Below are 72089 nucleotides of genomic sequence, written 5' to 3'. Positions count from 1 at the left end.
GGTCGAATTTAACATGTTCCAGATAGAGACGGAACTTCTCTAAGGCGAATAAGACTGCCAAACCTTCGAGCTCATAGATGGAATACTTGGCTTCTTGAGCCGACAAAGTCCTGGATGCATAGGCGATAGCTCGCCTCCCTAGTTCAGTCTCTTGAAGAAGGACTGCCGCTACTGCTGACGACGACGCGTCGGTTTGGACGATGAATTTCTTCGAGAAATCAGGCATAGCAAGTACAGGGGCATTACAAAGAGCTAATTTAAGGTCTTCGAAAGCGGCTTGTTGAGAAGGTCCCCACTCAAATTTGATGCCTTTCCTACGAAGAAGGTTTAAGGGCGCCGCTCTATTAGCGAAGTTAGGAATAAACTTCCTGAAGAAATTCAGCATACCAATGAACCTGGCGATGCCTTTGATGTCCTTGGGAGGTTTAAAATCACGGATGGTCTGTGTTCTAGAATGATCGACGGCTACACCATCAGGTGACACAATATGCCCTAGGAAAGACATAGAGGGCTTAGCAAAGGCAACCTTGGACAACTTAACAGTTAACCCAGCCTTACGAAGGCGATCGAGAACTTCTCGCAGATGATCTAGATGCTCTTCAAAAGTTTCTGAAAATACGACGACATCATCCAAGTAGTGATATAAGTACTCAAATTTGATGTCGGAGAAGACCCTATCTAGTAGCCTAGTGAGTACAGCTGCTCCCGTGGGGAGCCCGAAAGGCACGCGGTTGTATTCCTATAAGTTCCAGTCCGTGGCAAACGCTGTAAGATGCTTAGACTCTTCGGCAAGGGGAATTTGATTATAGGCCTGATTCAAGTCCAAGATAGTAAAGAACTTGGCCTTACGAAACCATGAAAAACAAGAATGAAGGTCAGGAAGGGGCACAGATTGCAACACCACCTTCCGATTGAGAGCCCTATAATCAATGACAGGCCTGAAGCCTCCTTGGGGTTTCGGAACTAGAAAAATAGGCGAAGAATACGCCGACTTAGAGGGCCTAATAATACCATCCTTCAACATCTGATCGATAATTTCTTTCAGAGCCTTCATTTTAGGTGGAGATAGCCTATACGGTGGAAAACGGATAGGAATCGAATCAGTGACCTCAATTTTGTATTCAATAAGGTCAGTAACACCAAGAGTATCAGAGAACACCTCTGGGAAGGACTGACACAGCTTACGAATACTATCAGCCTGCTCCTCAGGTAGATGTCTAAGGTCTAACAACATCTCATCCTGGGTAGGCGAAATAGAAGATCATGATACAGAATTACACTTTAATAGAGGGATATTACAATTAGAGGCAAATTTGAAAGTGCAAGACCTACTCTGAAGATCGAGCACAAGACCAGTGTGAGAAATAAAGCCCGCTCCCAATATAATGGGGCAAGACAAGAGCTTGGCCACAAACAATTTAACATTCCATGTGAATTTAAAAATACGAATTTTGACCAATAAGGAACCTAGAATTTCTAATGGGGATGAATTAGCCGAAACATATTGAACAGGAGATGAGACATAGTCCGGCAGTTTACAAACAGATTTCAATTTAGTATACCATTCAGCCGAAATAATCGAACAAACACTGCCTGAATCTAAGAGAGCTGTTATAGGCTCGTTATTTAACTCAATCTTAAGAAAAGGAACAGGTGCGGGGGAATCCGCCGCAATCCTAAGACACTCTTTGGGACCTTCAAAGGATAAATTTGAAAATTGCTCGTTCCCTGAATTTACAACCTGTTTACCAGGGGCTGAGTCTCGGGAAGATGGATTAGTCGACTCAGCCGAAGCCACTAGTCACTTTTTATTATTGGCATAGGTGGAATTTGCACCAGAAGTTGAGCAGGAGGGGGTGCTATTCGAGTTTGGGCAATTCTTGGCAATATGTGAGAAAGCCCCACATTTAAAACAGCCTTGTGCGGAACCAGCTCCGTTATTTGCCCTACTAGACTTGATCAGTGGACACTTATTGCGCAGATGGTCAGGCGACCCACAAGCATAACATTTACGGAGTGTGACTGGTCGGCGAGGTGGAGGCCGAGTATTACTAAACGAAGGAGGGGGTTCTTTTGCCATACGCAAAGAATCGGCGTACCTAACTCCTTCCGCTGAGACTGCCAACGCTTCAAGTTCAGAGAAAGTTTTGCGGGCACGCCGCGAAACACAAGTATGACCTATAAGATGGTGAAATGCCTTCTACAATAGCCTGTACAATCTGATCTTCAGGAAAATGAAGGGCAAACACCCTAGTATAAAACTTAATGTCTTGTATGAAATCAGCCAAGTTCTCATCCAATCGCTGTACACGATAATAGTACTTCTGAATCAGAGAAGACCTCGCGCGGGCGGGAATAAAATTTGCAAGCAAGTGTGCATGAAAATCTTCAATAGAGGACTGTTCGGCTATGGCTCTTACTATTTTGTCAGAAAGAATACCAATGGCATAAGGATAGATGATTTGCAAAATTTGACATGGAGAAAGAGAAAACACAAGGGCATGATCCTGAAATTCAACAAGAAATCTTAAAAATAAAATTACTTCACTGGTGGTATTAACCGAAAACTTAGAGATGCCTCTGAGCAACATTGCCAATGGATGAGGCAAGCTGCTAAACCCGGGTGACATAGTAGGTAAAGGTTTCAATGGCAAGGTAGTTAATTCAGAACGGATGTTACTCAACGATGCACGGCGTTCAGACTCGTTGTCCAATGGGGCAGAGATGGTTTGGGCAGCGATGGTTTTCCTATTTACTTCTCCCTTAGGAGGTTCTTCCTCACTACCTACATTCACTATGGTGGGTTGATCAGATTTGGGAGGATCTTCCCCAGTTAACAATTGAGTGACCTTGCTAGATAATTCGGAAATATTTTCCAGGAGCGTACTGGCTTCCTTCCTCTGAACGTCATTCAGTTTTAGAGACAACAGATCGTTAACTCTATTTGAAAAGTGATATAGCCTGGCTTGCACACGCTTAATTTGATTAGGAGAAGGATCATTTTCATCAAAAAAACTAACTACAGATGCAAGCCCAGTAATATTCTCGACGATCGTGGAAAGAGAGTCGTCAACTTCTTTCTCTCCCAGTGTGGGGATGGAAATGGGCAAATCAAGGGACTCTCTAAGCTTATTTGTGTCTACTGCAACCGTGCCTCCAGATTGCACATTTCTAATAGTCAATTCGTAAATCAACTCCTCCTTGCGCAAATAGTTAAGATGGAGAACATCGCGAGGGCCGGGCATGATGACAGAACAATTTTGAAAAACTCAAAAATTCCAGCAACTGAGGAAATGGTTAGGGTTCGGAACAAACAATGTTTAGCCGTCAAAAAGGGGCTAAATTGAGACCCATTCAACCACGCTCTGCTACCACTTGTTACCGAGTTTTTGTGGTAGTTATACGTGAAAGAAGGTGCGGGGTGGTGAACAGGTCTCAAGCTACTAAAGTAAAATTAATTTAAAATTTAACAAGGTTATATTTTCTTTTCAAAACAAAGAAATAACAAGCATGGCAGGTACAAAGTAGCAAGTCCAAAGGGTAGTTACAATATTTACAGGATTTGGGCTTCACGCCCTGACTTCACAATGCTAGGGCAATCAGCTCAGTTTTACCCCACACACAAGTTTCAACAGAGGGGCAGAAAACCCCATTCATGACTAGGAGCCCTTGGTCCAAATTACACTGAAAAGCCTCCACGAGGCATACAAAACTCAATTTTCAAAAGAGCCACTCGCTCTCAAATTTAAGCCTCTCCCAGGCCACACCAAACTCCACCTTCAAGCTGTCCTCAACGGACGTAAACACAGGGGTAAAATACCCAATCTACTGACGTCTATTAAATGAAAAGGAGGTTAATTAAATGACCTCTAAAATAACAATTTGAGAGGAGGCGAACTTGCACTCCTAATACACTTTGATTAAGACCTACTTGGCACTAGGCCGTTAATACAAGGGCTAATCCCATACTAAAGAGGTGACTTAAGAAGAGAACAATTTGTTTTACGTTAACGAAGAATAGGTTGAGAAAAATAAGTTCACCTCAAAACAATATGAGTGGGAGCTCGAGAGGGTTAGCACTCTCTATCCCAGTATGTAGCTTTAAAAGAGAATATATGAAAAGAGTAGTTACATTTAGGAAAAGGTCACATGGTGGAACGCTTCGAACCCGCCCCGAGAGTTAAACTGCTGAGCTAGCAAAGAAAGAAGTTATTAATCGGCCATTACCTTGTTGTTGACCGCTGCCGAGGAAAGAGGCGCTTCCCGCCCCCTGCTATGTACTTAATACACTGAAAGATGGAACAGAAGTGGCCCGGAGACCCTAAAATCAGCAGTTTATATACTCTCGCGGAAGTTTCTAGGCGTTAGGGGAATGAGAACACCCTCCCACGAGGATTTTATTGGTTCATCCATAAACCCCCTACACAATATTAAGAAGAAACACATAATTGGTGGAAAATTAATTTAAGAAATTCGGGATAGGCTAGATTTACAACAAGGGGAAAGGAGGGGTTAATATTGCCAACTTAACCAATGACTGAAAGAAATTTAGCAAGGAACAAACATTTGAAATAAAAATTTCTCCAACAAAATAGTTCTTTGACTCCGCACAAGGGTGCACTATTGTTGATCTTCAGTAGTGTCCTCTAGAAGAGAAAGTTCACACTTCTTACTTCAAGCGAAACAAAAACACATAAAAAATGACACAGTTCAAAAACTCAAAATTTTCCACGTGGTGACATCTTCTGAGAAGGTAGCGAATTAATAGCGTAGATAAAGTTCAGACTTACTCCAGTAGAGGAGTTTCACCTGGCGCAAATTTTAAATTAGCGGCGTGGAGGTGTACCGCCCGGTACAATTATTATTATTATTATTATTATTATTATTATTATTATTATTATTATCATTGTTATTATTAACTTCATTATCTCCTACAGAATTCACAGTTTTTGCACGCTAGTTTTTCCAGCACTACAGGGGCTAACTTTCTTGCTTTTCTTCTTTGAAAGTTGTGTCGATGTATGAGAGGTTGAGTGACCGGTTTAGTGGATTCGATCCTGGAGGAGATTTTTTGGTTTTGAAGGATGAGCTTAAAACTTGACTGATGACCCTCCCCATCAAATTTTTCATGTTAAGGAGGTTTGGTGGCGCATTTAGTGTCAAACAAATAAAATAAAAGGGAACTGATAAGACTGAGCCAGAACGTTTTCAAAGAAACCTGGTAGGAAAATAAATTAAAACGTTATAATCTTAATAATAATGCATACATGTTTTTAAATTTGCTTTACGTCTCACCAAGACAGACAAGTTCTTATGGAAATGATGGAATAGGAAAGGGTAGAAAGTGGGAAATTCGCAACTGTGGCCTTAATTAAGGCACAGCCTCAAGATTCGCCTGGAATGAAAATGGCAACCAACGGAAATCTATATTCAGGGCTGCCGAAAGTGAGGTTCGAACTCACTGTCTCCCGAACATAAGTTGACACCTGCAGTCATTCGTTCGGTAATAATAATAATAATAATAATAATAATAATAATAATAATAATAATAATAATAATAATAATAATAATAATAATAATTCTGCCGTAAACCATTATTTACTTTGTAAAAAGTAATTGTTGCTACAATTTTTAATAGAGTGTGATGTATCGAAGGCATAAATTACTATGAAACTTGATATGATCATCAATTGCGACAGAAAATCGCTGCAAGCCTGCTGTTGTTTCAAAGGTCTACGCTGTCTACAGCTGCCAAAATAAGCGATTCTGAGCAAGAATCCTACAGCATTTGATAATAAAATTGTATGATTAATAGCAATTACTTTTGCAATTACGTGGATGACCAATATTTGTACTATATAATAGTTTACCTTTTATTAAAAATCCTACATAATTATTAAACCCTAATATTTTAATATATTCATATGCCGATACTGTGTCCGTTAGTAATATAGGTTTTGAGACCGCGAAAACCTGTTCGTGTTGTCAAAATCTGAATTTTTTTGGTAAAATGTTTTTTATGCAAGTTAAAAATATAACTGTCTCTATATGTCTTCAGGCTCATACTTCTCAATCTAACTGCTCAAAACCACCCAGTTATTTTAAGCAATAACTGTAACAGTACCGCTGTTTGTAAGTAGAATGTGTTGTGTTTGGTCCTCAGCCCGAAGGCTGGTTGGATCCTCAACAGGTCCGCCATCAGATGTCATGGATGACCTAGGCATCACTGAAGAGGCGTACTATGGAAATGAGGAGTGAGGTAGTTTCCCGTTGCATTCCTCACCGAGGCAGAAATTGCTATTACGTATCAGTCTGCCAAGCCCAGTGAAATGCATGGATGAACTGACCCTATGAGCAAAACTTTCACACCATCCATAGCAGGGACGGGCTGCATAAGGAATGGCATTAATAGCATCACTCATACCTCAGTCACTTTCATATTGTCAAAGAAAAGGATAAAGCTGAGACAGATCAATGAAAGTAACAATATTGCTATAGCCCATATCAGAAGGCATAGTGCACTGTAAACACTACGTCCTGCCACAAATGGCTTTACGTAGAATAGTTTTTACCATAAAACTTAGGATTTGTACCTTGATCATTTACCCAAAAATTCATTTCAATCTACCTGATTTAACGCAGACAGTTCCCTTGTTGGTGGAGTTTCGACATAATCTCCAATGTTACTCAAGCATTTGCCATAAGGTAATTGTCATTACTTTGGGGGGAGGGGAGACGAAGCTCTATAACTTGGGCATATGGGATCACGTCTCTTTACATAATGGTAATCTGACCTCTTGCATTCATTTCTTACATATTACTGAACCCTTGAACTTACCATTCCATCGTTGGTCGGCCAAAGCTGCTACAGCAGAGCAATATTGAACTCTTAAATCTTGGGTCATTGCGGGAAGAAATTCGGTCACGATCATAACCAAACGATGGGGTTCAGGAGAGAGCCTAACTACTTGAAATGAGGAGCAATTATGTGCTTACTAACTTTTATTAAATTCGAAATGGCACGACAAAATTATTATTTTATATTAATCATTGAAATAAAAAAATTATAAATTATTTATTATTGAATGTTTCAAAAGCAGTCACATTGCATAGCGTTGATTTATTTCTCACAATATCGAAGAGTTGCTTCGGGGAAAGTAATAAATTAGTGGACAGAGAAACTAAAAAACTGAAAAAAGAAAAACCTGAAAACCGGGCACCTATTACTCCAAACGAGAACTGAGAATTAATCCACACGATCCGTGGAAAATCTGACTTTCAACAAGTAGAACGCCTGATTTCCTCTCAATTAAGGTTATCCACCAGTCGAATACCCTTGCGGATACGGAACACCCACCGAATGGACCCTTAATCGAACCAAATTGACTATCAGTTGCTTTGGATAGGTTGCGAAATATTATGGGAAAGCATGGTGTTCAATACGAGTTAACAGCAGCATTCACAATTGATATAAAATTCCACCATGTATTCGTCATTCATGACACCCTTAAGTGATAAAATAATCCCGATGCTAAACGTGCATCACCCAAACAGCTGTTCAGAAGGAACCAACAACACCATGATCCGCGAGGATCTTACGTTACGTCGTTCTTAAGGAGCAAAACTGCGAAATGCAGGAAACACTTATTCAGCACGCATTTAGAAGAAATGCCAAACACTGAAGTTAATTAAAAAATGGTAAATCACTTGAAAAATATTATTATCAAACCGATTTTCAGGTTAGAAATGGTTACGTTATGTTTAATAAAATTACCAGTCCACATTGAAAAATACAACAAATTTAAGGAATTCTTTCCTTCTTAAACAATGACTACCATTACAGATCCATCTACTTATTGTTTGTCCCAACACACTACCTACAAGGTTATCACTTGTTCGAATTCAAAATACGTATAAAAATTAAGGAACTACAAAGATTGAAAATAAAATGTATTACTGGCTGACGAATCGAATCCGCATTCGCAACTCAAGTCTCACACTAATACATTGAGTGTCAATATGCACACTATCACAGCAAAAATGAATACCAGAACGCCAAATACTTAGTTCCGTAAAATAAAATAAAATATCGAAGTTATATGAACTCAACACGCATGGAGGACTGTAGTAAAATGTTCAATCCCCATTAGCTCGATATCCAATGTTGCACAACCCTTATTATGCACGCCGTCAGGGGTCCCGTAATCTTAGGTCAACACCTTCCAGCTGTTGAGGGCTGCGAGCAAGTTTGGCCTCATTACTATCAAGCTAACTCTCTTCATATTTCGTATTTTGCTACAGGCACTACATTCGGTCATGGCACTACGCAAAAAAATCTAATCTGAGACTTGAGTATGTACAGCTGACATCCCAGACCTATCGTCGGGCTTACTTAAAGTCTGTACACCTTAACACTTATCTCTATGTACACAATACCTTCCTAATTCTACCGTCGAGCGTGAACTAGGACGTCTCATCATCAGTATACTCCTAGGATAATATGTGACGTCCTAATTCTATTGTCGGGCGGACATTGGGTCGTATACGCTTCCCCTGGCACATCAGGCGAACTAGCAATTTCAAACAAACCCTGACATTTCTGTTGTAAACCTGGTCAGGCTAATAACACACAACGGAACAACGTCTCTTACTATTAAACGAACGCAAGTCGGAAAATGCAGTAAGTCTATCTCGTTACAAAAACAACGTGAACTTGAAAAATAAATATCACGTGACGAACAATCCCCCAACTCAAACACGATCTCAGCATGCGCAATGAAGTTCCCAACACACGTGTACCATTTAGTGGATGTTGTCCAAAAATAATAATCATCACCACCGCATTGGAAACCCTCAAATAGCCTACCGTCATTTCCAAATATTTATATCCATGACTATCCAGTGAAAAAAAATTCAATAAATTTACACGGTCAAACAACATCTAACATTCTAAATTCTCTTTTATCCTTGAGGTCACATTATCCTAATATTCATAATGACTTCACGTAACTAGTCGGTTGACTTTTACTACCAAGATTTTTAATCTTTACTACAATCGTTTTTCACTTGGGATCTTACTTGAACTCTACTGTGCAGCACACAGTTGTCGTCTCAATTTTCAGATTGTTAGCGGAATACACCACAGCCTGCCACAATACAGCCTGTTTCAAAATTTCTTCGCTCTTGAAAACTATAGCCTGTCTCAAAATTCCATTCTCATCGCCTTCTCATGGCGGTACTACATGAAATATATATAGGCTTTCTCTGCCTTCAACATACAACTCTTATCTCCACATATATAAATTCTTCGCTCTCAATCCACTTTTCTTGTATTTCAAGACCTTTTTCAAATCTCAATCCTCTTGTGAAAAACAACAACGGTTTTACTATTACTACAACTTTCAGACCTCGAGAATACTAGAACACACCGTGATTTTCCGTATCACCGACATACACGATGTCACAAAATTTTTACTTCTCATGAATAAAACATAACTCTATTGAATTTCACTGGAAATTTTCTAAATGCCCGCAAACCTTGTAAAACATACTTGTTAAATGCACTTTTAACACAGGAAAAAATTATCCCGCGGTAGACATTATTATTGTTATTATTATTATTATTATTATTATTATTATTATTATTATTAATTTCGACAAAAATTTCTGAATTCAAATGATATTTGAAATTAAGACATTCGCCACGACTACTTTACCATTATCACTTTCCAAATTTTCATCACTTTGGACAATATCGCAGAGAACATTAACACCAGATTTAAACGTCGCATTTTATAGTTTCTTGATGTGAAATTTTACAAAACTAAAGATTTTCACACGCTGACCAAAATTACAACACTTTTCGCCTGATAATTACAAATATCAACCCGACACACGCCTTGAAAAATTGGTTGGGACAAACAACAGTCTAACTACAACATACCGTAATACAAAATACAGACAGACCTGCATTGATGTCATCTTCACATATTCTGGCTATATTTAGCCAGCTGCCCTCGTGCTTAGCCTCACATGGCTACAAGGAACATCATCTTCTTAAATATATCTATCTTACAAATACTGCCTTTTCACACGTTATTAAATGACAACACAAATCACGCACTTCCTTCGTTATGATTTTGTACAGCAAACCTCTTCGTTCTGCAGTCGACCGCAACTGTCTCCCTTCTCCCCAGACTCGGCTTTCATTCACCCTAATACAACAGGTGTTCCAAAGATAACGAAATCAGAACTACTCTGACTAGCTTCCCGACTCCCTTAACAATTTCCAACACACACGAGGTGATACAATAATATCAGCTATGTATTTAAACAGAAGCCTATGCTTTCACAGTTTTGTCGGCGAAAGTTCAGAAAAATTTCTATCACCTTCCATTTTTAACAGTAAATGTGAACCATAGCCACGAACATGTACTAAGTTATTTGGAGATCAGCCTTATACACTTTTCTACCGACGATGGGCGTGAGCTACCGCTGCTTCAGAAACCAGACAGACACTGAGAAATATACAGAGGAGGGTTTCTTTTATAGTCTTATGGGATGACGCCACTCACACCACTAAGCTTCATTATGCAATCTGCTAATTTCGCGTCCAATAGACCGATTTTCATGAAACTTGTTCCAGAATTCCGGACAGATTTGCGATTTATTTAGATGTTAATCTCATAATTTTACCACACTCGCGACAGTTGAAATAAAATATTTCTGCCCGGGCGTTTCGCGGGTTTTCTTCATCCATTGACCTTGGCACGTGCAGCTAGTCCACTGATCGGGCGCAGATTTGTACCTAGGCTTAACTGCATTTATATTTGTCCTGGGGGTTCTGTCTTCACGTAGGGTTTAAGAATAATTTATGTTATTTATTTCTGTATTTACTGTGTTGCCAAAATCTCTTGTTACGAAGAATTCCACGAATTTGAAGAATTGTTCAGTACTCGAAGTCCACCGAGGTGTCACGGTATTTCACGAGCTTGCGGCTCAGTTTGCCACGGGTGAGTTCGTTCCCACGAGACAGCCCGGCTCTTGAAATGCAACATGGCTGCTCTCACAAATAAAAGTAGCTTGTTATGTGAAATAAATATTGAGAAAAATAAAAAATAATTTTCTCATCGTAGAATTATGGATTCATTATGAGATATGTTTTAGGACTGTAGCGCAAGTTCACGTCCAGGGGCTGAAACTACCAGTGTAAGTCAGACGTTAGTTCTCCAATGTTTTGTAAGTGAACAGGTCTTGATATAAATCACTCACTCTTTTAATTTTCGACATAACCTCAAGCAACTGTCATAACGCAATATTAGTGTCTCCTTGACGATAGACAATGGCGTCCTGCTCGTTGAACACTCTACTTGACGTCCTTCTGTTCCCCTGTACCACTTCACATTGGCATTAATGAATGCGTCTGCTGTTCATGAACGGTCACTCCGCCCTTCGTTTTTCTATCCTCTGCAATTCTTCACTTATTGAACAGATGTCACTTTATCTCCATATGCAGTTATAATTCCCCAGTAAATGCTGACACCTTTCGTATTTTTTCCCGATAAAATCTGGTCACTATTTGGATCTCCTCTCGAAACCACTCGTTCAGTAACTTCGCCATTCTTTTTTCTAAACTACTTTAGTGACCTTTTACTGATATTTTCTTATTCTTTCCTTGTTTTCGTTTTATTTTTATTTAAAAACGATACACACACACCCAGTTTCCAAGCCAGTTAAAATCCCTACCCGTCCGTGAATCGAACCCGGGGCCTCTTGAACCAAAGGCCAGCATGCTAACCATTTAGCCATGGAGCTGGACTCTACATTGTAACTGTCGCCCTGTCATGTTTCTGTTTTACTGACTTGAGCACCTGTGCGTAATCTACCGGTATATCCAGAAACTATCGGATATATTAGTAGCAACGAACTCCGTTCCTGTTTCTCTGAGCTATGAAGCGGAGTAAATTAACCTTGTATGTATTAAGAGTCGTTTTCTTCAGAGTGATTGTCACTTCAAAGTTGCTCAAGTTGCTCTGTAGATGTTGAAGCTACAAAACAAACTAACCCATGACACATACAGCCCATTAAGTTCCATGCATACCAAGGCAACTACTGTCCAGCCATGTTGCCTGCACATATCAGAATGCCACCTAATCAGTGTGATGGCTCCGTATTCCCTGGTGTTTGGCCTACTTCAGCACTTTCAAATAGGCTTACTACAGGGTAACGTCGGCATCAACGCTCCAATTCTGGCTCAGCAAGTCAGTTCTCAACTGTCTGAGCTACATAGCCCTGGGAAATAAAATTTCATGAACACTTATGAACATTCACATTCGATGTAGATCTGGACCAACTACATTGAACTATGAGTCCATATAATCTTCTTTTTTGAAACTCACACAATAATTTCTTCTGCATCTATCTTATGTCTCTTAGCCAGCGGTAGTGTCGGCCTTTTGGATTCTAAGATTGCGATTTCCACTCTGGCAGAGTTAGTCCGCTATTTTGAATGGCGGTAAAAGTCCACTCGCCACTCCATATCGTATGATTTTCCTGTAAAATATATCTTGTAACATTTTGGCGTTTACTGGAATATGAAAGAACCTCTGCTGGAGAGAATTTCATTATCCTGATAGGTGTAATAGTTGTTAGTTATATACACCGTACAACCATTATTATTATTATTATTATTATTATTATTATTATTATTATTATTATTATTATTATAAGATGCTTTATTTCGCCATGTCAATAATGTTCACTAATTTGCATATCAATTTCTTGAACACGATATACTTTTCAGACAATAATGTGGAGTGTCATCCTTTCAAATAATGTGCACGTTCCGCAAACGCCTTGCATGAAAGGAAGAAAGAGCCACTCTCCCTGCTTCCTCAAGGCTCTGCCTTAGGGCCTCGGCTTTTATAATAGAAAGTAGTAGCAGAACGTCGAAGAAAATAGAGCCATTTGATATTGAAAGAACGTTCGGTCATCCGTTTCTAATGGCTCAGGCAGCGTGCTACTTAGGCTCCTGTTATCCTGGCCCGGGTTGCCTCTCAAAGGCCGTGAGCACCGTGTAATGAAGCGTGAACCAGCAATGGTATTGTCCACTTCATTCAGAACATCCCCCCTACCCGCGGGTCGACTCCACCGGGAATTCGAGTGCGTGTATTAGAAGAGCTTCAGGACTCCAGTGACCTTCAACACTGTCACGTTTTAGCTGTATTCATATGTTAAACAGCACGTTCCTATAGAAATATAGCACTATTGACAGCTATATGATACAATGTGGACCTCCATTGACAGATCAGCTCTACATTTTGGGCAAATTCTATCCTTTGTTCACGGTCACGTTTCACCACAAATGACTTTTGATTCGGACTTCTGCAAGGACCTTTATGGAAATCCTAGTAAATCGATGTATGTATAATGAATACATGCGAGTTAATTACTCAGGAATGTTGTAGAGAAACTGAGTTATTTATTAAATCTCAAACTACGAATTCATAAATTATTTCCATATGAGGGTTGTCTAGTCGAGGTGGTAAACACGTGTGCGGTTCATACGAAAATACGAGACCTTCACTTTCTGATTGGCACATTGCCCTAGGGTTCAATCAGCCTGCACCAGTTTAATTTCTGGTAGCCAAGGTGATGAAGCGTAGAGCTAATCACTCTATCCTGCTTATTTCCAGGGTCATGGAAGTGAAAACATTGATCTTCCACTCATCCAGTGGCACTTCAAGGCCTGTACAGCCCGTAGGCTTTTACCATAACAGCATTCTGACCCATCCCAGTGATATTTCAAGGTGCTCAAATACGCCAGAATCATGTCGGTAGATTTATTGGCACGTAGAGAACTTTTGCGGGACTAAATTCCGTCACCTTGGCGCTTCGGTGCCTACAATTATTTTATGTACACGCCCGTCAACCTTCTGCATCTGTTAAAAGCCACAGAGTTACGAGTATAGGACACCAGTAGAGCTTCTCTCCTCTCTGATAGAGGAAACCATAACACCTAAACTAACGAAAAGGCCATGAAAACTCTTGAAAGAGTGGAAGGTAAACACTTTCACACCCCACTCCCCGATACCTCGGCAGTAAGTAGCAGAGAGTGGTTAGCTCTATACCCGACCACCTTTCCTTAGTACTCATTTAAAGTGTAGGCTGGGTGCCTCCCCATATGTAGAAGTCCCATATACAACTTTCTTGACTTCTTGACGAATACTCGAATCTTTCCGGGTGATTGCGTGACAGGCCAGGCAGCACTGAAATTGGCACGAATTACCCTAAATGGCATATGACTGAGGTGATATTATTATTATTATTATTATTATTATTATTATTATTATTATTATTATTATTATTATTACAAGAGAGTCTCTGTAGCTCAAGCGGTAGCGCGCCGGCCCCTCACCGCTGGGTTCCGTGGTTAAAATCCCGGTCACTCCATGTGATATTTGTGCTGGACAAAGTGGAGGCGGGACAGGCTTTCCTCCGTGTACTCCGGTTTTTCCTGTCATGTTTCATTCCTGCAACACTCTCCAATATCATTTCATTTCTCACTCATTAATCATTGCCCCAGAGGAGTGCGACAGGCTTCGGCAGCTGGCAGAATTCCTATCCTCGCCGCTTCATGGGGGCTTCATTCATTCCATTCCTGACGCGGTCAAATGACTGGAAACAGGCTGTGGATTTTCATTTCATTGTTATTACAATGTGCTTTACGTGGCACCGACACAGATAGGTTTTATGGCGATGATAGGATAGGAAAGAACAAGGAGTGAGATGGAAGCACTTGTGACCTTAATTAAGGTATAACCACAGCCAGCATCTACATGGTGTGAAAATGGGAAACCACGGAAAAACATCTGCAGGGCTGCCGACTGTGGGATTCCAACCCACTGTCCCCGAATGCAAGCTCATAGCCGCACGCCCATAAGCCCACGGCCACTTGCTCGGCATTATTATTATTATTATTATTATTATTATTATTATTATTATTATTATTATTATTATTATTATTATTATTATTATTATACCGGGGTACACCTTCCCCGGCAAGTTAAACGGCGCGCTTTCTATAAGGCCATATATGTGAACAAACATGAACTGGTGTAGGGCATACTACAAGATACTTTGGTGTTTAAGTGTTAGATGTCTCTATCATCTCTTTAATTGCACCCTCTATCTTGACGAACCCTAATTATTTTATAAAGGAATGTTTGCATTTTGCAGTTGGCAAACCTTAGCTTTTGAGGATTGTTTTGTTTATGTATCAAAGTAGTCAACACATCAGCTGGTTCCTTCGTCAGTATTATAAATCAATACTGATCTGCATTTAGGGCAGTCGCCCAGGTGGCAGATTCCCTATCTGTTGATTTCCTTGCCTTTTGCTAAATGATTTCAAAGAAATCGGAAATTTATCGAACATCTCCCTTGGTAAGTTATTCCAAACCCTAACTCCCCTTCCTATAAATGAATATTTGCCCCAGTTTGTCCTCTTGAATTCCAACTTTATCTTCATATTGTGATCTTTCCTACATTTATAAACGCCACTCAGACTTATTCGTCTGCTAATGTCATTCCACGCCATCTCTCCGCTGACAGCTCGGAACATACCACTTAGTCGAGCAGCTCTCCTTCTTTCTCCCAATTCTACCAAGCCCAAACTTTGCAACATTTTTGTAACGATACTCTTTTGTCGGAAATCACCCAGAACAAGTCGAGCTGCTTTTCTTTCGATTTTTTCCAGTTCTTGAATCAGGTAATCCTGGTGAGGGTCCCATACACTGGAACCATACTCTAGTTGGGGTCTTACCAGAGACTTATATGCCCTCTCCTTTACATCCTTACTACAACCCCTAAACACCCTCATAACCATGTACAGAGATCTGTACCCTTTATTAATCAACCTATCAGAAACTTGTAAGTATTTTCTCTAGCCAATTAAAATTGGATGTGTGCCATTTAGTATGGGCAATCATGCCCCTGTTTATTCGGTGATTGCTTCTGGCTAGGAACAGTGAGTTATAAACTGTTGAGCAATAGATAAGAACACATCGGGGCTACTTAGTAAATAGTATTGGAAGCTTCCCGATAAGAATATTATAAAATCTTGGTGCTTTAGGGTCGTATGGTCTGAATTGCTCCAGTGTGAGGAGGGTGAAATGACGTGAACCAGGAGGCAGGGGCGCGGCCTGCGTGAGGAAGGCCCAGCGATTCAAGGTAATGGCTGAATTTTCATAAACATGTGAAAGCGCCTGCGGATAGTTTGAGGGGAAGGTTTTATCCTCCTTTATTTACTGTAAATTTCTAAATTTGGTCGTTTAAATGTAGGATTTTCGGAAAATCTGAGGACTCTGTTCTATTCCATACTGGGAAATATGTAACGTAAGAGAACAAAGAGGGATTACCCTCTGTTGGTTCCCATTCAAACTGGCATGGTGTTACTGAAGTTTCTAAACCTCTACATTTATTAATACTTATTTGGCATTAACGTTTCTCATTTAGTCACCCCGGTGTACTATAGGACTAGCCTCCGTATCTTTAGGACATAAGCCCCCTTAGGGTTTTAACCATTTGTATAAGGAGGACAAGTGTTTCGCCTCGTAGCCTGTTGTTTATGGCCAGCCATGTTCAACCTTTACCTTTTACATTAAAGCCATTTAGTATGGGCAATCATGCCCCTGTTTATTCGGTAATTGTTTCTGGCTAGGAACAGTGAGTTATAAACTGTTGAGCAATAGATAAGCCCACGTCGGGGCTACTTAGTTAAATGATTTAATTGAGGACAACCGATAGGTTGTCAGGTGTAACTTATGTGCGCCGCATGAAATTGATGCCACTGCGAGGCTGGACTATATTTGGAGCGCAGACTCTCCTGTGGTGTAAATGATAGGAGCAAATCGATCTCTTGTAATTTTTGTACCTGCGAAAAGCAATTCAGCTGATTTTAAGTGTAAATTAACATTTGTAAATAACTGAAGTTTTGTACCTGATATTCGGACTTCTTAGTCCACTATATTGTTAGAGCTGACGAGCTAACTATATGGTTATTATTCATGCAGATGCTCTATTTCTTCAGTTTTAAACTCCGGAAAAAAGGAAAGAAATAAAATTTGTGTTATGTTCTGCTTTAGTTAATTCCCCAGGCGCTTCTTATCCTCCTGTGATCCACGGAACCCCCAGATCAATTACTTTTTTTTTTTTGCTATTTGTTTCACGTCGCACCGACACAGATAGGTCTTATGGCGACGATGATAGAGGAAGGGCCTAGGAATTGGAGGGAAGTGGCCGTGGCCTTAATTAAGGTACAGTCCCAGCATTTGCCTGGTGTGAAAATGGGAAACCACGGAAAACCATCTTCCTGGCTGCCAGCATGGGGGTTCGAACCCGCTATCCCCCGGATGCGAGCTGACAGCTGCGCACTTCTAACCGCACGGCCAACTCGCCCGGCCGGATCAATTATAAATCATGGGTTTGTGGGTGATATGTGCTAGGAGATCACAATGTCTGGCTGCCAGTTGTGTTCCTTTCTTTCACGTGTAGAGTAATTTAAGTTTAAAACCACAAATATTGTGCCTGAAGATGCGATACTTTGTGATGTGAAACAATCTTACGCTAACTGTAACCACATTGGTTCAGGTGATTATATAGACCACACGCTCTAGTGTATACAGTAGGTGTGTTGCTCATGAGGTCTTACGTTTCTTGGATTAAATGAAGGAGAAAATAAACAGTATCTACATTTATAATTCATTATATGGAACGTAATTTGTTTGATATTTCATTTTCATTTAATACTGTTCGTAAACTCTCACCAAATATTTTGTCCATGGGAACGGCGAAACTACTACAGTATCATTAGTCTGGCCGCTCTATCATTCCAGTGGGTGCAATCAATGCTTTACAAAAGGGATGAATTTCATATTTAGAATGGAACTTGATGGTTGTGGTTGTTAACCATTTCAAAACACTGTGGAGTAAATTGCGATTCGGTTTGCAAACCCTCGTTATTTTACATATGTGCTTCAAAAATATTGCTTGAAAGTCTTACATTACCACTTACCTCGCGTAGGATTCTCATTGGCTGGCATAAATAAAGCAGGGATTTTAGAAATAAAGTAGTTTCCCACTGTAACTCTGGGACTTAATCTCGGGACGCAACCTTACACACTTGACTGACATTTCTGCAGGTTTTACTCAGTCGGCAGATGGTTTCCATTTAAGCAAAAACGGAATGAATAATGAACCTCCGAGGCACCTCATTCATGGCACGCCATCAAAAATCAGACAAGTAGGTCCCCAGGATTTAACCTACCCCGCTATCCATGGGCTGCGTCCGCGGTGAATTGAAGCATTAAGCAGTCATCTACTTGTGACAGTTGAAATGACGAACAGACCATCGGTCTTATCGCATTTTAATTTATTTCCAGGTCTTACACAGGCAAAAGAGAAGACTACATTGATGTCACCACTAAGATAGTTCATTGGCTGTAGAATATTGATTGCCATCGGTTCGTGCTGATGGGCAACTGAATTCTTTCACTTTGGTTCGTTAAGAATTTTATAATTCCTTTCCAATTTTACTTTGTCTCTATGCTAATATTCTAATGTGTGGAAGTTCCTAGAACCGCAATGTGCACAGTTCTTCGTGGATATGTTCAGTGAGATGAGCAAAATGCGGTTCCACCTATTTGGCTATATAACATTCCCGTCCAAATTTGTAAAGGTAACGGTGATGCATGTGACTGTTCCAGCTATCGACCAATTCACATGCTATGTCACACAATGAAGGTTTTCGAGCACGTACCGTAGAAGTCCTGGACCCAATGAATGAAAATTTCGGGTACACGACGTAACCTGAGCGCATATCAGGCAAGAGTAGGGTAAAACGCTTTTCTCATACCTAAAGATGCCGTGTGGATTTTCTTCTTGTTCTCGTTGTAGCGTTCCATAAGGCGGCATGTTGCATTTACAGCATCGGTTGTCCCATTTCCCCGTACTACGCAATATCACTTTAGTGGAATTTGAAAAAGGTCTCGGAGATGGGCCTCTATAGAAACATTGCCAGCTTCGTCCTATGTACTGTAGGGACATCATAATCACATGCCATCATGTTTGTGGTCAATCAAGGCCCAGCCGTGTTTCCACTACTGTTTCCTATTTGTTTCGATACCATCACTGAAGAGCTGCAGACACCGCATCAATGAAACTGATTTTTGCTGACGATATCATGGTCACCAGTGAACCTTGTCAAGGTGTCCAAAAGTATATACAAGGTTTGTAAACACAAGTGGATGAGAATGGGCTGTGAAATAACGAACGGAAATCAGATTACGTAGAATGCGGCGAAAGGAGCTCTGGATCAGTTAAGGCTGTTCGTCCTTTCAGACGTACGACACAAATTAAATGAAGCCTGGATAAAGTGACGCCAAGTTAGGGAAGTCCTCTTTGACTGAAGGATACCACTCTACCTAAAATCCAAGATCTATAACATGATCGCAAAACCAATGGCGTTATACTGGACAGATCGTTTGCCATACGCAAGGATACTTGAATAAACTTTACATATTATAAAAATAGAGATTCTCCGATGGCCACTCAGACTAAACATTGGATCATTTCCCCAATCAGGATATTCGGTCAGCGCCGATCTCCAATAAGATGTTCCAGGTTCCACTGCGATGGCACGGGCACATCTTGACATCTTGCGTAGTGATGAAATTTCAGTTGCGAAGAGATCATGGGATCTGAGCCCCCCAGAAAGACCCTGGAAGTGATGGCTTGTCTTGCTAGGAGAAGACACGTAAATGTCACCAGATTCAAGGAGACCGATAGTACGAAGTGGAGACCTAAGTGCAAAAAAGCAGAGCCTGACGCCGAGATGATGATAATGTTGACATTACACTAAATACATGAAAATCATTTAGGCATAAGGGATTCTCATAATGCCAGAACTTAAGTTGGTTTATCATTCTCATTTTGTGTACTTGACACGCTCATGACGAAGGCATGTACCACTGGGATTGCACACACGCCATTGTCAGAAATTGTCATACACCATTATCGGTGGTTCAGGCATTCATACTGATTCGTATCTCTGTACTTTCTCAACAAATCTAGTGAGGTATCCAATTCTTGTTATACAGCTTTAGGGAGAGTCATAATGTACAGAGTGATTATAAAAATAAAGAAAGAAAAACCTCCTGAATGGTCAATAATAACGGGAAATCTCGATTCGCGAGTGCGTTAATGATTATCGGATGATTTAATCCTCCCAAGGAAGACTGGACTATCATTAGAGGTAGCTTGACGTCAAAAGTAGGCAGATCGCATGTTTACCGTCAGTTGTACACGCCTGGTTTTACTGTAGGCCGTCGTGTTGGACTGGTTGTGTACTAAATATGTAGGCAGAAAAAACCTAAAGTTACCACTCAGCGGCTTGTAAAGCATGTACGTATGTTATACACTGACCGAGCAAATGTCATGGGATAGCGGAGCACTGATGCGCAGGTGTGTTGTCTGCGCACCACACACCCCCTGTTCCAGCGGCAGTTGTATAGGAAACCTTGTGAGCAGTGGCTGTGCATGTGACAGGTGTAATATAGAACGTCGTCGTGACATGACACCGTTCGAACGGGGTATGGTGGTCGGTGCACGACGGATGGGAAGTGCGATTTCGGAAATGGTGCGGGAATTCGGCTTCACACGATCAACCTTGTTCAGGGTGTATCGTGCATGGTTGAATGCGGGTGTCACCGTCCACAACAGACGAACGACCGGCCGTCCAGCCACCCTCGATGACCGTGACCGGCGACATCTGAGACGGATTGTCAACAGTGACAAACGGGCAACCGTGCAACAAATCACGGTTTAATTCAACACAGGCCGGGCTAGACACGTCTCCCAGTGAACAATCCGTAGGAACATGAGTTATATACGGTATGGGAGCCGGCGCCGCACACGGGTGCCACTGTTAACCCAACGTCATCGGGCACAACGACGCGCATTTGTCGCCAGTCACCAGGGATGGACACTGGAACAGTGGCGTAACGTGATATGGTCGGACGAATCACGATTTCAACTGAACCATGCCGATGGGAGGCACCGTGTATGGCGCAGACCACATGAAGCGATGGATCCCGCCTGCCTCGAAGGTGTGGGCCAGGGCGCTGGTGTCTCTGCCATGGTTTGGGGTGCATTCTTCGGCTGTGGAATGGGCTCCCTAGTTGTTCTGGAAGAGACATTGAATGGTACGCGGTATATTGAGCTGCTCGGAGACCATCTCCACCCATTTTTGGTCTTCCAGCGCCCAGACGGTTCTGCGGTGTTTCAAGATGATAACGTGCCGCCACATCGCTTCCACGTCGCCCGGGAAAGGTTTCAGGAACATGCAGCGGAGGTCCAACGACTGCCATGGCCACCCAGCAGCCCCGATATGAAACCTATCGAGTATATCTGGGCTCCGTGCCATGGATCCTGCACTCACGAACAGACCAGCATTGGCGGCCGTTCTGCAAACGATTTGGTGTCAGCTGCGTCCAGAAGACTACCAGGGACTTGTCGACTCATTTCCACGGCGTCCCACTGCAGTTCGCTGGGCCAGAATAGGCCCCAACGCTATTAGGTGATTATCCCATGACATTTGCTAAGTCAGTGTACTTGCAATAACAATACAGAGGACATAGAGAAAACACTCCTCTTACAGTAGGGAGAGGTAGTAGTCTAACAATGAATTCTGTCACGAAGGTATTACGACATATGTGAACGTCTGTGTTTCTATGTGATGTAGTGCATGTTATATATTTACTGAGCGAGTGGCTACGTCGTTTGGATCACGTAGCTGCTAGCTTGCATTCGGGAGGTCAGGGGTTCGAACCACGCCGTCGGCACTTTTCCATAATTTTCGGTTTTCACATCTGGCAAATGCTGAGTCTGTAGCTTAATTACGGCCACGGCCGCTTACCTCCCACTCCTAGCCCGTTCCTATCCGATCATCAGTATAAGAACTATCTGTGCCGGTGCGACATTAAAATAAATAAATAAAGAATGAATGAAAGAAAGAAAGAAAGAAAGAAAGAAAGAAAGAAAGAAAGAAAGAAAGAAGGAAGAAAATGTATCTTCTATGTTTATACAACCTGTGTCTGAAAAGTTCGGTGATTGGTCGGCTAGGTGTACAGCGTGCTAGTTCGGACGATGCGCTCGCTCATATGCATTGCGAGACATGACACCAAGTGCCCCCTATCGGTCAACTCAACACAGTTAAACGGCGTTGAAAGCTGCAACACATCGCACGGAGTCAGTGTGAGGACTCGTGTCATTGCACAATGGAGTGCAAACCGGAGCAGTGCGACTGTTCTTACGAATGATAGCAGATGAAGTGGGTGTAGGCAAGGGCAGTGTAAGGATCATTGATCACGAACATTTGAAAAAGCGAAAGACTTGTGCCCAGTTTGTACAGCACAACCTGACAGACGAGCACAAGCAAACTGGGATGGAAACGTCGGGAGATTTCATTGACGTTTGTGACCAAAATCCGGAGGTGTTGAAAACCATCATTACAGGAGACGAGTCGTGGTGCTATCAGTATTATCTGGAGACCAAGGGACAGTCAATGGCGTGGTGTTCAGTGCCTTCTCCGCTTGCCAAGAAAGGTCGGCTCACAAAGTCCTAGATTAAGGCAATGCTGATCGCCTTTTTCGACAACAGTGGTGTCATTCATCATGAATTGTACCCCAGGGTACACCTGTCAACGCGGAATTCTACGAGGGAGTTTTCAAACGGGTTCGGTCTGAACTGTACCTGTGGGTGGACAGTGGAAGCTGCTCCACGACAATGCCCGTCCCCACGCCGCAATCCGCGTGACCCTGTTTCTCGCTGAACGCCAGATGACTGTTCTTCCACACCCTCCGTATTCTGCGGATTAGGCGCCGGCAGATTTCTTTTTGTTCCCCGTCTTAAATTAGCCCTGAAAGGCCACCGCTTCGACAGTGTAGCAGGTATCCAACAACGCGTGACAAGGGTTCTCCGGGATATTCCACAAGAAGCGTTTGCTGCCAGCTTCTAGTAGCTTTACAGTCGATGTCAAAAGTGTGTTTTAGCTAACAGAGATTACTTTGAAGGCCAGTTAAAGAGGTTTTTTGCGTAACTTATGTCGTCTTTATTTCACGAGATCATTCACCGAACTTTTCAGACACAGGTTGTATTAATTTGTCATCATTATTGGCGTGATATCCCTGAGCTTATATCTGTATATTTCAGTAATTCCTGCTATTATTTCCTATTAAGGCCGTAATCCTCCATTTCTTCACTACAAGAGTCCTTATATCCTGGATTACTCCACCCTCCCACCTGAGTTTAGATGGCCCACATTTGCTTCTCCCTTCCAGTCTATTATGAAACACTTTCACCGAGGAAGTGACTGTGAGATTTGAGCCACGTACTGTAGTTATCAGGTTGCAGTGGGAGACAGTGGTTTCGAACTCCACTGTCGACAGCCCTGGAGATGGTTTTTCGTGGTTTCTCACTTTCACACAAGGAAAATGCTGGGACTGTTCCTTAATTATGGCCACGGCCACGGCCACTTCCTTTCCATTCCTAGCCCTTTCCTATCCCACCTATCTGTGACCGTGCGACACAAAGTAAATTTTAAAAATTCTGACAAAAAAAGTGCGGTGAATACTCCTGTAGTGTCAACTTAGTCCGGCCCCGCGTTGTAGGGGGAAACGCGTCCGCCTGTCAACCGTCAGCCCCGGATTCGATTCCCGACTGGGTAAGAGTTTTTGATTGTAAATAATTAATATCCCTGGCCTGGGGACTGGGTGTTTGTGTCGTGCTTAACCACAACCGCCCAGCCTCTGAAAGAGAGAAACTAACCACACACAGTTCAAAACATTCAACCGAAGACCAGTACGCTAACCATTCATCCAAGGAGCCGAACACGATTTCGGTTCAGTAATTAATTTGAAAATTTGATGAAACTGTAGTGCTTTATAAAATTGAGTTAGGCCTATATTTGACACCTTACTGAAAATGTGAAATCTTTGAAGCTACAATCAAAGTAATACGTTATGAATACACACAAACACACACGCACGCACGCACACACACACACACACACACACATACAACGAAACACACCATTGCTAACCAAGTACCCTGCTTGCTAGGGCAGTAGCTACTAGTAACTAGCAGGCCTACTAGTACTTTCTCTTCAAATTAGTGTAAACCACTGTCTTGTTTAGGAAATGGAGAGGTTTCAATAGAACGAAGTGAGTTTTCAATAACTAATAATAATAGTAATAATCAAGTCGACTTTTTTTGCTAGTTGCTTTACGTCGCACCGACACAGATATGTCTTATGGCGACGATGGGACAGGAAAGGCCTAGGAATGGGAAGGAAGCAGCCGTGGCCTTAATTAAGGTACAGTACCAGCATTTGCCTGGTGTGAAAATGTGAAACCATCTCCCGGATGCGAGCTCACAGCTGCTAACCGCACGGCCAACTCGCCCGGTCCAAGTCGATTTAGGTACCGTATGTAGGCATTTAAATTCCACGCGGTCTAGGTCACCCACGCATTAATATCGACGAATTATTTTACTCCACCAGATCGCAGACTAAGTGGTACATCTCTTGGGCAATTTATGACCGAGTAATTAATTAATTTTGTCGGGTAAACACCGAATGTGTCAACATAAATCTTCAACATGTCAACATCGTACGACAGGGAGCATCAAATGGACATTCTTTATACAAGTCGTTTTACATCGCACCGACACAGATAGGTCTTTTTTTTTCGCTAATGGCTTTACGTCGCACCGACACAGATAGGTCTTATGGTGACGATGGGATAGGAAAGGGCTAGGAGTGGGAAGGAAACGGCCGTGGCCTTAATTAGGTACAGCCCCAGCATTTGCCTGGTGTGAAAATGGGGAAACCACGGAAAACCATCTTCAGGGCTGCCGACAGTGGGATTCGAACCCACTACCTCCCGCATGCAAGCTCACAGATAGGTATTATGGCAACGATGGGAGAGGAAAGGGCTAGGAGTGGGAAGGAAGCGGCCGTGGCCTTAATTAAGGTACAGCCCCAGTATTTGCCTGGTGTGAAAATGGGAAACCACGGAGAACCATCTTCAGGGCTGCCGAGAGTGGGGTTCGAACCCAGTATTTCCCGAATACTGCATACTGGCCGCACTTAAGCGTCTGCAGCTACCGAGCTCGGTATATGGACTTCCTTCCGCACTTAAAGCTCGCCTGATGGCCATGATCGTTAAGGCGTTGATATACCGGGTGGTACAGCTGCCCCTATTTTTCCCGAATATATGCAACCAGCTAGGACGTAAATGCCTCTTAGTCCCATCTTGCGCAACACCTTACAGCAATGTTATGTGCAGTTAACCCGATGTAGACTTCTCCGCACAATGGAAAAATGGTACAAGAGGCAGTAAGTGAGGTCCATCTCAAAAACACTGTACCATTTTATGTAGAGCGGTGTCCAATACTCTACTAATTTTTACGAAATGTTACTATACTGTACAAACCATAAACACGCCTATAGCTGTCGGTAGAGAATTGCGCACCTGATTGGTCCAAGAGGCCATTTTCTTTTGATAGAAAGGGCGGTCGTGGTGTCATAGAAAACGTGATAGGGTACGGCCAATTACAGACATGTCAATGCACCACCATTTTGTACAGTCTCATCACATCGAAATTGATAGAAACGTGTTTTGCACTGTAGTTTATAATCTGTGGCACGCAAATGCTGTACAGCAGATGTGATAGCTTACGCCATGTAATTACTACCGTTAGAGCGATCAAAAAAGGCTTAAAACGGGATCATAAGGCTGTAACTCATCAGTAACTTGTCGAAGCGGGAACTTCCGCTCTCCTCGTGAATACAGAGTTACAAGGATGGCGCTTGTAGGTTGCAAATAGTTAGTTCGTGCGCAACCTCGGTCGAGGTAACACGGCAAGCAGCCAAGCGGTGACAGTGCGCTAGGGCGAAAGTCATTGCGACTTGTGTTCTCGTTACATCTTTGGAATAGCTTCAGTACTAATATGGGAAGTATACGAAAAAATACTATTAAATGTGTGTTTGAGGATAGGAATAATAGGCCTACTCCACTGGAAATTCATCGCTGGATAGGAACAGAACTCAGACTTAACAAGGACCAAATTATAGCCATTCAACTTCATAATGGGGAAAATGCAGTGTATATTAAATTAGTCTCTGTTGTACTATATGAAAACTTATTATCCCGGCATGAAGGTGTGAAAGTATTCCGTCTTTCTACTGGTCTTTCAACTAATGTGACAATTACTGCTGCGGACACCTCTACTAAGCGAGTGCGTGTATTCAACTTACCACCTGAAGTAAACAACGAACGGCTTGCCCGCGTGCTGTCAACTTACGGGCTGGTCAAGGACATTCGGGACGAGAAGTGGAGTGACCCCTACGAATTTTCTGACGTGAGTAACGGCATTCGTGTTGTCAATATTGAACTTAAGTACCCTATACCCACTCAACTAACTGTTAATGACTGTAGAATTCTCCTAACGTATGAGGGCCAAATGAAATCATGTTTTTACTGTAAGGAAACGACACATTTACAAGTAGATTGTCCGCATCGTAGAAGCCGACCGGCTTTGAACGTCAGGCAGCCGACATACAGCACTGTGTTGACTGCTTCTGACGGAAATGGCAATATAAATAACATTACTGCGGATGGTGGAGACGTTAGTTCACCACCCCTTCCTAGCTTAGAAGACCTTACTACTTCACATGCAGATCTCACAGACATAGACAACACCATGGAACCAGCCGTACAGCACATTAACACAGATGAACCAGCTTCACATACACAGGATATTGAAGAAGTAGTACTAGCACCTTCCGCTGAGGGACACACACAAAACACAGTGACAGGCCAGACTGTTGAACAGGGACAAGAGGATAGCAAACTTAATGTTAATGCGGCTACCGTAGTGAAATCCTCCTCATGGGCGGAACAGATGGACGTCCTAGAAGACAATGAGCCCCAGTTACATAAACTCCTTCCAGTGGACATTCATCATGAGCCTGCCAACCATATGATGCCGTCACACCAACACCACTTAGTGCCTGTAGATGTCACTAAAGACACTGAAGTCGCACCTCCTAATATTGACATCGTACAGCAACTTGAGTCTACACTAACACCTGACCTGAGGACGGACTTAGTAGCCGTAGAACAACGAATATTATCTACTGGAAATCTGGATCATAAGACACCCACGCCTATAGTTCCTAAAGATTCGTTCACTCTAACAACGAAAGCTGCCAGTAAAAATAGTGCTCGAGAGGGAGCTAAACCGTATCGTACACAACCCCGCAGTACTTCCCGAAGCCGCCGCAAATCTCCAGAGGCTCGTAAATAGATTGATAATGGGACGCACTTTTGATGGGATATTGTGTACAAGGGAGTTGGTTATATTGCTGATGGTGCAGATTCTGACTCTCGCTACTGTAAACATCAATGTCATCCAAAGCCCCCTTAAATTTCAAGTGTTTGAACGATTTCTTCGTTCTAATGATATTGACATTGCTTTTTTACAAGAAGTCGCACTCCCTGTGTTACCCATATCCTCATACTTCAACCAATATATCAACATTGGCAATGCTAGTAGGGGAACAGGATTCCTTACCCGGCACGACCTGAAACTGGAAGATGTGCACAGTCACCCATCAGGAAGGATCATATCTGGACACATTAATGACACTACGCTAATAAATATTTATGCACCATCAGGGAGCCACAACCGTGTTCAACGTAAGAACTTCTTTCAGAACGATATACTCCAACACCTGCATAATATGAAAGAAAAAACAATCCTCGCCGGGGACTTTAATTGTGTTCAACGAACAGAAGATTCGACGGGGCAAACTTATGCGACCAACCCTGCCTTAAATGATCTCATAACCTCATTAAAACTGATCGATGTTGTGGATAAGTTGCATGTACCCCTTCCCCACTATACCTACATCCAGTATAACTCCTCCTCCCGACTTGACCGTATGTATGTTTCCCAAACACTCATTCACCCTAGAACTTACGAGGTGATCCCCGTTAGCTTCACCAATCACCACGCAGTTGTATGTAAAATAAATTTCCCACACAAAGTATACTATATAGGGAGAGGGTACTGGAAACTGAACTGCTCACTGCTACAGGATGATCAATGCACGGAAGCTTTTCTAAGACAATGGAACAAATGGTTACTTCAGAAATGTAAATATAGCGATAGTGCAGAATGGTGGGACCAGTTAATCAAACCGGGGATAAGAAGACTCTTCAAAAATATTGCGTATCAAAAGGCCCAAGAGAGACGCGATACAGCTGACTTCTATTACAGGGTTCTCCGACAGCTCCAGGAGAGGAATAACGCTGGCGAACGAAATTACCATGAGATTACAGATGTTAAAGATAAACTGTTGACGGTACAGCAGAGGACGCTCACAAAATTAAACGTAACCCTGAAGGATCAAACGGCACTACCTGATGAGGTTGCAAGTGTCTATTATATTGCACGTACACAGCGCGAGCAACAATGCCGGTACATTCATACAATAAGATCGTCCGATGGAAGAGAGGTGACGTCACAAGAAGACATCAGAAGAGAAATTTCCTCATTTTATCAACAATTCTATGCCAGGGAATCTATCGATGTACACGAAGTCAATACTTTGCTTCAGTCCTGCGATGCCCACCTTACTCCCGCAAGTAAAGAACTGCTTGGCATGGACATTACTGATGATGAAATTCAAGCCGTCATAAGAAATCTTCCGACCAATCGCTCTCCAGGAATCGACGGGGTCCCTTATGAATTTTATAAACAGTACTGGTTTATCATTGGCAAAGAGTTTTGTGACGTTATTCGCACTATCTTGAGACGTCGTTCCCTATGTAAAACCCACTATGAAGGTATCATAGTTCTCATCCCCAAAAAGAAAGGAACCCTTCAGGTGGAGGACTTCAGGCCTATTACTCTACTATGCAGTGATTATAAAATACTAACCAGAGTGTTATCCCGTCGTATGAAGACAGTCCTCATAGATATAATTGGACCCGAACAGTGTTGCAGCGTTCCCGGACGTACAATTTTGACCAATTTAAGAACCCTACGTGATATCCATCTGAAAACAGCCTCTCAGCCGAGTGACCACCTCAGTCTCCTGAATATAGATCTTGATAAAGCATTTGATCGTATTAGCCATCAGTACCTCTACATCGTTTTAAAACACTTCCAATTCCCTGACACAGTGATCGATTACATTCGAATGATCAACTGCCACTCTATATCTCGAATCCTTGTTAACGGCTTCCTCTCGACGCCCATACCGATAGAAAGATCAGTAAGACAGGGATGCCCCCTCTCCATGTTACTCTTCGTCATAGGCCTGGAACCATTTATTAGGACACTTCAACCAAAGTTACAAGGATACAGAGTGAATATCCATACCTTTTCAATGTGTGTTTACGCAGATGACATATCGATATTAGTCAGAGGTGAACAGGACATTCAACATATCTCTCAAGCTCTCAGCACATACAGCGCCGGTTCAGGGGCAAAAGCCAATCCAAGGAAAACTACTTTACTGAACTTACACGATGGGCCCGGCATCGTACAGAAGGACTGGTTTAACATTGTTGATGAAGTGAAGATCCTTGGTATTAAATGGACAAAGACTGTGATAGGTACTTTAGAAACCAACTGGGCTACTGTTATTGCTAATGTTAGGGGTGTGATGATGAACTTTCGTACACGAAATTTGAATATAACTCAACGGATTGTGGTCACAAACATTTATGCTCTCTCAAAGGTTTGGTACTTAGCTCAAGTGTTCCCGCTACCCAACAACTTTGAAAGCCAGCTCTCAAAATATATTGGCTGGTTCATCTGGCAAGGCTATTTATTTAGAGTACAACGGGAACAGCTGTATCTCCCATGTAAACTTGGTGGATTAGGACTCATCGCACACGGAACGAAATGCCAAGCTCTACTTCTTAAAAATGATATTTCTACATTATTACAATCGGACAATTTCTCGAAGGCACTGTACAAAGACACTTGGAGCCCAGATAACTGTGACCCTAGTTCCTTGCCGAAAATTTTTAGAGATCACCAACTGAAACTCCACAAGTTCGTCAGTGAACTCCCGTCTGGAACGAATGCTACTACCAAGACCATCTACACTATGTTACGACGAGCTGTGCACTTCACCCCGCGGATTGAGTCCACGGCACTCTACGCCCACTGGTCAACGGTGTGGGCCAACTTTAGCCGTATGAAACTCTCGTCACACGCACGTTCCCAAATATTCCTTTTCCTCAACAATCTGGTACCAACAGCACAACGTCGCTACCAAATACATCTGGAACAATCGCCTTGGTGTACGGTGTGTGGTCAGATGGACACAGTGATACATCGCTTGACAACATGCACACATGCCGTGCGCACATGGAGCTGGTGTAAACGACAGGTGTGTCGCCTCATGAACCTTCCTCTTGGAGACATCGATGACAGGAAACTGATTCGCCTGTCTGTAACAGCCTTTCCTCAGATAAAACAGCAAGCGATTGTATGGCTCCTAGGTCACTACATTACATACATGTTGGACAGTGTTGATGGTGTCATACTACCGGCTCTCTTGTACCACCTAAGGAAAGAGAGATGGAAACTGAGTGAAAGTGGACAGCTAGAAGATAGATATGGCCATTACTTGAACTGTCTTGATATATAATGTGTCTTTGTGTTTTTACGTTTTAGTTTTGAATGAACACCTCGAAGGTATCAGTGATTATTTTTTTTTTTTTTTTTTTTACATACCAGACAGTGCATGAACAAATGAACTATTTCACCAATACCTGGCAAGTGCAGATTTATTTCATGTGTGAATGTAAATATTGAAGTATAGAATAAATAAAAATAGTTGAAATAAAAAAAAAAAAAAAAAAAAATAGCTGCGCGGAATTACGTATGGAAGACGTACCTCGATAGGTTACTTGAAGCAGGAAGGGTTCCAACCATTCTTGAGTCATGCATTTTTTAATGTCATTTCGTATTCGCCTAGGCATCGTTTACGAAGACCTTTCTGAAGTCTCCGATATTCTTCTACGGAAGTTATAATAAACAGGTATCATAAATATCGCCACATACGCACCGATTGTGAATACCGCCTGAAACATAACGCTGGACTCATTCAACCAAGTAACGCGTGGAAAATGGTTGCAACTATCTGGGCGTAAGAGAGACGCGATTCTTTAGTTCACTGTGGTGTTTGCACATTCGAGTTCAGAACTTTTAACATCAACGATCAGTATCGAAGCGATAGCCTAGGTAATTCCATTAGTACAGAGCTACGAGACCAATTCTTTGTCGCCTGCAGTGGCTACATGGCACCAATCGCAGCGAGCATACAATATGTTAGCAGGCATTTAGAGTTCGAATCTAGTTACGAGCTGTTCAATTTCATTTTTATATTATACTTGTAAGGCCATTCGTAATAAATATTTCATCATCATCATCATCATCTGTTTACCCTCCAGGTTCGGTTTTTCCCTCGGACTTAGCGAGGGATCCCACCTCTACCGCCTCAAGGGCAGTGTCCTGGAGCTTCAGACTCTTGGTCGGGGGATACAACTGGGGAGTATGACCAGTACCTCGCCCAGGCGGCCTCACCTGCTATGCTGAACAGGGGCCTTGTGGAGGGATGGGAAGATTGGAAAGGATAGGCAAGGAAGAGGGAAGGAAGCGGCCGTGGCCTTAAGTTAGGTACCATCCCGGCATTCGCCTGGAGGAGAAGTGGGAAACCACGGAAAACCACTTCCAGGATGGCTGAGATGGGAATCGAACCCACCTCTACTCAGTTGACCTCCCGAGGCTGAGTGGACCCCGTTCCAGCCCTCGTACCACTTTTCAAATTTCGTGGCAGAGCCGGGAATCGAACCCGGGCCTCCGGGGGTGGCAGCTAATCACGCTAACCACTACACCACAGAGGCGGACTCGTAATAAATATTTAACGTTCGTAATTCTCAAAAGTAATATGCCACCTTTACAAAAAAAGCATACATACGAAAGGAATAATAACATGCGACTTCCATACGGCAAACGACTATAGGGAATGAAGCGCAATGCACGTGTTGTCAACATTCTGACCCACCCATTCAACCAAGCAACTGCGCACGTTCGACTCGAAGACCAACTAACAGCAGTCTACACTTCATACGTAGGGCACATGAAACAGCATATCGTAATCCTAGCAGCAACGTGTGAGCACGTACTGTACGGTTAGCACGAAAGCAAACATTATGTATTCACGAGATGATTAATTGAATATGGTACTACTTTATGGAGAAGCAAGGCAAAGTGCACGGGAAGCCAGACGCTTGTATCAAGAACGATTTCCTGGACGAAGGCTGCCAACTGCGGATACATTTCGACGTGTTGAAAGACAGTTGCGTGCAACGGGGTCATTTCATACATTACCCCCTGTTCGGGATGCTCCAGTGACGTCTGGAAATAACGACGAAGCTGTTCAAAATGCAATTGCATACAACCCGCACACAAGCTCACGGGCCACAGGAAATGAACTGAACATCAGTCATGTATCTGTACTGCGAATATTGCGCCGCCATAAATTCCACCCTTTCCATCAACAGCTGCACCAGGAACTTCACGGAGATGACTTTCCAAAACGGATAGAATTTTCGCAATGGATATTACAAAGAGTTAAAGGTGATGCGAATTTCTTAATGGACATTCTCTTTAGTGATGAATCCAGATTTCACAACAACGGAACTGTTAATCGTCACAACTTCCATTACTGGAGCGTTGAAAATCCTCACTGGATCAGGGGAGCTCGATTTCAGGTACAATGGGGCTTCAACGTGTGGTGCGGGATACTAGGTGACAAGATAATTGGACCATATTTCTTCGAAGGAAACCTCACGGGACGACGCTATCTAGAGTTTCTTCGTGAGTACCTCCCACTCTTATTGGAGGATGTGCCCCTTATGACACGGTTACGGATGTGGTTCCAGCAGGATGGAGCTCCCCCACACTGGTCGTTGGCAGTACGGAACCACTTGCATAGGACATATCCTGGACGATGGATTGGACGAGGGGGTCCGGTCACATGGATGGCTAGATCACCTGACCTTACTCCACTCGACTTTTTCCTCTGGGGTTATTTAAAGGAAAGAGTCTATGAGCAGGAGCCTGAGAGCCCGAATCATTTACGGTGGCTCATGACGGAAGCCTGCAGGCAGATTCCACCACATATGTTGCAGCAAGCAAGAATGTCTCTCCTCCACCGTGCTCAGATGTGCATTAACGAAGCAGGTGGTCATTTTGAACATTTGCTTCATTAATCGAATGGCCATGCATAAGCCCATCGCACCGCTGTCGGTACAATCTCATTTTATTGCAAATAGCTCTTTTAAGAGCTCCTTAAAAAATAAACATAGCTGAGTACCTGCAATATGAGAACTGATCATGATTTATATTTGTCGTCAACAACACGACTCTCACGAACATCAACAACGCAATAAAAATATTCGTCGTACACAGTACTCGAACCGCCTACTAACGAACATCGGTACTCTCCTCTAACTTTTAGCATGCTCGGCTATTTTTTTTTTTTTTTTATTTTATTTTTTTTTTATTCTATACTTCAATATTTACATTCACACATGAAATAAATCTGCACTTGCCAGGTATTGGTGAAATAGTTCATTTGTTCATGCACTGTCTGGTATGTAAAAAAAAAAAAAAAAAAATAATAATCACTGATACCTTCGAGGTGTTCATTCAAAACTAAAACGTAAAAACACAAAGACACATTATATATCAAGACAGTTCAAGTAATGGCCATATCTATCTTCTAGCTGTCCACTTTCACTCAGTTTCCATCTCTCTTTCCTTAGGTGGTACAAGAGAGCCGGTAGTATGACACCATCAACACTGTCCAACATGTATGTAATGTAGTGACCTAGGAGCCATACAATCGCTTGCTGTTTTATCTGAGGAAAGGCTGTTACAGACAGGCGAATCAGTTTCCTGTCATCGATGTCTCCAAGAGGAAGGTTCATGAGGCGACACACCTGTCGTTTACACCAGTTCCATGTGCGCACGGCATGTGTGCATGTTGTCAAGCGATGTATCACTGTGTCCATCTGACCACACACCGTACACCAAGGCGATTGTTCCAGATGTATTTGGTAGCGACGTTGTGCTGTTGGTACCAGATTGTTTAGGAAAAGGAATATTTGGGAACGTGCGTGGGACGAGAGTTTCATACGGCTAAAGTTGACCCACACCGTTGACCAGTGGGCGTAGAGTGCCGTGGACTCAATGCGCGGGGTGAAGTGCACAGCTCGTCGTAACATAGTGTAGATGGTCTTGGTAGTAGCAGTCGTTCCAGACGGGAGTTCACTGACGAACTTGTGGAGTTTCAGTTGGTGATCTCTAAAAATTTTCGGCAAGGAACTAGAGTCACAGTTATCTGGGCTCCAAGTGTCTTTGTACAGTGCCTTCGAGAAATTGTCCGATTGTAATAATGTAGAAATATCATTTTTAAGAAGTAGAGCTTGGCATTTCGTTCCGTGTGCGATGAGTCCTAATCCACCAAGTTTACATGGGAGATACAGCTGTTCCCGTTGTACTCTAAATAAATAGCCTTGCCAGATGAACCAGCCAATATATTTTGAGAGCTGGCTTTCAAAGTTGGTGGGTAGCGGGAACACTTGAGCTAAGTACCAAACCTTTGAGAGAGCATAGATGTTTGTGACCACAATCCGTTGAGTTATATTTAAATTTCGTGTACGAAAGTTCATCATCACACCCCTAACATTAGCAATAACAGTAGCCCAGTTGGTTTCTAAAGTACCTATCACAGTCTTTGTCCATTTAATACCAAGGATCTTCACTTCATCAACAATGTTAAACCAGTCCTTCTGTACGATGCCGGGCCCATCGTGTAAGTTCAGTAAAGTAGTTTTCCTTGGATTGGCTTTTGCCCCTGAACCGGCGCTGTATGTGCTGAGAGCTTGAGAGATATGTTGAATGTCCTGTTCGCCTCTGACTAATATCGATATGTCATCTGCGTAAACACACATTGAAAAGGTATGGATATTCACTCTGTATCCTTGTAACTTTGGTTGAAGTGTCCTAATAAATGGTTCCAGGCCTAGGACGAAGAGTAACATGGAGAGGGGGCATCCCTGTCTTACTGATCTTTCTATCGGTATGGGCGTCGAGAGGAAGCCGTTAACAAGGATTCGAGATATAGAGTGGCAGTTTATCATGCGAATGTAATCGATCACTGTGTCAGGGAATTGGAAGTGTTTTAAAACGATGTAGAGGTACTGATGGCTAATACGATCAAATGCTTTATCAAGATCTATATTCAGGAGACTGAGGTGGTCACTCGGCTGAGAGGCTGTTTTCAGATGGATATCACGTAGGGTTCTTAAATTGGTCAAAATTGTACGTCCGGGAACGCTGCAACACTGTTCGGGTCCAATTATATCTATGAGGACTGTCTTCATACGACGGGATAACACTCTGGTTAGTATTTTATAATCACTGCATAGTAGAGTAATAGGCCTGAAGTCCTCCACCTGAAGGGTTCCTTTCTTTTTGGGGATGAGAACTATGATACCTTCATAGTGGGTTTTACATAGGGAACGACGTCTCAAGATAGTGCGAATAACGTCACAAAACTCTTTGCCAATAATAAACCAGTACTGTTTATAAAATTCATAAGGGACCCCGTCGATTCCTGGAGAGCGATTGGTCGGAAGATTTCTTATGACGGCTTGAATTTCATCATCAGTAATGTCCATGCCAAGCAGTTCTTTACTTGCTGGAGTAAGGTGGGCATCGCAGGACTGAAGCAAAGTATTGACTTCGTGTACATCGATAGATTCCCTGGCATAGAATTTTTGATAAAATGAGGAAATTTCTCTTCTGATGTCTTCTTGTGACGTCACCTCGCTTCCATCGGACGATCTTATTGTATGAATGTACCGGCATTGTTGCTCTCGCTGTGTACGTGCAATATAATAGACACTTGCAACCTCATCAGGTAGTGCCGTTTGATCCTTCAGGGTTACGTTTAATTTTGTGAGCGTCCTCTGCTGTACCGTCAACAGTTTATCTTTAACATCTGTAATCTCATGGTAATTTCGTTCGCCAGCGTTATTCCTCTCCTGGAGCTGTCGGAGAACCCTGTAATAGAAGTCAGCTGTATCGCGTCTCTCTTGGGCCTTTTGATACGCAATATTTTTGAAGAGTCTTCTTATCCCCGGTTTGATTAACTGGTCCCACCATTCTGCACTATCGCTATATTTACATTTCTGAAGTAACCATTTGTTCCATTGTCTTAGAAAAGCTTCCGTGCATTGATCATCCTGTAGCAGTGAGCAGTTCAGTTTCCAGTACCCTCTCCCTATATAGTATACTTTGTGTGGGAAATTTATTTTACATACAACTGCGTGGTGATTGGTGAAGCTAACGGGGATCACCTCGTAATTTCTAGGGTGAATGAGTGTTTGGGAAACATACATACGGTCAAGCCGGGAGGAGGAGTTATACTGGATGTAGGTATAGTGGGGAAGGGGTACATGCAACTTATCCACAACATCGATCAGTTTTAATGAGGTTATGAGATCATTTAAGGCAGGGTTGGTCGCATAAGTTTGCCCCGTCGAATCTTCTGTTCGTTGAACACAATTAAAGTCCCCGGCGAGGATTGTTTTTTCTTTCATATTATGCAGGTGTTGGAGTATATCGTTCTGAAAGAAGTTCTTACGTTGAACACGGTTGTGGCTCCCTGATGGTGCATAAATATTTATTAGCGTAGTGTCATTAATGTGTCCAGATATGATCCGTCCTGAAGGGTGACTGTGCACATCTTCCAGTTTCAGGTCGTGCCGGGTAAGGAATCCTGTTCCCCTACTAGCATTGCCAATGTTGATATATTGGTTGAAGTATGAGGATATGGGTAACACAGGGAGTGCGACTTCTTGTAAAAAAGCAATGTCAATATCATTAGAACGAAGAAATCGTTCAAACACTTGAAATTTAAGGGGGCTTTGGATGACATTGATGTTTACAGTAGCGAGAGTCAGAATCTGCACCATCAGCAATATAACCAACTCCCTTGTACACAATATCCCATCAAAAGTGCGTCCCATTATCAATCTATTTACGAGCCTCTGGAGATTTGCGGCGGCTTCGGGAATTACTGCGGGGTTGTGTACGATACGGTTTAGCTCCCTCTCGAGCACTATTTTTACTGGCAGCTTTCGTTGTTAGAGTGAACGAATCTTTAGGAACTATAGGCGTGGGTGTCTTATGATCCAGATTTCCAGTAGATAATATTCGTTGTTCTACGGCTACTAAGTCCGTCCTCAGGTCAGGTGTTAGTGTAGACTCAAGTTGCTGTACGATGTCAATATTAGGAGGTGCGACTTCAGTGTCTTTAGTGACATCTACAGGCACTAAGTGGTGTTGGTGTGACGGCATCATATGGTTGGCAGGCTCATGATGAATGTCCACTGGAATGGGTTTATGTAACTGGGGCTCATTGTCTTCTAGGACGTCCATCTGTTCCGCCCATGAGGAGGATTTCACTACGGTAGCCGCATTAGCATTAAGTTTGCTATCCTCTTGTCCCTGTTCAACAGTCTGGCCTGTCACTGTGTTTTGTGTGTGTCCCTCAGCGGAAGGTGCTAGTACTACTTCTTCAATATCCTGTGTATGTGAAGCTGGTTCATCTGTGTTAATGTGCTGTACGGCTGGTTCCATGGTGTTGTCTATGTCTGTGAGATCTGCATGTGAAGTAGTAAGGTCTGCTAAGCTAGGAAGGGGTGGTGAACTAACGTCTCCACCATCCGCAATAATGTTATTTATATTGCCAGTTCCGTCAGAAGCAGTCAACACAGTGCTGTATGTCGGCTGCCTGACGTTCAAAGCCGGTCGGCTTCTACGATGCGGACAATCTACTTGTAAATGTGTCGTTTCCTTACAGTAAAAACATGATTTCATTTGGCCCTCATACGTTAGGAGAATTCTACAGTCATTAACAGTTAGTTGAGTGGGTATAGGGTACTTAAGTTCAATATTGACAACACGAATGCCGTTACTCACGTCAGAAAATTCGTAGGGGTCACTCCACTTCTCGTCCCGAATGTCCTTGACCAGCCCGTAAGTTGACAGCACGCGGGCAAGCCGTTCGTTGTTTACTTCAGGTGGTAAGTTGAATACACGCACTCGCTTAGTAGAGGTGTCCGCAGCAGTAATTGTCACATTAGTTGAAAGACCAGTAGAAAGACGGAATACTTTCACACCTTCATGCCGGGATAATAAGTTTTCATATAGTACAACAGAGACTAATTTAATATACACTGCATTTTCCCCATTATGAAGTTGAATGGCTATAATTTGGTCCTTGTTAAGTCTGAGTTCTGTTCCTATCCAGCGATGAATTTCCAGTGGAGTAGGCCTATTATTCCTATCCTCAAACACACATTTAATAGTATTTTTTCTTATACTTGCCATATTAGTACTGAGGCTATTCCAAAGATGTAACGAGAACACGAGTCGCAATGACTTTCGCCTTAGCGCACTGTCACCGCTTGGCTGCTTGCCGTGTTACCTCGACCGAGGTTGCGCACGAACTGACTATCACGGGTTACTGTTTAGCGCTGTTGTGTTGCTGCTACTTATAGTCATTCACCAATAATATTCTCTGTACAGGACGTTTCTGCGACACATAATTTTCACGATTCTTTACCATCAATCGGTATTTTATCATTAATGCTGATTTGCTTGACACGAATAAACGAATTATGGAAAGCGTTGTAAGAGCAGACATTGTAGTGAGTAGTCAAGGTGAATATTTTTAGGTTCGACAATAATCTGCGGGTTGCATAAAACTGCGTGAATAGGGGCAGCTGTACCACCCGGTATATAGTCTGACACAGTGGTTAGCCGGTTTGAGCCCTGTTGATCGAAAAAAAAATTCACCACCAGAATGTTAGCCGGCAGGGTAGGGGAGATGGTGGTATACTATTTCTAATTACTAGATTGCGTGCCAAAAGCCTGGATTAAATTCCAAGCCTCTCCGCAGTGCTCATATGGAGTGAAGGCATATAAATCAGTTGAAGGCGATTCGTCCGTCAGATGGGGACATAAAGCTTTGAGCAGATCCCTTGGTTTTATTTAACAAGAGTAAGCTACGTGCCGACACCGGATTTCACCCTCTCCCTACCTCATCATCATCGTTATCATCATCAACATATTACATATGGAAGTGCAGGTCGCCTGTAGGGTCAAAAATAAAGAGCCATACATGTCCTCGGACACTCGCAGCCCAAAAAGCCATACGACAAAAAAATTAATCTGCCCTTAAAAAATCCGACTACCTCTGTCCGGATTGAATCCACATCCTTAGTATCCAGGGGCTGACACTCAACCACTCACTCACTGTAACTTGGTGAACTTCAGAGCCTGATTTGAAGGAGGTTCTTAACAACTGATACACTTATCAAGAAATTATTTTACACGGCTACAGTCTATAAAAATATCTGTATGCATTCACGTTTCGGACCAAAATCTATACTATTCAGTCAATTAGTTTGAAATTTGTACAGTGCCCTACTTGCATTTAAGGGAGCGTTTTACACTATAAAATATTCTACTGTTTCTTAAACAAAATGATAAAACCATCAACATTTTGCTTAAAATGTACAAACATCATAGTTTGCTGGAAAATAGTTCAGTAGTTCCGACATACTTTTCGTATAATTTTAAATTGTAAAATTTTGAGAACTGTGTTGTTTTAATTTGATATTTCTATGGCTTTTAGGCCTATACCTTAAAATTGAGGAATCTATGATTTTTTCAATTATGGAGAAATTCTCTGTGCTGAAAATTGAGCTTGACAGGTATACTGTATATGGCATCCCGGGAAAACCCAACCCCCACGGTCACAGGTCCCGTCTGTACGCTTATTTCGCAAATTATTGTTGGTGCACTGATTTCACTATGCGTCTTTATTTTTTAATATCCGCTTAAATAAGAATTTCAGGATATCGGGTATCCTTGGGGTTAAATGCCTAGAAATCCAGGATTAACTTCCGAAAGTATCTATCTCGCTGACAACGCGCCACCTCGAAATCTGCAGGGTTTAGGGAACGGTGGTCGCTTTTCAGGCCAAGGCCCATCAGGTTTGCACCGCCATGGAATTATTTTTTTGTTCATTGTCTTTGTTTACGAGTGAATTAATGACAAATCATTGCTACTTTGTTTTATATAGTGTACTTTGGTAACCTTATGAAAGGTAACAGATCGTTTTCCAGTCAATATAAAACATAAACTATAATGAAGCTGTATACTCACATGTATGTACCTTCTCTCTTTGTTAGAAATACAGTATGAATTAAGGATAAAGAAATCCTACAATAATAATAATAATAATAATAATAATAATAATAATAATAATAATAATAATAACCATAATAATAATAATAATAATAATAATAATAATAATAATAATAATAATAATAACCATAATAATAATAATAATAATAATAATAATAATAATAATAATAATAATAATAATAATAATAATAATAATAATAATAATAATAATAATAATAATGTTATTTGTGCCGCCTCTGTGGTGTAGTGGTTAGTGTGATTAGCTGCCACCCCCGGAGGCCCGGGTTCGATTCCCGGCTCTGCCACGAAATTTGAAAAGTGGTATGAGGGCTGGAACGGGGTCCACTCAGCCTCGGGAGGTCAACTGAGTAGAGGTGGGTTCGATTCCCACCTCAGCCATCCTCGAAGTGGTTTTCCGTGGTTTCCCACTTCTCCTCCAGGCGAATGCCGGGATGGTACCTACCTTAAGGCCACGGCCGCTTCCTTCCCTCTTCCTTGTCTATCCCTTCCAATCTTCCCATCCCTCCACAAGGCCCCTGTTCAGCATAGCAGGCGAGGCCGCCTGGGGGAGGTACTGGTCATTCTCCCCAGTTGTATCCCCCGACCAAGAGTCTGAAGCTCCAGGACACTGCCCTTGAGGCGGTAGAGGTGGGATCCCTCGCTGAGTCCGAGGGAAAAACCGAACCTGGAAGGTAAACAGATGATGATGATGATGATGATGATAATGTTATTTGTTTTACGTCCCACTAACTACTCTTTTACGGTTTTCGGAGACTCCGAGGTGCCGGAATTTAGTCCAGCAGGAGTTCTTTTACGTGCCAGTAAATCTACCGACACGAGGCTTACGTATTTGAGCACCTTCAAATACTACCGGACTGAGCCAGGATCGAATCTGCCAAGTTGGGATCAGAGGGCCAGCGCCTTAACCGTCTGAGCCACTCAGCCCGGCGAATGATGATAATAATAATAATAATAATAATAACAATACTACTACTACTACTACTACTACTACTACTACTAATAATAATAATAATAATAATAATAATAATAATAATAATAATAATAATAATAATAATAATAATAGAAACAGAAATGGCCAAAATCCCTAAAAATGATGTGAAAATTCTACTCGGTGATTTCAATGCACAGCTTATCAGGGAATACAAATACAGGAGGACAGTGGGAGACTATCCAGCCCACAGATTCACCAATAAAAATGGCACACGACTCATTGAGTTATGCCAACAAAATAACCTCAAAATTATGTCAACATCACTCCGGAAGAATCCCAAAAAGCAAAAAACTTGGCGATCACCCATCCATCATTTAGGAGAATTTCAGATTGATCATGTGATCATATGATTACCAAAAAGAAATTCATGATGTGCAAGTGCGCAGAGGTGCTAACATCGATTCGGATCATTATTTAAGCAGAATCAAAATTAAATTCACACCCAAAAGGAAATTCAACAGGAAAACATCTGTGATTCCAAAATTTGATCTACACAAAATCAAGGACTCCAAAATTTCAGAAGAATGGGAAAAACGACCTGCAGAGAGCTGGGAGAATTTCCAGACTAAAATCATCGAAACGGCGAAGGACCTAATCCCTCCTCGCAAGAAACCAAAACATCCATGGTGGAATCAAGAATGTGAGACCGCACTAGAAGAAAGGAAAGAGGCATTTCAAAACTACAATTGTAACAAATCAGAAGAAGCACAGAAGAAATTCTTCGAAGTTCGCAAGCATGTATCCAAGATTTTAAGACAAAATAAACGGAAATACGTCAATGTCCAACTGAAGTCAATTGAAGACAACTTCAAAAATTACAACACACGATTTCTACAAGACTTTTGCGAACCAAATTAAAGGATATTCCCCACAGAACCTTTGCTTTCGGAAGCAAGATGGTAAACTAGCCTTGACAAATAAGGAAAACTGCCAAGAATTAGCTACATATTTTTCACAGCTTTTAAATTTTCCAGAACCCGAAAAGAGATTCCCGAAAGTACAGCCAGAAATCATACCGGAAAATTCGTCACCACCAACTCAAGAAGAAATGTATTCACATATCAAGAAACTTAGAGACAACAAAGCATCAGGGGGAGACGGAATTGTAGCTGAACTTCTGAAACATTTAGTCCCAAATTCACTCAGAGAAATTACACAAATAATCCAAAACATTTGGCAAACCGAAAAGCTCCCGGATGATTGGAAGATAGCTCTAATCCATCCACTACATAAAAAAGGCAGCAAGTTAGACCTAAACAATTACAGAAGAATCTCACTTGTATCAGTCACATACAAAATACTATCAGCCTGTCTCTTGCATAGAACACAACAACCATTAGAACCCAAATTATCAGAATTTCAAGCAGGATTCAGACCAAACAGGTCATGCCTAGAACAAATTTTCAACCTCAAAACCATACTTAAACTACGAGCCCTCAGACAAAAGCCTATAGTATGCACATTTGTAGATTTCAAAAAGGTATATGATTCGATAGACAGACCCCCACTATTCCAAATTCTAGAAGAGAGAGGACTAGATCCCAAAACCCTAGAACTCATAAAACAAACACTAACGGGCACAAAATCTAAAGTGAAATTTATGGGAGAAATTTCAGAACCCTTCGACATTCAAACAGGTGTGAGACAAGGTGATGGACTCTCTCCTATTCTGTTCAACGTCGTCCTAGACAAGGTTATGGAAGAATGGGAGAAGGAACTCAAGAAACGTGAATCTTGGAAACTTATACGATTGGGCTTTCCCAAAAACAACCTCTACGTACCATACCTCGCATTTGCGGACGATCTGGCGATTTTAACAGAGGATGAGGAGACTGCCATCAAGCAGCTTGAGATACTTAAGGAATCTGCAGAAAACTAAATTCTTCTATTCAAAGACAGATATCACAAGCCTGAGAACAAAATACGGTAAAATCGACCGGGTCTCGTACTTTAAATACCTCGGAGAATTCATCGAACAGACAGGCCTTGAGAAGATCTCACAGCAAAACCGTCTCCAAAAAGTCAAGAAGGCATTAGGGTTAGTTCAAGACATCTACAACAAAAAATGCATGTCAAGGCAGACAAATATTCGGCATTACAACACAGTCATAAAAACAACAGTCCTTTACGCAAGTGAAACATTGTCACTTAACAGTAAACAAGAATTAGAAGAAATAAAAAACCAAGAGAGGAAGATCATCAGGAAAATCCTAGGAGCAAGCAAGATATACCAAGATGGTTACAGGCTACAATCAATCAAAACAACAGAAAAAGTTTCAAACATTGAAATTGACATTAAGAAAAGACGAATGAAATTCTTTGGACACCTCACAAGATTACCAGAAAATCGACTGTCAAAAAGAATATCAAATTATTTAGCTCACTTAAGAATTCAATACCTTGGCTGGACGAACTTCGAAAGGACCTCAAAAACGCAAACACATGTGCAACAGACATTTTAGAAAAAGACACCTTCAGACACAAAGTCAACAAGTGGGAATTTACATCAGAGCAACGAAAGCAAATACAGTGCAGACCGAAATGGTCGGAAGAACATAAACAAGCCTTCTCAGAGAGAATGAAAGCCTATTGGAAGAACAAGAAGAACCCAAAGAAAGCTTGATTGAGTTGTTTGCTTAACGTCTTCCATTATTGGGAGAATACGATAATAATAATAATAATAATAATAATAATAATAATAATAATAATAATAATAATAATAATAAAGCTCTTGCAAAGTTAGGGATGTACTCCCTTTCTTACACTTAACCAGGCTTAACCTAGAACACTGTTAATATTGGCAGGCACTTCCGTGTATTTGGGGCTTACCCTACCTCCATCTGCCACCCCTTAATTGAACATGTACAATTTAAAGAATAATAATAATAATAATAATAATAATAATAATAATAACTACAGATGACAATAATATGAAAACGATATTAACAATAATAAATTACAGTGATTGTAATAATAAAGGTAATCACACGTAAAAAACAGATTATGACATCTATATAATACACATCGTACGTAGAGCACATTAAAAATACTCGAGTTATCTTATTTTGAAATAAAAAATGTTTCCCAGCTGAATAGTGAGTACTATAACTACTACTTCAGAGAAAGTTTCGAAAATAAGTTTCTACATAGATAACATTGTTCCAGGTTGTCTGTTCCTTCAACTGTAAACGTATTAGCGGATAATCTTCACTTCAAAGGATCCATCTTGGACCTCAGCATAGTTTGTTAATTTAGCGCGAGCAAGTGACACGCTGATACTCAAACAAAGGTAAGGTTATAATTGTATTTTAAACAATAGAATGAAGACACAAAATCACGATGTAGAAAAATCTTCACTCACATTGTGTTAGATATCTTTAATGTTAGAAGATTTTGTCCTCTCAAGGAAGACAATGGTTGGTAGGACCTCAAGTAGATGTAGAAAGATTTAGAGAGATCAATAGCTAGTTCCCAGTGATGTCCCGCAAGGTGTGGCACGTTTTCTTGGCCACCTGCTGTTTACAATACTGATGGAGCAGCTGTAAGGGATTACCTTTCCTGCACCCTCTGATTATGCGGCCAGTTTTGGTAAGCATTGTCGTAAGACTAGTTAGTCCATGGATGATTATGTGATTAGTTACATCCGCGTCATTTCCATTGGCAAATTATTATCAGTTAAACCAATTAATAATAATAATAATCATAATTGTACCGGGCGGTACACCTCCACGCCGCTAGTTCAAATATTGCGCCAATTTAAACTCCTCTACAGGAGAAGTTTGGAACCTTGAAAACTGAACTAATTCTACTATTTCTTAAAAGATGTCACTACGGTAAATGGTGTAATTTTGAAATTTTCTGAACTGTGTCTATTCCGACGTGTTTTTGTTTACTATATAACAAGAAGTGTGGACGTCCTCTTCTGGACGTCACTGCCTCAGAACTATAATTATGCACCCTAGTGCGAAGTGAAGGAACTGTTTTTTGAAGAAATTTGGTATTCATAAGTTTGTTCTTTGTTAAATTTCTTTGATTCATTTTTCGGGTTGGCAGTATAACCCTTCTCTTTCCACTAGTTTTGAATTTAACCTAATCCGTAATTTCTGTAATTAATTTTCCTCCAGTCATAGCTTTCTTCCTCAGGTTTCCATGTGTAATTCCTAGTCTACCAATAAAGTTGAAGGGGTGTGTCTATTCTTTCTTGAAAGGTCTCGAATTTTCTACGAGGGTATAAAAACTGCTGATTTTCTTGTCTCCGGGCCACTTCAGTAACATCTTTCTCAGTGTGTGAATATATATAGCAGGGGCGGGAAGCGCCTCTTTCTCCAATCAGCAGTTCATCCACAAGGTAATGGCCTGTTGACATCTTCATTTCTTGCTAGCTCAGCAGTTTAACTCTCGGGGAGGGTTCGAAACCTTTAGTATGTAACCTACCCTTTTAAAATGTAAATTATTTTCTGTCTATCTACAAATTACAAATCTGTAAAGCGGGGATAGAGAGTGCTTCACCCTCTCAAACTCCCCTTCATTTTGAATTTGAGGTGACTATGTTTTCGTAAACGTTTTCTCTTCCTTCTTAAAGTCTTAAGCGTATTTGCCAACGAGTCACCTCCATAGATTGGGATTAGCCCCTGTATCATCGGCCTAGCGCCACATAGGTTTTAGACAAAAACTTTGTGTAGGAGTGCAAGTTATCGCCTCCATTCAGTCTTGTATTATGGACCAGTTATTTAACCTGATGTTTTGTTTCCCTCATGTAAAGGCCCTGTAGGTTGGGTATCAAATACCCCTGTTTCTTATTGTGCCTTGAGGGCAGTCTGAAATGAAGGTTGTAGCCTTTGATAGGCCGGTAATATTGAGAGCGGTTCTGCTCTTTACTTTAACATTGTAATTAGAAGCAAGTGCTCCTTGTACTTAGGGGTTTTCTGCCCTGTAGCTTTTGTGATTGTGAGCTGAGAGCCCAAGAGTTAATGAACTCGGGCCGTAGCCAAATATATGTAAAATCACTTAACTGGTTTTTGGTACAGCGGCTGTATACCTGATTGTCTTTGTTATTTCCCCTAGTGGGAACCGGTTAAATATTTTCTAAATTGTGTACCTGATTTAACTTGTTGTTATTTGTTGTATGCTCAAAATTATATGCTACCATTGTTAAGTTTTGAAAATATAACCTTGTTAAAATTTTAATTCATCTTTCGTGCTCCTGTAGTTGAGACCTATTCCAACCCGCACGTTCTTTCACCTCTGCTGTTCCACAGTACCCTCGGAACAATAATGACCACCTCTGTGGTGTAGTGGTTAGTGTGATTAGCTGCTACCCCCGGAGGCCAAGTGTACAAATCAGTGTACTGTAGTTCTGTTGGTTAGTACCATTATCTCACCAGATGTTGACACACTCCAAGTGCAGTGGCGAAGAGGTTGTTTAGAGGTTTAGATTATCGAGAGTCCAGCTCCATGTCTGAATGGTCAGGTATGGTCTTCGGTTTACAGTGCTCGGGGTTCTATTCCCGGTCAGGACGAGGATTATAACAGCGTATGGTTGATTTATCTGGTTCGGGAACTGGGTGTTTGTGTTTGTCTTAATGTACCTCTCTTCATCTACACGCCATACACCACACTACAATCCAGCACAGAAGCACACGGTACTGAATACATCCCTCCGCATAGGGGCTTCAGAAAGGTCATCCGGCTGTAAAACTAGACCAGATCCATATCAATAAATCGGGATAGAGGTAAGGAGAAGAATTTTTAGGTTTTCGAGATTTGTTTATCAATGATCAATTTGTTAATAATAATAATGTTATTTATTTTACGTCCCGCTAACTACTTTTACAATTTTCAGAGATATCATTTTTTTCAAATTACAAATCGTCCGCCTCTATGGTGTAGTGGTTAGTGTGATTAGCTGCCACCCCCCCCCCCCGGAGTACATTGTTCGATTCCCGGCTCTGTCACGAAATTTGAAAAGTGATACGAGGGCAGGAACTGGATCCACTCAGCCTCGGGAGGTCAACTGAGTAGAGGGGGGATCGATTCCCTCCTCAGCCATCCTGGAAGTGGTTTTCCGTGGTTTCCCACTTCTCCTCCAGGCGAATGTCGGGATGGTACCTAACTTATGGCCACGGCCGCTTCCTTCCGTCTTCCTTGTCTATCCCTTCCAATCTTCCCATCTCCCACAAGGCCCCTGTTCAGCATAGCAGGTGAGGCCGCCTGGGCGAGGAACTGGCCATCCTCCCAGTTGTATCCCCTGACCCAGTGTTTCATACTCTAGGATACTGCCCTTGAGGGGATAGAGGTGGGATCCCTCGCTGAGTCAGAGGGACAAAGCCAACCCTGGAGGGTAAACGGATTAAGAAGAAGAAGAGGAAGAAGGAGGAAACTGAATTTTAAATGTTTCCTTTAGTGTGTATGACTTCCAAATTATATAGTATAATTATAAGCAATAATATTTAAGCCACTGTAAAAGAAAAAAAATAATGCATTCTCTCTTTCTCCCAACAGTCTCCAATTTGCGTGGTATTCCATGTGCGATTTGTCCCGGAGGCATTTGTTCCTCTCCTTATACTAACAATTTCATTTCTGTTGGCTTGTGGATGCATTCAAGCCTTGATAGCAAATCCACTGTAGAGAATACGTTCCACTTTCCGAGATATCGCAAGACATTGATTTACCGGGTGAGTTGGCCTTGCGGTTAGGTGCGCGCGGCTGTGAGCTTGCATCCGGGAGATAGTGGGTTCGAACCCCACTGTCGGCAGCCCTGAAGATGGTTTCCCGTGGCTTCCCATTTTCACACCAGGCAAATGCTGGGGCTGTACCTTAATTAAGGCCAAAGCCGCTTCCTTCCTATTCCTAGGCCTTCCTTCTCCCATCGTCGCCATAAGACCTGTCTGTGTCTGTACGACGTAAAGCAAAAAAAAAAAGACATTCATTGCCAGCGCACCTAGTGGTACGGTCTAGAAAATGAGTGTAGTAGTGCGCTATACACTATGAATTATGTCGAAAGTGTTAGGTTCCAAGTCGTCTTTAATTAAAATGTGTTTACACGAGTTTTCCTATTTTTTTTTAATGTTGCATTCCCCACCCTGAAGGGGTGGCCAAGAGATGTGGGCGGGTTGGGGAGATGTGACGGAAGAAGGAAGTGGGTAAAGGATGTGAATATATAGGAGGTGGGAGAGGAATTGTGCCCATGCCTAATTATTGAAGTTCGTTGAGTGAGTTTATTAGCACAGATGGTTACGAATAGTACAAAAGATGTTACACAGATTTAGAATTATATAGTAGGATGATATAATGGTTGTGGAACGAAGGAGGGGTTAGTGCTAGAGGTAAGGGAAAAGGCTAAGATGTGAAAGATGCAGGAGAAGTTATTCAGGGTAGTGAGTAAGTTATGGATGGGTTTGCTGGGGGTGGTATTGATGGAGAAAAACCGGGTGGAGGAGGATAGAAACGGATTTGTGGACTCGGTGGAAGGAAAGGAGGAACTGGCCGGGGACGGCGACGAGGTGCATGAGATCGGTTAGCAGATTGGGGAGGAGAGCAAGATGGTTCAATGTGATGATGTCGGCCTTGAAGATGGATTCTGTTGTTGATGAAATATTGGGCGATGTCCGAAGTCGGTAGATGAAGGCAAACGAGGTGGGTAGGTCCTGTGGCTTTGAAAATCCGAGTTGCTCTGCGAACTGGTGTTCCTGTCTGGCGGAGGTCGTTGGATACGAGCGGGGCCACTCCTCGGATGTTGCAGGTATAATCGGTCGATGGTGGCGGCTTTCTGTCGGTGGTAGTGTCAGTTGCAGGCGCTGGTTGTTGACTTGATGAGGTAGAGGTGGGAGGCGTAGTGATAGTAGTGTCATGATAGGGATAGGATAGGTTGTTTCCGTAGACGTGATCGAAGTTGTGAGGGAACTGTGAACTGGGGACGTTGTGATGGTGGATGTAGTAGTAGTGTAAGGAAAGGACAAGGGTTGTGGCGGAGGTGTGTAATGAGGTGGATCAGGAGAATAGTTCGGGAGTTGCTCTAAAATATTGCTGGGAGTGTCTTCCATGCGATGGAGGCGTTGGCAGATTTGTGCACCAGTGACGAGAAGATGGTCACGTTCGGTGGATGTGTTGAAATAAAGATGGACGTCGACAGATGCTCCGGAACCTTCATAAAGCCTTGTTGCGCTGTACTCTAGACTTGCAGAGTTCGGATAGGATGGTTACTTCAGTGATGGATTGTTGGACGTCCAGGACAACACAGGTGTACATGTTGGGAGGCCGATTTCCAACTTGGTGTCTGGCCTATGAGCAATGTTGGGTCGGGTGGGTGCGAAGATATAGTTGAGCCGACACCCGGCGAAGCAAAAATAAGTGAGGTAGTTGCTGTCGTGATATGTCCTCTGTCGTAATCGCCGTGTGAAGAGAGAGAGGTGTCTTCCCTGTTTAACATCGAATGGCAAAATGATATTCTGTGACATTTGCTGCAAAGAGCTGAGTAAAACTTGTTTTGTTATTAACAATTTAGCAATATAAACATGGACTTTAATTGATTTCTAATAAAATACGTCAAAATGGAACTAAATAAATATATCTTTGAACCTATTTGAGAGTTTATTTTAGGCAGGTAAAATAACATTTAAGCACCTAAAAATCTGAGGTGTAATATTGACTATGGGATGTTTCTCTGGTGGTTGGAAATGTAGTGTATTGTATGAATATGAAGAGAAACGTGTTAGAATGAACACAAACACCCAGTCTTCGAGCCAGAATAATGAATTAGTCACGATTAAAATCTCTGATCCAGCCGATAATCGATTCCGGGACCTTTTGAACTGAAGGCTTCAACGCTAACCATTCAGCCAAGGATTCGGACAAAACGAAATCTTCAGGGTAGCCTATCTAGATGGGCTGTCGTCTTCTAGGCAGGCCAAGGTTCCAAATGGGCAATACAGTATGTACAACGTGATTAATTTAGTTTTTATCCGATAATGTAATGATTCATTATTGCGTGGTTGGAGCCGACTCGCCCGGTGGCATGCAGACTCAAACAGATTCTGAAACGTCTTCACGATGTTACAAGTGGGCTTTCGTACATTTGCGACAGGTACATTTCTGACGGCCGCTGCTCAGCCCGAAACCTGCAGATTACGAGGTGCTGTGTGGTCAGCACTACGAATACGCTCGGCCGTTATTCTTGGCTTTCTAGACCGGGGTCGCTATCTCACCGTCAGATAGCTCCTCAATTCTAATCACGTAGGCTAAGTTGACCTTGAACCAGCCCTTAGATCCAGGTAAAACTCCCTGACTTGGCGGGAATCGAACCTGAGGCTTCTGGGTAAGAGGCAGGCACGCTATTCCTACACCACGGGGCGCTAAGATCAGGTTTTGAAAGAGAATGACCTTTGGCCTCTTGTGTTTGAGGCCATCGGTCTCGTAGTTACCTAGCTGGCTGACAAGCGGGTTGCCTGCATTAAGCAGCCGCTTGTAGAGGTTTCTAGCCATGAGCCTCCGTCTTTCTTCCAGAGTGCCGGTATGACATTCGTCTTGAATGTCTGTATTTCTAGTGTACCAGTCAGCACTAGTAATAAGGCGAAGTGCCCGGTTTTGGACGACTTGCACCTCATAGAGGACAGGCATACTCGAGTAGCGGCCTAATCATAGTGACAAAGAGCAGAAGCTAGTTTTCTGTGGAGAGGCTATTATTAGCATCAAGTATTGTTATACCTTTCTGTGGGCGATGGCCGAAATTTGAAATATATGCCGGCGAAACATCAGCGTCCGCCTCTGTGGTGTAATGGTTAGTGTGATTGGTTGCCACCCCCGGAGGAACGGGTTCGATTGCCGGCTCTGCCACGAAATTAGAAAAGTGGTACGATGGCTGGAACGGGGTCCACTCAGCCTCGGGAGGTCAACTGAGTAGACGAGGGTTTGATTGCAACCTCAGCCATCCTGGAATTACTTTTGCGTGGTTTCCCACTTATACTCCAGGCAAATGCCGGGATGGTACCTACCTTAAGGCCCCGGCCGCTTCCCTCCTTCTTCCTTGTCTATCCCTTCTAATCGTCCCATCCTCCCGCAAAGCCCCTGTTCAGCATCGCAGGTGAGGCAGCCTGGGCGAGGTACTGGTCATCCTCCTCAGTTTCATCCCCCGACCCAGAGTCTGAAGCTCCAGGACACTGCCCTTGAGGTGGTAGAGTTGGGATCCCTCGCTGAGTCCGAGGGAAAAAGCGACCCTGGAGAGTAAACCGATAAATAATAATAAGAAGAAACATCAGTCCTCGGTCTAGGGTTACCCCCAGGTACTTCGACGTTGGTGATCTTCTAATGACCTCGCCAAAGAAGTCCACACCGCCCTCAAGTCTCGATGTCCGCTTGAAGAAGTGAGTAGCGTGACTCTTAGTAACGTTGCCTATCATTCTCCACTTTTCGAACCAAGGTTCGAGAGTGGAGAAGCTGTCCTGAAGGTAGGTTACTACTCTGGGGGCTTCCATGAGACTGGTGAGATTCCGTGTCGTCATCATATAAGTAGATTTTACCCTTCGGAGGGTTAGGCATGTCCAAATTAATTCGGACTTTTGTAAGGAGAACTAGAAATATCTATTGCCTCTAATCGGATCAGACACTATGTGCAGAATTAATGCCGACAAAGGTGGTTTCCAATCATACAGGGTGTTCGGAAACAACGTGGACTGTATGTATGTGCGTTAGAGAATTGGTCATACTAATAAATATTCAGAAAAAAAATAATTTTATTACTTTCAGGAATTAGCCAAGCAGATCGCTTCGCGGGCGATTTCAGTTGGACTTTGCGAGGCGGTGTTGGTAAATCTGCTCGTGACTAGCCATACCGAGAAATCAGCATCAAACTTAAAAACACCGTGGATTTCAGGCGGTGTCACCGCAGCGCTATCCTGTCAGCTCAGAGGTCCGTATTTCAACCCCTCCTGGGCGAACTTTACTCGTATTTTTCTTCATTTGGTCAGTCTTAAAGCCACGTTCAGGTATAGCAGCCCCCCCACACAAAGCCTATTTAAATTCACCCGCGAGGTGACCTGCTTCGCTAAATCCAGCGGATAAAATGGCAACAGGGTGAGATATCGAATTATTATTTTCAAATGCTTTATCAGTATGCCCATATATACGACTCACGTTTCTTCCGACCACCTCGTGGATGATCATTAAATGTTGGGTCATGGAGCGCCGAGAACAGGCTGATCTACACAGCAATCTGAAGTTACCTAACACCATATTATCTCATAGGCACCTTTCACATGATCCACTGGCTTCCACTCCACTCCACTCCACTCCACTCCACTCCACTCCACTCCACTCCACTCCTCTCCACTCCACTCCACTCCACTCCACTCCACTCCACTCCACGAGAGGTGTAAAGAAAGGGGCCCGTTGCATTCACACGAGACACTTGGTGTGGCGCAACCTCCCTCCACTCTCATCAACAGCAGGCTGCTGGCAACCCGCCAGAAGTGCCTTCCACTCTTGGTGATAGGAATCTCACTAAATCAGATTAATTCGTTTAGACGGTCAGCATCATGTGCGCCACAAGTTCGAAGATTTGGTTTCAAAATGTCGGATCCATTCATAGATGCTGAAAAGTTAACAATAGAAACACAAAATCGTCCTTGTCTGTGGGGTTTACGAACGACAGACTATTCAAATAAAATTAAAAGGTTCACTTGGGGACTGAAGTTTCTCGCGAAGCGATTCCCAGTTTTACGAAACTGGACCCAATGAACCCTAGTACCCATCTTTCTACTCAAACTTATTTTCGTAAGAACATAAATCCCAAGGATAACGTTCGCGTTCATGGTCCAAATTCAAACTGAGACGCAGATGATATGGTGGGGACAAGAAGTTGCCGGCATGTTGGCGGAAGTGAACAGCAAGGAAGAACAATGTGGATGAGAATTGGAGTGGCGTGGAATGCAGTGGATCGTGTGAAAGGGGGTATTACTCTGCAAGATTACGAGCAGTCAACACAACTCCTCATCTCTTTTATGACAGATAGTGGTATTATTTTATGGATTTTAATTTCACTTATATTAATATTTTATGCGAATGTTATTAACTTTGTTTTAATGTATATCAATGATTTAATCCACGTAACAATTTTAGGCCTCTAACCCTAAATAGAAAAATGCTACACGGTTAATCGGGCCATGAGGCATTCCCTTACAGTAAAGCAGTAAACAAAGAACAAAATGTAATCATTTCTGAACGTTTCATACAGCATAAAAGATACACACTATGAAATTTATTTTCCTTACATTTTAACCAGTTATTTGGGAACGGTATTATCTATCGATTAAGCCCAGTTTTATGGCCGGGTGTCTTTCCTGATGCCAACCACATTAGAAGGGAATTATAAACTACTGAGTGTTTCTGTGGTGTTTCGTAGTTTGATGTGTTGTATGTAAACGAAGATGTGCATTAAGATGAACACAAATACCTAATCCCGAGCTGGAGGAGTTAACCAGATGCAGTTCAATTCTCCGGCCTGGCCGGGAATCGAACCCGGGGCCATCTGAATTGAAGGCCACTACGCTTACAATTCAGTCAAGGATTTGTACATAAAAGACAATGTAAAACAATTTGTAATCCGTAGGCCTAGCAATAAAGTAGACCTATGTAATAGGAATTGAAAGTGCTGCGCTATAAGCATAGATTAAATTATAAGAAATTCCGCACTGACTTGTAACTAACTTTCACTCGTTTCATAAATCATTCGTGATATATAGAGCAAGAATTTTCAAATAGAACAACGATATGTGCTGATAGTAAATACTGACAATGTCTGACTCCTTGGCTGAATCGTCAGTGTTAAGGGTTTTTGTTCAGAGGGTCCAAGGTTCTATTCCCGGCCTATTTTAATAGCGTCTGATTAATTCTTCTGGCTCAGCTACTGCGTGTTTGTGTTTGTCCCAACACTCTTCTATTCATATTAAGACAACACACCACACTACTGACACCACAGAAAACCGAGCAAGTTGACCGTGCGGTTAGGGCTGCGCAGCTGTGAACTTGCATCCGGGAAATAGTGGGTTCCAATCCCACTGTCGACAGCCATGAAGATGGTTTTTCGTAGTTTTCCATTTTCACACCAGCCAAATACTGGGGCTGTACCTTAATTAAGGCCACGGTCGCTTCCTTCCAATTCCTAGGCCTTTCCTATCCCATCGTCGCCATAAGACCTACATGCGTCGGTACGACGTAAAGCTGCCAGCAAGAACAACACAGAAACACGTGATAGTGATTATATCCCTCCACGTAAGGCTGGCGTCACGAAGAGCATCCGACCGTAAAATAGGGCGAAATCCACACATGTGTGACACAGTTCCCACCCGCGACCCCAAAGGTGTGGGAAAAGTGGTACAAGAACAAGTACGGTACTGACAATAAATGGTAATCAATAGCAATAAGATAAAATCTAAAAATATATTCAACAAGGGTTGATGGTAACGTATAATAGAAACTGGCAGAAAAACCATAGCATGGTTGGTCGACTAGCGAAAGAATCTTTTTTTTTTGCTAGGGGCTTTACGTCGCACCGACACAGATAGGTCTTATGGCGACGATGGGATAGGAAAGGCCTAGGAGTTGGAAGGAAGCGGCCGTGGCCTTAATTAAGGTACAGCCCCAGCATTTGCCTGGTGTGAAAATGGGAAACCACGGAAAACCATTTTCAGGGCTGCCGATAGTGGGATTCGAACCCACTATCTCCCGGATGCAAGCTCACAGCCGCGCGCCTCTACACGCACGGCCAACTCGCCCGGTAAAGAATCTTTCACAGGTAGTGCAGGGACTTAAGAATAAGTTGATTCTGAAAGGTTGATAACGTTGCTCTATCGCCATACCTGCAGTCTGTTTGCTTCTGTATCCAAACACTCATAACATTCGCAAGCAATACGTAACGTAAAGCTTAGAAAGAAATTGCTAAGTTAATGGAAACAGACTTTTTTAAAACTGCCCCTAATTTAAAAGGTGTCGTGCGTATATTTCCTTTTCCTACTTGTTCTGTATCCGATAAGTGGGATCTCACGTCCAGTCTATAAAGGTATGGCATTTTATGCTGCAATATATATACGAGATAGAATGTTGGAGAGATTTTGGATATCTTATGCTTCTTAAGCTTATATCATGATATAAATTATAAATACTTTATCTGACATTCATACAATTGGGCCTTAGAAATGTAAGGAATAGCCTCTGCATCGATTCGTAGCATACATGGGAAATATTGCTTCTGCTATTTCACGCCATCTGCTCCTTATTTGAACCCGAAAAGCGCTGTACGTCTCACCCACGATTCGTCCTGTTCTTTCAAAATACTGTACACCTGTCTGTACGCCTCGACCATGTATTCCTTGACCACGCACCCAATAGGTGGGAACTTAGTGTCAGTATTATCTCGAGCTGTAGGCCTACGCCACTCAGAATGAAGCGACCAGTGGTGCCCTTGATTCCATCCACCAAATACCAGCCATGGTAGATTTAGGCATGGTACCGACTATGTATGAGCTCAGCACAGCCATTGACTCCAATTCAAATGGTAAAGCCCTTCGTGACGATGACATCCCAGCTTACGTATTGAAGAGGAGCAAAAATATACTGCTTCAACATCTGCATACATTCGTCTGCCTCTGTTGTGAAGATGATGTTCCACAGGACATACGTGATGCAAAATGTATCACGCTTTACAATCATAACAGTAACCGAAACGATTGTAATAACTACCGAAGCATCTCACTCCTGAGCATAATAGGAAAAGCCCATAGACTGATTATTTTGATATGCTTACAACGACTTGCCTCACACGTTCACCCAGTCGCAATGTCACAGTGCGGCTTCAGATCTGGTCGATTCACTGCGGATATGATTTTCATTACTCCACTTTGGAGAGATATCATAAACAGCAGAAACTACTCTTCATTGCATTTATTGACTTGGTAAAAGCATTTTACAAAGTAGAAGCGTACTCTTTATACTGCCTTAAAAGATTGGCTGCATTCCCCAAACTGTTCAGCATAATTATCTCCTTCCCCATTAGAAGATGCAAGGAATGGCCAGCTTCAACCCCTACCAGACATGAGAAAAATTAGACACCTTTTTCTGTCTTAGGAGAAACCTCCAGATCTCTTGGTGACATGGTGAGGTAGAATACCCAATACTGAAGTAGTACAGGGTGCAGAGATCTCCAGTATCTACGCACTGCTCAGTCATAGGCAACTCAGATAGCTGGGTCATGTAAGACGAATGAATCTTGAGCGAATACCCGAGACCTTACTGTATGGAGAATTGCTAGAGGGTATGAGGTTGGTTAAAAGACTACGTCTTCGGTTCAGAAATTACTGCAAATAAAAATCTAAGCAAGACTGATATTTCTGCTATCGAGTGAAATAGCACTGCCGATGACCGAGGTATTTGGCGACTGGTTCTGAGAAATCTGGTGCAGAATGTGGATAAGAAACGGAACGAAGACCTAAATGCAAGAACAACCAAACGGGAAGAGGGAGCGGCATCTTCGTGGTTTACGTGCCAACACTGCAGAAGGGACTGTAACTCTAGGGTGGGTATCTTCAGTCACTTAAGAAGCTACAGGAACGGAATCAGAGTGCTGCACCATCAACTAATTATAACGACCATATAGCCTACCTATTATAATGGCTTACCTATGTGTATCTAGCGAACAATGAGTAAGCTTTCGCCGGCTTACGAAAGAACAGTAAAGTAGTAAAATAGTGAAATAACAGAGTAAAATGAAATAATGTTAAAACCAAAGAAACGGACCCCATTACGAGCCCTGACTTGCCAAGACGATTGCTGTCCACCCGAATGGCATACACCTGCATAACTTTCGCTGTCACGACATAATGCGCACTTCGATCACAAATGAAATGGTGTATGGCTTTTAGTGTTCGAGGACATGTTTGGCTCGCCAGGCGCAGGTCTTTCAATTTGACGCCCGTAGGCAACCTGGGCTTCGTGATGAGGATGAAATGATGATGAAGGCAACACATATACCCAGCCCCCGTGCCAGCGAAATTAACCAGTGATGGTTAAATTTCCTGACCGTGCCGGGAATCGATCCTGGGAACCCTGTGACCAAAGGACAGCACGCTAACCATTTAGCCATGGAGCCGGACAATCCGATCACAATTTGATGGGCATTATTGTCAACGGAAATTTAAGAAAAGAAGGACACTTAGCAGGCAAGCTTGTAGTGTAAAGTGACTGAATACTTCATGATGAGAGCCATGGGACCTCCAATAATTTTACGTGGAATCAGAACCGTTGGGATGTAACATTTCATAAATTCCACGTGCACTGACTGGATTTCGCGAAGGAATCAAAGAAATGGTATGTAAATAAGCAGAAGAAAATGAAAGAGTATGTTTCGGGGGCGCGTTTAATAAAGCACGAAATAGGCTGGGAAATACGCATTTAGATGAAGGGTGGATAGCCCTAAAGAACAAGCTAAGTGGAGCTGCTGTAAAAGAGGAGGAAGAGAAGTAAGATCAAATACGAGTTGATTAATGGATGTACAAGAATGCGATTATAATACAAATAAAAAGGCGTGAATCGAGTTGGTTTGAGGGAAACGATTCGAGAAATGTAACCACATGAAGAGACAGGTTAGGGGGAGAATGGTACGGAAAGACGAAGATGTGAAGATGGCAGCCAGATTAGAGTAGATATAGGCTGAAATACATACAGAGAGACAACGGGTATAGCAAAGAATAAGGTGGTATGGAAAACTACATTAAATTAATAAACATGCTTGTGTATAAAAATGAAGTGATACACTGAAGAAAATTGAAATTGCAACACCCAGAAGGAGTAGTGCTACGTTGCTGCAATTGAACACGCACGACGAGTGTTCGGTTGTGCTTCGATCATTACACTTTCAGGTCCCTCTCACTGCAAGTTTGGACAACACTCAATACAGGATATGCTCACCACGAGCCGCAATACATTGGTGAATTCGTCGAGGTATGGAGTCAATAAGACCCTGGATCACTCCCTGAGGAATTGTCGCACATGCTTGCTGCACTGCACGGGTCAGTTGTTCCAGAGTTGTGGGTGGCCGAGGACGGTTGGCCAATTGTCGACCCATCATGTCCTACACATGCTCAATAGGACTGATGTCCGGGGATCTGGCGAGCCATTCTAAGGTTGTGATGTCGGGGAGAGCTTCCCTGGAAATTCGTGCAGTGGGAACCCGCGCATTGTCCTGCTCAAACATCCCATTAGCAACGTTCGCCATCATAGGGACAACCACTGGATTGAGTACCCTATCAACGTACTGTCGAGCAGTCATAGTGCCTACAACAAGCACTAATTGTGATTTTAATTTAAAGCTAATAGCTCCCCAGACCATAATGCTTGGTGTTGGCCCTGTGTGCCTCTCGAAAATAAGATCTGGGCGTCCCCTCTCTCCGGTACGTCGGCGCACACGATTCCGGCGATCACTGCGGGCAAGACAGAAGCGCGATTCATCGCTAAAGACGACCCTATGCCATTCCTCGACCCACGTCGATCTTTCTCGACACCAGGCCAGTCTTACACGTCGCTGTTTTGGGGTCAATAGAACACCTTCTGCAGGGACACGGGCTCGTAAGCCACCTGCACGCAGGCGATTACCAACTGTTTGTTGTGTAACGCGGGGTGCCACAGCTGCTCGAATTTGCGCTGTTGTTGCATGGAGTTCCATCCGGGCCATCCGAATGATGCGACGATCCTCTCTCACAGTTGTCTGCCGCGCTGGGCCTGTGCCAGGTCTACGAGTGTGGGTACCGTCATTTGACCACTGCTGCCATACACGTTGTACTGTAGATGCCTGTCGGCCAACACGTGAAGCGACAGTCCTTAGCGATAATCCAGCCGCACACAGCCCAATTGTCCGAGCCCTCTCAAACGGCGACAGTTGTTGATAGCGTGCTCTTCTCTGTCGCCGAGGGATGTTTCACAGGGAACACTTCACTGCACAGACTGCAAGTCAACTACGCTACACCAGAGCCCGCGATCAATCACGTGGGGAGACCTGTAGCAACAATCTAATGGATGTAAAACTTTGATCGTTTACATACCTGCATGGCATCATTCCATGTCTTGAAAATCAACACAAACGACCAATGTCTTCATGGTGTTGAAATTTCCATTTTCTTAAGGCAATAGTGTGATTTACGTTCACATAATTTAGTGGCAAAGTACTCTGACCGGCTCCTTGGCTGAATGGTCAGCGAGTGGCCTTAGTTTCAGGGGACTCCGGCCGTAATTCCAGGCCGAGTGGTGGATTTTAACTTCGTCTGGTTATTTCTTCTAACTCGGTAGGTGGGTGTTAATCCGTTTACCCTCCAGGACTGTTGTCTCCCTTGGAGTCAGTGAAGGATTTCACCTCTACCACCTCAAGGGCAGTGTCCTGGAGCGCGAGTCTTTGGGCCGCGGTATACAACTGGGAAGGAGGACCAGTACACCACCCAGGATACTTCACCTGTTATGCTGAACAGGGGCCTTGTAGGGGCATGGGAATTTTGGAAGGGATAGAGGGATCAAAATATATCTAAGATAAGTCGAGTTCGCCTCTGCGGTGTAGTGATTAGTGTGATTAGCTGCCATCCCCGGAGGGCCAGGTTTGACTCCCGGCTTGGCCTCTAAATTTAAAAATTGGTACGATGGCTGCAACGGGGTTCGCTCAGCCTCGAGAGGTCAGTTGAGTAGAGGAGTTTCGATTCCCACCTCAGCCTTCCTCGAAGTGGTTTTCTCTGGTTTTCCACTTCTCCTCCAGACAAATGCCGGGATGGTACCTAACTTAAGGACATGGACGCTTCCTTCCTCTTCCTTGTCTATCCCTTCCAATCTTCCCATCCCCCTACAAGGCCCCTGTTCAGCATGGCAGGTGAGGCCGTCTGAGCAAGGTACTGGTCCTCCTTCCCAGTTTTATCCCACCGACAAAGTCTCACGCTCCAGGGCACTGCCCTTGAGGCAGTAGAGATGGGATCCCTCTCTGAGTCCGAGGGAAAAACCAACCTTGGCTGGTAAACACATTATTAAAGAAAGAAGGAAAGAAAGAAGGATAAGTACACAGTGTTTACAATTCCTCTAGTCTAACCTAAGTCTAGTTTTACGGCCGGATTGCTTTACCGATGCCAACTCTTTGTATACCATACATATCCCGTTCCCGAGTCAAAGGAATTAACTGGACGTGGTTAAAATCCCCGGACAGGCCAGGAATCTAACCTGGTTCCCTTCTAAACCGATGGCCACTACACTAACAATTCAGTCAAAGAGCCAGACAGTACGGATAGCTACATTTCACTATTTTAAAATTAGTCAATTAGGGAGGTCCAGTTCCCACAAGAACAAAATCTATACTTCAAAGTGATGTTAACCTTCTACCAGTTCTTTCCTGTTGAAATCTCAGTGAGTGCATAGTAATGTTTACGTTGACAAAGCAGGGGAGGGATAGGTTATCTCACAGATATCCTGCTTCTTCTGACACTCTCATTCCAACAATGCTGGATAGTAATCATTTTTTGTCATCTCCCCCTGAGGTGACAGGAGGTCCTCCCCAGCAGACATACCGCAGCGCTGTCGTGTCGTGACAGCCAGCCCTAAGGCTGAAACTTGATTGGAAACAGGCTAAGTAGACTATTATTTACTACAGCCCTGAACAAAGATACAAACTGCGACCTTGTTTTAAAAGGGCAGCTGAAACCAAAGTTTATTCATTGCACTGTGTTCTCAGCCTGTTGTCTCTTAGGCCTAAGACTCTTCCGTTCTTTAAGCAGCTAACTCTGAGGGAAATTATGAAACATCAATCTCCGTTATGGACGGCTTTGGAACTAACTCCTGTAGGATTCTGCAAATGCAATTGGAATGTCTTTACATCCAACAAATATTTTTCTTCACCTTATGCTATTAAACGTTCCCTGTGCCCACTTCCGTAGTATAACGGTTAGCACTGTTAGCTACCGTCCTACGTGACCCGAGTTCGATTCCCAGTACTGTCAGAAATTTAAGAATGGCAGGAGGTCTGGTTTGTGGTTACATTGGTGCATGCAGCTAATCTACAGTGTGGGTGTTCGTGAAACCAGCTGCACCACCACGGGACGAGGACACGAGTTTACTTTCTCTGTGATTGTCTATGGAGTATTTCTGAAGGGTCAACGTTGAGCTCATAATATGGATAAGTGCGTACAAGTTACATCTCTGGCATTTGCCTGTTGTTCGAGGAACCAAAGGAGCTTTAGGTGATCCAACCAGCGTGTAATCTAGGACTAAACGTACATACTTCCTTCGTTACCTGTATCATTTTCCTTTCTTTGGAGAAATCAATTTAGAAATAGTAATAATAATAATAATAATAATAATAATAATAATAATAATAATAATAGTAGTAGTAGAGAGCTTCCGTGGCTCAGGCGACAGGGCACCGGCCTCTCCCGCCTGGTATTGGCCATTTCCTTCCTCAAAGTCGTACAGGCACTGGCATTTCCACTGGCCAGTGTATCAAGAGGGCACCGTGAAAATGTGGACTGGGAAAACTCCACCGCCACCAGGGCCAACTACCATGGTGTACAAGATGTTTATCGCAAGAGACTCGGACACGGATGCTATGCCAGTCACCTCTACCGTATAAAAGTGTGAGTATAACCCTCCGTGTGCCGCAGACTTTAACAACGTTGTATTTGTTTCTTCAATGTACAGCGCTGTACGAACAGCAATGCTCTCAAAACTGATTAAAACTGAAAGTCCATTTCCAATAAGCATGTCAGTTCTTCTTTCTTATGTCAACCAGAGAGTAAATTATTTGTGATTTTAGCCGAATTTATCAAAAATAGTGATTGAAATATAAAATTTGTGTCTTTTTTACATCTCATATTTAATCAAAAATTTGTATTGACTTTAGTCACGTTCAAAAAATAAAGTGCAAATCATGAATGGTGAATGTCAGAATATCCAGGCGGTGTGTTGTGTGAAAGCGACCGTCACGGGTGACACTTTTCGTCTACCTCTCTGTCATTTCTTCCCTGTTATATGTATATATGGTACCCTTGGAAACGTCGACGCGGCGGTAATCTGCTGTAGGGTTCTGCCACGGCACTCTGTAATAAAGTATACTTACCGCTCGGAGACTCTCATCTGCTTGGGGCGCGACCAGTTCGGGATTCTTCTTATAAAGTTGGTACACAAGGGAATTAAATACTACGGGTACTATCGCTACTAAATGAGAATGGACTAGATTGACGTTTTACTAATTAAATTTATTCTAATCTTGAAATTAATTAAATTCCAAACGTGTAAGTCGATAATAAAATCATTAATTTTACTCAAATTGTAAAAATAACAAGCAATAGTTAGGTTACACCATAAACAACAATTCTCAATAAACGATTAAATTTGAAATTAATTGCTGAGACCACAGGTGTGCAGTATTGATTAAACGATTGACGTAACATTAATCATCTTTCATTTTTTTAAATGTCAAATACAGGAATTGTTACATAAGGTAACTCTGAACAGTCTTAAAGTTATCTTTAATTAAATTGAAAGTTATCAAAATATCACAAAAAATTACATTGAATTATATGAACTGCCACTGCTCCAATAAAGTAGAGGAGTTTACTGAGAACACACCTCAGTTTGGGAGTTTTCGGCTCCCTGTTATATTACCGTTATCCACATTAACATGAAGTAATTATGGCCTCAACTGACCTTGCATGACTTGTTATCGGGTGGATACTCAAACAAATCAACTTATTACATTACATAATTGACCTGAGTTTGCTATGAACTCAAATACGAGCTAACATAGTATGTATGATTTTTATACAAGCAAGTTGTAAACACTTATGAGCACTTATGAACATTGTGTTGTCTACATGGACTCTCTGATTACATTTCTCTTTAGTTTAAGTGAACATAATTATCTTATTATCATTTACATATTAGCATTTTACACATTCAAATATTTAACCCAAACAGGTCTGCATGATTCTCGGATATTTTACCCCAGTTATTAAAGAAATATCCTTAAGGTTACAGCTTTATACTTACAGTCTTATTTATTTACACTTTACAGAGGCCTGTCCAGTGATTTAATTATTCAGTTGTAATTTTCTTTGATACCGTAAGTGAAATGTTAATTTTAAAAGACGTAACCAAGCTGCCTTCATTCCATAAGGATACTGACCTCATATTTACATTACACCGTCTGGGTGAATCCTTCACGTTGACCTAAAACAAACTACATGACACAAGAAAGAATCAGTTAAGCTACGTTTATCCTAATTCTACCCTCTAAATACGTTCCTGAAAGAGAAGACACCCTATCATATCTAAAACATACTATTTAAACAGAGAAATAAATCACGTACCAATCTGACTGTTATTTACTTCTAAGATGCTGACCGTACCCGTCATTCAAATGACTGAATTCTGCTGAATGTTCGGATGATTTCACTCGTCATAGTGGCTATGATGATGTCTCTCTGTGGATGGTGTGTGACGAAGTGCATTTATCTCATATCATGGTCACCATAATATTTCAAACAAGACTGAATTGTCGCTTAACATCAGCATCAGAAGAGTCAGATCAAAATAAATAGGCCTGAATGTACGTCCGGCTGTAAAATACTCGTACAATATCCTATAATTATCCATCCTAGATAAAATTATGAACAAAAAGTCAAGCAAAAAATCATGGACATAAATATTATTATTTAACATCCGTAGAAAACTGTTACCGCGCCAGGCATTTATCATTTGATTATTATTATTATTATTATTATTATTATTATTATTATTATTATTATTATTATTATTATTATTATCTGCATGTGTAATATTAAAGTATAAAATAATTGGGCATCAATTTAACTCTGCTTCAAGTCAGAGGAGACACAATCTGGAATCAACTCATTTTTAACTAAATATTCTCATTGCGTCTGGATTTTGTGATTATTGCAGTCTTTATATCCTGTGTACGAGCGTTTATAACCAGACACTTGCCTTTCTCTATTATAAAGCGGCTAGTCACACTTTATTTAATTTCTGACTTTCAACTTAGACTATTTCTATATCTCTCTTATTATTTCCTGAGAGTTTTATTTATATCGTTTCCATCCTCATTCGTAGACAATGGCTCTCATAACGGTGCGTAGATCGTCACTTGTTCATCCAGGATTACTTTCACTGGTACCTCAACGTAAAATTTTCCTCCTCTGGCGGGCTCTTACTTCTTTCTCATTTTGCTTCTTGTCCGATATGTATACCAGACCTTAACTCACATCTACACATCAGGTCGGCACTGTATCAATTAAATCAGTGTTACATAAATAACACAAAACATTTATCAATTATTTCTTAGAAGTTCCCAATTATGGCTATCAATGACAGATCCTTCCATGGACATCAATATCCACCTACTCTGACGTTATGTAGAAAACTTCATAAAAAGTCCATAACTTAGAGTTGTCTAAGTAAATCGTGCAAATCGCAACAGTATTATTATTCCTATTATCTGACTTCACAGAATTTCATAAATAGTTATTTATTATTATTATTATCATTATTATTATTATTATTATTATTATTATTATTATTATTATTATTATTATTATTATTATTATTATTATTATTATTATTACTTTATTCATTGATATCATTATTCTCATACTACTTAGAAATTGGGGATATGGTAGATACCATTTTATACTATTAAGCGACACATTACATATCCCTAAGTTTTTAACATAATGAAATCATACACGTTAAGCATACAATGACTTAATGTCGGGCCCTTAACATCAATCACGACATGCCCGTAATTATTGGTACGTGACATACAATTTACATTTAAGGCGATTTCAGCTGTACTTTCTAAATCATAAGATAAACATAATTATATCTATCGGATGACAAGCGCGGTCACTGACATATTTAATTACTTACATATTGTGACCGGATCGGCACAATTAATATTTATTTCAAGTGATATGCTTGGTAAGGAAGCAGGCAGCAAGCTCTCTTTGTGTGGATGTTGGGAGTATCGTCAGGTTGTGCAATAAGACGCCCGCCAGAGAGGCGCCTTCACCCGCCCACTGGGTGGCTTAAAGAATCCCCGAACTAGGCACACGTCATAGAAGAAGCAGGAGAAGAACACTATTTAGCGACTCCATATTGGAAAACAAATGCCAGCGTACAGCGATACCAAAGCGATCGGGCTAAATTTAATGCATTTTCGGCGTAAATAAGGCTTGATTAGCAAAACTGCACCCGTCAGAGCAGTGTGGTGAATTTTGGTGGAATTATAAAGTCAGGAGTTCTGATAGAAAATACTCTCCAAGCGAAAGGCGTTGGTAAACAACTTATATAACTCCGTTAGCGTACGTACGCCTAGTGAAAACCAGATGCCTTCGGGGACTCCCTATTTCCCCACCAAGCTGATTAATTAATTACTGCAGATCCGACGAACATATTCAACTCCGCATATCATAGCGTACTTGTGCATAACCAAGTCACTCAGTCTAGCGTATTGCTAATTTCGACAGGCTGGTTTATCCAGGAGCAGTCGAAATAAGAGTGGGGATGAAGTCACTAAACCGCCCCTACCACCGGGGATAGTATAAGTTTTTGCAGTTCCAGGGAGCTTCAGCATTCGTTGAGGAGCTTTCGACGGGGAACGACGGCCGGTCCGCTATCGAATTACCGCTCCTTTGTATACTATGTGAACAAAGCGGGGGTGAAATCTTTCAGTTTTTTCGCTTATAATTTGTGATAGGCAACAGAAGATTACGGTAACGAGATGTACTTTAGATCTCGGTTGCAAAGTAGACTAAGACTTCGTGAAATATGAAGTAGGGTTTTGTATAGCAACAACTACTTGATAGTACGCAGAATTTCTGTAGGAGAACAAATAACTGTATAAATCCACGCTGTTTCTGAACAAAGCGCAGGTCAGATTATTAACTGATTAACAGGTAGTGAGGAGTGTTCCTGAACTATTAAACCATACAGAAGATAGGGATAGAAAATTCTGCGTCATGCGGATGCTGGGAACGCCCGGCTTAACAGTGTAATAGACTAGCTGAAAGTATCCGATATATTCATCTCCATGTAACTGGCAGTGGGTAAACAAAGAAGTAGTAGGAGTGAATGGTGACACGTAAGCAAGAAATCGATAAATTGTGTAAATTACAATCTAATTTCAGTGATCCGTGTGCTACAAAAATGGATTACGCGAGACAAGATATGGAACTTCTGAACTCCAGGACTACAGGATCCAGCGCCATGGAGTAATCCAACATGGGTAGGCCTCCGGAGCTTCCGGATAGGGCCGAAGACATCAACCGTTGAGTACAAAGTTATGTTTCTTTTCCAATGCTAGTATTTCCCTTTGTAAATAACAGTCATGAAGTATAGGGTTAAAAATAACATATATAAATAGGCTTAATCCGCCTGAGAATGGTCGGGAATCCTTTTATTCATTTTGGTTTTAATTAATTAGATATGGGAAGGGAGTGATCCTATGTTAGTGTATAGAATATGGGACCCCTTTTTGTGGCTAGATTTGCATGTTATCATATTTTGTTTATTTAGTGCTGAGAAGGAATTGAGGGGGAAAAGGAGTAGAATGCTATGTAGATTAATAATGTAGATCTCATCTGAGCTATTGCCTAAGTTACGCAGGGACTAGCTAGGTGACAGAGTCATCAACAAGTGCCCGTATCAAAGGAAAGGCTTGGGCTAGAATCAGCACTATGTTCGTAAAGATATAGTTTGTTGCATGATAATATAAGTTTTGGCTGTAACTGAAGATGCTCAAGGAATGACGTGCCGAGGTTTGAACCCATGTCCCCCCCTACACTAATGAGATTACACATAGAAGGTCTGTTAGTGTTTTGGCAGGATTTAATAATTTTAATTAATCTTGATTATTATTATGATTCTTATTATTATTATTATTATTATTATTATTATTATTATTATTATTATTATTATTATTATTATTATTATTATTATTATTATTATTTTCTTAATGTAACTTGATCAGTGTTTTGATACCGATACATTTCAAGCAAAAGGTTAGAGGGTTATTATTATTATTATTATTATTATTATTATTATTATTATTATTATTATTATTATTATTATTGTTATTGTTATTTTACCAAAGGTATTTTGATTGATGATTTATACCGATAGATTTCGAGCAATAGGGTAGTATCTGATAGGTATACACTCTCGCCTCAGAGGCGGAGAAATAGGAGTATTGCTGTGGTCAGTGGCTAACGGATGGTGGACTTTTGGAAGGAGAGAAGATACGAGTCGAACTCCAGACCTCCAGAGATATGAGAGAATGAAATGTGAATTAACGGTCGAATTTGAGAAATGATTCTCGTGTACTGAAGGTATGTGGGCTGGCCCGAGCATTGAATGAAATGTGCCAGTTTTCTAATGAATTAATTTGATGGACACAGAAAGAAAAATCCTAGCGGGAAGCAGGTTGAATAGTGTCTTTAGTCTCCGGACCGTGGGACAAGTGTCAGCCGTGAATTTATGGCTGAGAGGGGGAGAATCTGGAACAGGGAGGAATAGATACAAGCAGAAAGGTTGATCGGACCAACAGTCTGTTTTCTTTTGAGAATAAAGACAGCAAGTTCTTTAATTGCCACGCCGTAGACCATGACCCACAGAGCAATATAGATGTTTATTTTGTTATGACTGTTCGATACATGATTAGGTTAATTAGGGCTTGATTATAGTACCCTGGATGGAGACGACCAGAGTCTCAGGTTCAAACCTCGTGTGAGCACAGCAGAAATCAACAGCTCGCTAAGAAAGCGGGTTACAACGGGTTAATTACAGCCATTGTCTTTATTGATACATGTGTTTGATATATTTCTTTTCCAGGAAGTGTTTTGTTTACTTATAATCGATGTCGATTTGAATCTAGACTTCGTGAAAGTCCACTGGTAGTGATTGCAAATGATAATTCGTTGTTCAAGTCTGTTTAATTTTATATGGAAGACTTGAGTCCATTTTTTTATTTTCCTTCTCCGTGTTTTAGTGACGGATTTCTGATATGGTCAGAATGTTCGGATTAATTATGTTTTAATATTTACTTTAATGATTTCTTAAGTTAGCCGACCATTCAAAAAAAAAGCGGATAGTTTTCTTGTGTGTAAATAGAGTCTAATGTGTAATACGGGATTCAGTCCCATGGAATACTCGCATTGGGGGAACATGGCTTGTTTTGTTTTTGTGAATATGGTAGGGTCATTTTATTGTGTATGTCGTACTCAAGTGGTTTATGGTAACCGGGTGATAGAACGCACAAAACAATCGCGATAATACACAAAACAATTTGTGTAGCATACATCCAAACTAATGTAATAGTTATGTAAGCAATATAGGACACAGGCAATTCAAAGTGATAGTATGTGAAAAAGTGAGATCATATTAATAACCTCTCGGTAATTCTCTGTTTTGGTAGAGAGGGATATGGATATTTACGTCTGTGTCAAAAGGGAAAATTTATTGGATTAGAGAAAGTACCAGTTAACGTTGCCGTCCACATAGATTTTGGTCTGTGGAATGTGGAGGTAACATCTGATGTCAATGGCAGCCCGGATTTTTCCGCTGCTAAAATAAGTGATTGCTTATATCAATTGTGTAAGAAGTATCAAGAGTGTATGTAAATTTTGTATATTTCACCGAGTGAATAGTAAATTGTTCCAAACGATTTTGCGCCTATCTATACCGAAAACATGCATCCAGAATCCTCTTCCGTTCATTGTAGGCCTTTAAGATAGTTTATGTTTGATAGCCTCTATATGCCGCGAACGGTCTTCGGCCCTGAGGAGTCCGTGTTCAGACCTCAGGAACGGGAGAGTAGCTTCGATCTAGCTGAGTCGTATGGCCGATAACCTTTCATGTGAGTGGATTAAGTATACAATCCCAATGAGGGGAAATCGGCACAGACCAAAAAGATCCCTTGACTATCGACTTCCATGGAGCATGGTCCCATGTGTTCGTGACCCGAAAGGGTTGGTTTGTTGTCACATGGTCCCATGAGTCATGGGGGACGGTGGGAAAGGTTTCATATGGCGCCCTCCGTGTTGGCATTTTCGGCATTTTCGGCATTTGCGTGTAGGCATTTTAGGCATTTTTCGGTAGGTTTTTTCGGATTTTAATTTTTTTCTTTTATTGGGCGCATGGCACTTATGCCTAAGTTAAAATGGATAGGAATGGCCAATTATGACAAGGAACTGATTTAGTTCATACTAGGATGCACGTAATTGGACCAGTAGTTAAATCTGAATGACTAAGTAAATAATAAATGTTAATTTGAGGAATTTTTTCGGTATGTCGTGGTTATTATTATTATTATTATCATTGCAATAACCATGATGGTCATTCAAAGCAATGGACGTACCCGGAGGGTAAATAAGGATTCAATCGAGTCCAGGAAACAATGAAATGTTTTTCCAGAAACTGGGGAAAAATGAATATCGATACCCTTCAGGAAATCGTATTCGCGGGTATGAGTCGGAAGGTACTGTTTGATGTAGGCCTCATTGCTAGTAGTGAATGTTAGTTACGTGTTAAGGTAGATTTCTCGTGATTTAGAAAGGGTAACCTCAGGCCCTTGAGCTGATTATGAAATGGCAATAAATTAGGTTTCAGACGGAAAGTCTTTGGACGGTATGACCTATTGTATCGGGTGTATCTGCCTCAATGCTTGACGGATGACCTGCTTTATTGGCATACACCACCTGTGTTGGTAATTTAATGCGCGCGTCATTAATTTATTCAAAATTGATTATTGATGATAAAGGCTATGCTTTTAAATCTTGATTGTGCTCTCGGTGAAATAGGGGTGTACATGTTAGGCAACTTCGAGTTAGCCGTATTTGAGGCGGTGTTTTGGAATTAATGTTTTGATTTTGAAAATTTTTCGAAGTTGAACGGGGGGAACGCATTCCTGAATGAACATTGTTTTGTGTGTCTATCAACCCGAGGTCCAAGGTCCGAAGGTGAAGGGGGTCTCATTTTAATGAAAACGGTTGTATTACGATGGATATGGAAGTATTCAGGGAACTCTTACGTGAGTTGCGCGAGGACATGCAGGGTATGAAGGAACTGATGCGGGAAAATAGCGAGGACATGCAGGCGAAATTGATTCAAACGAGTGAAAGTATTCAGGGTAATTTAACCGGAAAACTGAATCAAACTAGTGAAGATATGCAGGAAAAACTGAATAAGAATAGTGAGGATATTCAGGAAAAGATGACGGAAAAACTGAGTCAGGCTATTGGAAACGTTCAGGAAAACATCAAAGAAATGATAGACCAGGTACAGACAGAGTGTAAGGTAGGAAGGGAAGAAATTAATAAGCGATTAGAGCGAATCGATGAGCGGCAGGACGAATTGGTCGAACAATTGAGAGTCGATCGGGAACGCTGCATTAAGATAACCGAACGTTTAGAAGAACGAGTAGGGAGCGTTGAGGCAAAGCAGGAGGAGATCAGTAAGACCATGGATACGGCAATTGAACGCATTGACTGTGTTGAGGCTGAAAGCACAAGTGTCGCGGAGCAGTTAGACCAACATATGAAGGCGACAGTTGAATACCAGGAAAATCAGCGTAGGGAAACTGAGGCAATCACTAGGGAAATATCCCAGACCCAGATGAAGCTGAATGACGTACGCCATAAAGCCGAAGCGTTACGACAGGAGTTTACCGACACGATCGAACTGCGCGTAGCAGAAGAAAGAGAGCTAACGTCCGTAAACATTACCGCGATCCGGGAAGAAATCGACAAGAGGGACGATAAACTTTCAGACAGGATCGAGGATTGGTCACATAGAACCCAGAAGGTCAAGCTCAAAGTAGACACCCACGACGCCATAATTCAGGAATTAAAGGAGGAGTTTGGGAAAATTAAAGTAGGGAAGGATTTTCCGGAAGTTGGGAAGGAATTTAGCCCAATGAAACCAAGTCAATTTAATCCGTTCGACACAAAGCCCGAATCCGAAAGATCAGGACTCTTCCAGAACATGAGTATGAGTCAAGATCAGATAGTGGGGACACCAGGCCATAACTCAACTTTTCTTCCTGTCGAACCCATCCCCATCTATAACATGGTGAAGATGGCGGACGACAAACCGAAACGTTTCAAACCCGGCGGGAATATGACGCCAAAGAAATTCCTGATCGAGATGGACGGTTACATGAGCGATAACCGGATCTCGTCTGAACGAAAGTTACGGGTTGTCGAGAAATTTTTAGAGGACCAGGCCCTTGTATGGTTCCAAGCATTTCGATACTGCTTCGACGGGTACGAAAGCTTCAAAAGGGCATTTCTAGACATATATTGGGGGATGCAAACGCAGCAGGGTTTGCGCCTCGAACTGTACTCGCGTCGGTATTCGATGACGGGACCAACTCGCTTCTGCGAGTACTTCACAGGACAGCTAGTGAAGATGAGGGAGTTGGACAACCCTCCGGCAGAAGGCGAACTATTGGCAGCGCTCACAAAACAATTTCCCGCTGACGTGCAGCGTATTTTGATAGCCGCAG

Source organism: Anabrus simplex, chromosome 3, assembly GCF_040414725.1.
Source record: "Anabrus simplex isolate iqAnaSimp1 chromosome 3, ASM4041472v1, whole genome shotgun sequence".
In the NCBI taxonomy this organism is placed as follows: Eukaryota; Metazoa; Arthropoda; class Insecta; order Orthoptera; family Tettigoniidae; genus Anabrus; species Anabrus simplex.
Note: the sequence above shows the minus strand (reverse complement) of the source record.